Raw genomic sequence first — 72089 nt, forward strand, 5'->3', positions numbered from 1 at the left:
GTGTGAGGAGTTCCGAATTTAAGGGGTTCCAAGTTAATGAAACTCCAACCCTCTAGCTTATTTCCTATTACTCTGGAGAGATGTCATTTGATGTCGATTAGATTTCGAAACGGTGTAAAGGAAACATTATTGACCCGACTGTACCACGATAGCATTGAGAGTGTTTGTTTTCATTATTCCATAAACTGTTCCAGCAAATTTTATATCAATATACAAATAAGATAAGGTTCTCTATGTAGGATGTGTAAATTTTATAGGTATATATTTCTTTACTACTCGAGAATAATCTGATTACAGGTATGTGTCCTGTAGGGAGCTTTCAGGCCCCCAAAAAGTGCTGTGCCCCCCACCGCAGTCCTCTACTCCTCTCCCCTCATCCCTCCCCCACTGCCCTCTCTCCCCCCACCTTATATTCCTCCTCCTCTCCCCTCTTACCCCCTGGTCCTCTCCTCCCACCCCCTGCTCCTTCCCCTCCCTTGGTTTTTGCCTCTGTGTCCCCTTTCATTCATTGGTCCCTTTTTCCCTTATCCTTAACCCATCCTCTCCCTCCCATTGTCCTATCTCATCCCCACCCCTGCTTATCTGTCCCCTGTTCAGTCCTCTCTCCCATACCCTCATCCATTCTCCCCTCCCCACCCCACTCACCCTCACCCACTCTCCCTGTCCTCCTCTCCCTTTCACACTCCGTATCCCGTTTTGAAAGTGTAACCAGGTGTCACTCTTATTCCGACAATATTTATTGATTTTTCGGCATTCTATTTCACTGCATTGTTTTGGATCCAGCCCACCCCTTTTATAACAGTGGGAATTGGGTAAGGATGATTAGCCTATACTAATGGTGAAGTTGATGATGATGTACAAGGCATGCTTGACTATGCTGACCCACTGTATCACTAGCAATAGTTCATGCCACAAAGCTCACTAACTCATGCAAATTCAAAGCACATTCTCGACCAAGCTTTACTTAAAGCCACACAGTATCCGTGTGCGGATTGCTAGTTTCTCAAGAGCTTATTTCACTAATAATACGAAAGGTTTGCTCACTCTTGTTTACAGTCTGAGTTGGTGTCTACACTCCGTACACAACACGCTATCCTCCCCCACCCCTCATTCCACAGTCAATCCCCTCCTCCCCCCCTCTTCCCCCCCCCGGCACCTCTTTCCCTACACTCAACACGCACACGCCTACTCTGCCTAGCAATATATTGTACCTCCTACCTCAGAAAAAACTCAGACCTCCACACCTACTTGACTCATATAACCCCCCCTCATCAACTCTGCAACAGCACACTCCACACAGCTCTCTTAATTTCAGCCGACACCCTAATTACTCCACATCCCTTTCACTCCACACACAGCATCCCTTCCCCTTCCTAGTCCCTGTTTAGCCCACTCCCACTCCATTCACCACTCCTTTACACACCACACCTCTCTCATTCACCAACCTTCCCACTATGCAACCCTCCCACACACCACCATCCCTACAACTCCATATTGCCTCACTTCCCCAGTTTCACACAGATCCCTCCCATTCATATCTCCACTCTTTCACATCCCGCCCACCCGCCTCCAACTCCACACCGTCCCCACACTCTACTCACTTTCACACTAATCTCTTCCATTCACCCTTCCACTCCCCTCAGCACCCCACTCACCCTCACCCCTGCCCCACAGCACCCCTTACGCATCAGGCCGCCTTAAATCATGACCCTTACTCAGCCACAAACCACGCAAGCCTTCAGCACTCCCTCCTCCATGTTAAATAAAGCTTATATACCGTACGATTAATGGCTCCATGCCGGGCCTTCCCTACTCTTCCAGTTCTAAGGCAAGAGTTAGACAGAATATAGACAGCATACCGTGTCGATTGCCTAGTTATAAAACTGATAAGTGCCCCTGCTCTTCTAAACATATGCCCTTATCTTCTAAATGTATGCCCCTGTTCTTTTAACTTTATGTCTTCGTTCTTCTTACGCTTTCCTCCTCTTGTTCTTCGAAGTTTTTCTATATCCCATTCTCTCTCTTGCGCTTCTGTTTTTCTTTGGCCCTTCTTCCCTAGTGCTTCTAATGCTCTTTTATGGGTCTCTCTAACTACTGTTCTTAGAAAGACTTATTTCCACCTTCATATTTTTTTTCTCTCTCTCTCTCTCTCTCTCTCTCTCTCTCTCTCTCTCTCTCTCTCTCTCTCTCTCTCTCTCTCTCTCTCTCTCTTTATATATATAAAAATAGATAGATGGATAAATAGATAGACAGATCTTTCTTCTCTCCTCTTTCTTCTTCATCGACAGTCTACCCCATTAGTCTTCTGGATCCTTATTCCCCTCTCGCTCTGTGATAATTCTTTTTTTTTTTTTTTCCTTGAAAGAATATTCCTCTCAATTTTTTTTTTTAACTCTTAAATCCATGCCTCCTACCCTTTTGAGACTTCTGCGTCCCCATTCCCCTCAAGCTCTCACCACCCACCCACCCAACTCTCACCTCTCACCTCTCCCACATCCCCCTATTAGCTCTCCTTGTCTCCCACTCCTTCCCTCCCTACCCTCTCTCCCTCTTCCGTCCCCCTCGCTTCCTCCCTCCTAGACTCCTCGCCTTACTTCTAGTCCCAGGCTGACCCTTCTTTCTCCTCTTCCTCACCACCCCACTATCTCCCCATGTTCCCCCCTACTTTCAAATCTCCGTATTTTAGAACGAGTACATTAATTTTACGCAACACCTGAAGCTGCTCACTTACGTCATGGTAGTTCAGTCAACCCATAATTTTCGGCAACACTTTAGATGTTATTTTTAGGTTATGGTACTGCAGCAAACCATTATATAATTTTCAGCAATCTTTAAGAGGTCCATTTGCTTAACGGTAGTTCAACAACCCAATTAGCTTTCGCGGTAGTGTAACTTGTCATTAGTAATTTCCCATAACTTGTTCTGTCTTTTTGAGCAATAGTATTTCAAGAGCACATTTGTTTCCCGCACCACTAGGGTGTTCTCTCGCGTCATGGTAGTTCACTAACCCACGAATTTCCCCCAGTCTTAATAGTTTGTCCCTTTACAGGTTTATCATGCGGTCGACGTCATGGGATTTTTTTTTCTCTCTCTCTACGATTTATGGGCCCCGGTGGTCTGTATTGCTTCGAACAGTAGCCATTCTTTTAGCTTTTTAAATATGTATAGCTGGTTCGCTGATTAGTATCTAGGTTTAGCAATGCAGTCCCGTCACAGATAAATTGTCTTTATACTCGTAGGTTCGAGCAGCGGCCATCGTTTTAGCTTTATATATATATATATATATATATATATATATATATATATATATATATATATATATATATATATATATCTGGCTTATTGAACAGATTAGCTTTTCGGTGCCGTAATGTCTCAGTTAGTTTCATTTATTTTAGTACGCCATGCAGTTTACTCGTTTCATCACATTTTCTATCTCCTCATCGTGATGCTTTTGACTAGTGTTATGTTGTTGGTGGTTCGTTCAGATTCAGAGAGTTGTTGTGTCTGGTGTTTGAGGTCGGCCATTTACCTCATGCCTCTCCCCTTCATTTGTTTCTCTCCTCCCTCTTCCCCCCTCCCCTCCCTCCACTATCTTCCCCTGTCTTTCTCTCTTCTATAGCCATACTGGCTGCACCCTTTCCCGTCCTTTTCTCCTCTCTTCCCCTTTCTAACGCCCATATATAAGGCGCCTCTCCGTATGCCTTCCCCTTTTACCCCCTCCCATTCTCCCTACTAACACCCCCAGACCTCCTTCCCCTCCCCTCTCCTCCCACCCCTCCCTGTTTTTATAGCCTTAAGGCGTCCCTATTTCCTCCCCCTAACCCATCTCAGTGCACATACTAAAACCCTCTTCCTCCTTACCCTACCAGTCTCCTCTCCACCTCTCCAGCCTCACTCATCAACCGTAAATATATATAAGAATAAGAAAAACAAATAAAAATCCTCCACCTTGCCTCACCCCAGTTTTTACCACCTCTTGTTAAATGATAAGATGAAACTGTTCAGTGTCTCCTAAGATGCTCGGTATCATGTTATGGCTAGATATGTAAGCACATTTATCTACAACAAGGTAATTATTTGTAGTACGATATTTCTTGTTTGACTAGTATGATATGTTGCAGTGTATCGGATTCTGCACAAATTACACACCCTCCCTCTCATAGTGTTTGTATTATCCTATTTTGGGGTGACGAAGGGACCTCTTTGTGATGAAGGGATTATGATTACAGTGTGGTAGGACAGACGATATCAACACTTTGTAGGAGACATGCTGGCTCAATCAGGTTAAGGGTAGCAACACTTAAACAATGTAATTAAAGATAAAGATAAATCACAGGAGATGTATAGCTCGATGTATCATATGCAAGACGCCTTACTTCTGTGGTAAGAAGATATACATCTCATGGGATGCCAATTAAAGATGATCTAATCAAAACTCTTGGTAAGGCAAGACTGTTGAACTACGTAAGTTCAAGCAGACAACAAGGGTTCTTTATGCTTCCCGCAACGCTGAAGATCTTTATTTCTATCTCCGATTTGTTTGTTAGATATTCATCAGAATTTCCAAATTCCAGTGTATCAGACTCTGGGCATAGACCAAACAAGCTGTTCCCTCAAAGGTTCATCAATCCTCTCATGCATCAACAGAGCCTTTTTTTTTTTTTTTTTTTTTGCCATCCTTGTTTTTGATATTCTTGTCTTGGTGGTAAGTTGGGGCACTCACCATTCACTCAATAAATATAATACAAACTTCAGTTGACTTTGTACTGAGTAACAAGCAAACTGCTTCCTGCAATCCAGGAAACTGTTTACTCCGTTGAGTGGCAACCATATAACCAAATGGACACCACGTAGCCTAGTGAATTAAAGCTCTCCAGTCGGATGGGACCAGTAAGTGTTTCCATCTGAGAGAGTGTTGGGGTTTATTGCTCACATTGCTACCCAGGGGCAAGCGACGCTGGTCACCCTCGCCTTAAATATCAGGATTAAGCAGCGTGGCTCTGGGTCCCTACGCTCCTGATGGGGCAGAAACGAGTGGATGATAAACAGATAGCCGTTCTCGTAGTCTACATGTCATATACCATTTGACTGAAGCTACCTAGTAAGAACCAACTGGCCTACTGCCGTTATCATCTTTTCTTGTATTCTTAAGGGACATACAGTACATCCTCGCATATCACCGTATGGCCATTAATACGGAACCGTCTGTACTAAATATTGCTGTCTAATTCACACAAAAGGAAATCATCTCAATACTACTGAAAACATAATCGTTTCAAAGGAATTACGAAAATATACTGGAAACAGTATCTATGACCGAGCAGACAGTCGAACAAGGTCATGAATGGAATAAGTAGACGGGTAGGAGCGACGCTTACCGATGTCAACAAGAGGTGGGCTAAGCATATGCAATGCTTGTAAGTGTAACTGACGACAGAGTTCGTTGTGGAGTATTTAGTTAAAGTGAATATATGTGTGATGACTGGGACATGTGATATGAGAGTTTGGTAAGAGAAGATTTACAGGGAGCCCTTCAAATTAAGTGTGTTAAGGCAGGGAAAATATGTGTCACCGCAAAATAGTCTCAATGCAAGGCGACAATAACATTTTATAACAGTTTGTGTACATGGACAGAAGTTAAGTATTTGAACAGTGGCAGAATGTATGTACAAATATTATGTCTCTGTATATAATTAAGGGGACAGTAAGGAATGATGAAATTTTTGAGAGGCTACAGGCGCAGAACTTATCAAATTTTTCAGCATTGTTACTTCATCGCCATCGAATTATCTAACTCATTTTTCCTTTACCATGGAATTATACATTTATGCTGGGTTATGTGAGACTGGAAATTACACAAAAAGTTAAATATCATGAAATGAAATTAGGAAGAGCATTTGCATTATTTCCCCTGCACATACATCAGACAGTTAGCTACAAGGGGAACTTAACATCTTTGCCACGTAACGTAAAACTTAATATTGTAAACAAGGTAAACGGCGTATCCAGGATTGCTAGGGAAGGGGGAGGAGATCCTCCAGGTAATCATCTTCAGTCTCCGTCTACAGTGTTAGAATGTAAAGAGAGAGGAGAGGGCAAAAAGGAAAATAAAATTATTCTACGAGTGCTCTCTCGAAAATCCTGTTGATCTTTGAAGTAAACCAAAAAGAAAGACATGCACTGTTAATTATGTCCATTGAGGGGGAGGGAAGAGAAGATGAGGAGAGCATCGGGCAATCTCCATTTAAAAACAAACAAAACAATGGATACGTCCTTGTAGATAGTGATGGAGTGTGGTGGTGGCGCGAAATGTGCAATGTGTCAAACTACAGGATATATTACATGAAAAACAGGGATGGTTTTGACGTGGAATATGATGTGTGGATGAGGTTTTTACTTTGCGTGTGTGAAAAGTACGTAAGAGAAGAGGCTTGTTTGTAGCCCAAAACATTATATGGGTAGGTGACCAGACTACGCTACATGTGGTATTATGTAACGGAAAAAGGTTAGATTATTATAAAATTGTTGAGACCTTTTTGCTGTATGGATTTGTTTTTATCCATTGCTTCTTCCGGAGTCCATCCTTACTCATTCCTTGCACGCGCTCAACCCCCTCACTATCGCAAATCTCCCCCAGGCTGGGTAACATCGTTTGGTGGCAGCAAGAATAGATGATAATGGACCTGGTAGTAGTAAAGGGATTAATGGACACTTTCTAACCTCATAATTAACACAGATCTTCCATAGACTAAACAAAATACCCGTAGATTGACAATAACAAGAATTAAATAAAAATGACGTTCTGGTACTGAAGAGATTAATGAATTTTGTTTCTACTCTAATATAGTAAGTGAAGAGCGCCTACTATCCACTCATTCGATGTATTTCTCCCTTTAGATGTCTCTACATTGAGTGATATGCCAAATGGTTTTCTGCAATCAGGAGACCATTTACTATGTTGGGTGTTAGCCAGATAACCAAATGATGCTTGGTGGTCTATTATAGGTTCAGGCGTCCCAACCAAATGAAGCCCAAAAGAGTTTACATTCAAGGGACGGCTGCGGTTTATTGATCACAAAAAGCCACTCAAGAGAAAGTGAGGCTAGTCGTCCTTGTCTTAAATGCTGGGACTGAATAGCCGAGCCCCGAACTTCCACGCTCATGGCGGGGCAAGGAGAACTGAACGATGCTGATGATGGTGATGCTGATGGTGATGATGGTGATGATGATTATTCTAATCCTCTCACTACCAGAGATATCTCCCAGACCGGGTAAAATAGTGTGGCAGTACCGAGGAGGACAAGAAAAAGACATTTTGGTACTAATTGGAGTGTCAGGCACAGGTTAATTAAAAAGTCCTCTCTCTCTCTCTCTCTCTCTCTCTCTCTCTCTCTCTCTCTCTCTCTCTCTCTCTCTCTCTCATACATATATATATATATATATATATATATATATATATATATATATATATATATATACACACACACACATACATACATACATACACATACATGCATACGTACATACATACATACATACAACATATACTCATACATGCATATAACAAATAAGCATACATGCATACACACACAGACCGATAGATAGATAGATAGATAGACGGATATATTATATATATATATATATATATATATATATATATATATATATATGGATATATTATATAATATATATATATATGGATATATATATATATATATATATATATATATATATATATATATATATATATATATATATATATATATATATATATATATATATATATATATATATATATACCCTTCCAAACTTCTCATAGCCTACTCATTCCCAGCTTCCCACCCTCCTTCCCACTTCCTCGACCTTTCTCCCCACCTTCCTTCCCACTCCATCTCCTCACTTCCCTTCTCCCCATTCACTTCTCCCCAGTATTCAGCACTCTATTTGCCACCCCCCTCCCTCTCGTCCCCACTCTCCTCCATACCTCCCTGACTCCTCCCCACCTTCCTCCCCACCTCCCCCAGCGACCTAATAATTGGGTCACCCTCTATTTGTGACAAGATGATAGAGTGTTCTGCTTTGCAAGGTTCACGGAAAACAGTTTGGTGGGGAAGGTGGTGTGGGTGTGGGTGGTGTGTGGGTGTGAGTGATGTGGGTGTGGGTCGTGTGAGGGGGTGAGGGTAGCTGGTGTGGGTGTGGGTGGTGTGGATGGGTTAGGGTAAATGGTGTGGGTCGGTGAGGGTAAGTGATGACGGTGTGGCTGTGAGAATGAGTGAGGAGGGGTGTGGGTGTGGGTGGGTGTGATATGGGTCAATAAAGGTAGGTGGCGTGTGTGTGTGTGTGTGTGTGTGTGTGTGTGTGTGTGTGTGTGTGTGCGCGCGCGTGCGGGCGGGTGGGTGGGCGTGGAAGTGTATTTGGGTGTGAGGGGTGGGTGTGGATGTGGGTGAGGGTAGGTGGGTGTGGGTGTGGGAGTGGGTTTAGGTGTGGGTGTGGTTGTGAATGGGCGAAGGTAGGTGGTGTGCATGTCGGTGGTGCTGGTTGATGAGTGCAAATGGTGGGGAAGTAGGTGGCGTGACTGGGTAAGGGCAGGTGGTGTGGGTGTGAATGTAGGTGTGGACATAGTATGAGGATGTGGGTGGTTAGAGTGCGTAAGGGTAGGTGGTGTAGGTGTGGGTGTGGATGGAGTAGATGAGCTAAGGTAGATGGTTTGGATGTGGGCATAGTTTGGGCGTAAGCATAGTGTGGATGCTGTGTTGTGGATGACGATGTGAGGAGGATGGTGTGATGGTTTCGAAAATTATTCCCCAAGCTAAACATTCGATAATCTCTCCCGAACTGAGTAAAATTATATGGTAGGTAACTGGATGGATTAGCATAAGACTCCTAAACATATTCAGTCCTATTACGAGGACTGGGCAAAGTACAACACACAAGGACGTGCTTTTAAGTTAAGCTTGCTCCCGTCAGGCCATTATATTCAGCTTCCGTCAGACGTAAGGGGTTAACGCAGGCGGATGAGACAATCATAACCCATCCTTGACTTCTGGCCCGAGATTCACTAACAAACAATCAGTTCCATCTCACAACCATGGTTTATTTTTGCGGAAAAGACATGGATACGGGAGAGCAAAATCCTCCAGTGTTTGTTACTCTTTCTGAAACACAAACTTCATGATCAAGTCACTCTCGCAACTGTCATTTGCAGTAAGGACGAAGAAAAGAGAGAGCACGATATTCCCACTGTATTATTCCCGCAAGTAACTAGTCTGAGTCTACTTCTTGTCACCCAACCCATTTCACATACAGAAGTCCTAAAAGAGACCGTGTTATTGTTGATCGATAACTCATATACAGTGATGTGGTGTGTGGCAGCAGTCTGTATGTGCGTTTGACATAAGAGTTCCTATGTTTCACCGAGTTTCGCGTTCTTATTGTTTCCTTGCATCCATCTTCTGTAATTATGTTACCTGTACAGTGAGTCCTTTGTTTCACCGAGTTTCGTTTTCTCTGTCATATTTTTTCCTTGCTTATTTCCTAAATAATTAACCTTTGTTATCCTTCCAGCTCTATATTTCCATTTTACCCTCATTGTGATTGCTTTTTAGGTACACTGGCGCTTGTAACCCTCAGCAACAACGATAATAATTTGGTCCAAATAAAGTATCATTGTGATATAAACCATATTTCGTATCTAAGGCGGCATTTCTTTCATCCCCTCGTACAGCCTGAGTTAACGGATGATCAACCTGTCGTACTGTACAGACCTTTAGTCGTGATCAATGATAACCTCTTCAGCCCGAGGACGTACTTTGTATCATATTTGGCTTACTTCAGATTTTAAGAACCCCCCTTCGGCTGAAGGGGTTACGATATAGCCTACAGTAGATCATGACAGTGCTCTGTGCCCGTCTCGTAATGCTGTCACAGTTAACAGCTCGGGGATAATTGATGATTGACCTCAAACATATATCACAGCCGTGTAGTGATTCTTCACTCCCTGGAGGAAATGTTGTAAAGATTTTTTATTGTCTTTTCATCAACCCACTGTTGTCGAACAGACGAGTAAATGTTCGATATCAGTGTTGCCAACACTGGCAAGATTGTTTCAGATATATAGATGCAGTATATTCACACGCAAACTATTATCATTAGTTTGGACGGATAAATATACCTAGTTTAAATGCAAAATATAATAAAAGCTCAAAATTCTCAGTAATATGAAAGAATGTATTTTTGTACAAAAAAAAAAAAAAATCAATAAGCTATAAGAACGACTGCTTCCCCCCCCCAAACCCGCACCTCACAAATCCGGATTGCAAAACTGAGAACTCTTGATGTTTACATTCTTTTGAGCGCAGACGACAGCGCCACGGATTCTGAAGTTGTGTTCATGGAAATAATGTTCTTTGACAGTGATATCAATGAAGCAAGGACGCAAAAATGTGACTGTTCGTAAGGTGAGCCATTTTAGGTACTTGTCGTATGATACTGATCACTCATACTGAAGGAAAGTGAAATTGCAGCTAAATCAATGGCAATAAATTCTGTAAAAAACATTTTCTTCGAGATGTTTTTTATGTGTCTCCTTTCCATGCTTGATCTCAGTTAAGTTTGAGTATCATAATATGAAGTAATCGGTTAAAGCATCCCAGAATGGTTTGTTTCAAAGCAGATTAAAGGCTTCAACATGCTTGCATGTGTCGGCCTTGGTCACCTAATGGCGGCTCTCCACGCTGCATGATCCATTGCAGCCTCCCTGTTCAGTCCCTTAACCCTAAGGTCACACTCAATGACCTTGTCCCATGTCTTTCTCGGTCTACCCCTCGTAACCCCACCCCCAGTATTAACACTTCTCACCTTCCTCACCCAATTATCATCCCCCATCCTTTCCACATGTCCAAACCACCTCAATCTACCTCTCCTCATCACAACACCAATACACTCCAGTCCCATCCATGTGTGCAAGTTAAGATTAATTGTAAACTGAATGGCTATGGCAGCCTCACTCCTCAGTAATGAACAAAGGGTGATTTTTACTAATCAATTTTGAATCTTTTAGTCATGTTACCCATCAAAAATTTCAAAAAGGACAGAACAAAGAGGATGTTAGGCTGGAAACCTTGTATCATTTTAGAAACAATCAAGTATTCTTTGCTGTAAAGGATATCTTTATATTTATTCATCAGTATCTGTACAGTTTTGGCTCTGATACAAGGCTTGTTGGTGTGGCTGGAAAGGGAGGTTTTACTCTTGGGTACTGTGGGAAATTAAAGAAGTACAGTAATGTGTAAACCACTATAGATGTAAAAATTTACTCAAGAGTAATTGAAGGCCACATTAAGAAAAGCATAAAATTACACTTGAAAATTTACTTAGCAAAGTATGAAAATATACCTGGAATTTTGTCAAAATTCCTGGAAAAGTCAGGGAAATTTTTTCTGACCAGAGAGTGGGAACCCTGTATATTCTTCATAAGTTTTTTTTTTCAATTTTGACCATTCTAGAGCTCAGAAAATATTAACTGTCATTCAAAACTGTAATGTACAGACCATATTTAGGATAATTATGTCACATTTTGACTCAAGATGATACAGTCTGTTTTATTTTGTTGTGGTTGTGGACACCAAGCGATCAGTTGATAGACACTTGTTGATCTTATCATACAGAACTCTTCACTCAATTTTAATCATTTTGGAGCTCAAAAAGCATTAATTGTCATTCAGAATTGTCATCCACAAACCATATTGAGATCAACAGTATTTCTCACCTGTGATTAGGATGTTGATTCAAAATTTTCTGCCTCATTGCCACACAAGTTGTGTTGATTGCCACATAAAAGGAGGCAGGGTGTAAACTGCTGTTACCATGTAAATCATGCCTTGTTTATAAAGAGTCTACACAAATTACATTTTCACTACAGTTCAGTTAGGAGTGCAGGGGTTGTTTTGAGAGGATGCCAGTTGTTCTCCATTCATGGGGATCTCTACATCCCTTGCAAATATGGAAGGACCACTGTAGGGAAAAAATTACTGTGAATCTATATATCATTGCTTTTACAAATTCCATTGTATACCTGTGTAACATGTGCGGTAGAATTGAAACCACCGGTTACCATAAAAGAATCTTCCCAGAATTAGCTTTCCTAACTGGAGCTGGATCAGAAGGCCATTCTTGTTGTGGTCCCAGGTTCTTCTGAACATGAACCCAGTGGACTGGAGGCTAAAGTTATCCTCCTCCTGCAGTCATCCATCTGTCATTTGGGGACAGGGAATCTATTAAGTAGGCAATATAGCCATCTGGTTACAGTATGTGAGTGCCAGCCCGTGAAGGCAGTTTCCCCCCCACCCCAGAAAATCATTATTTTCACCTATATACCCTCTATTCTCCATAGTGCTAGAATATGATGAAATACTGCTGGAATCTACCAACCAAATTGTATTACCGGAACATTTTATAAGCATTAGCTTATAAAAATGGAGTACCGGTATACCAGATTTTACATTACAGACTTAACTGTAAGAACCAGACCAGGCCAGGTTTTCATCACAGGATCACTGCTCTAGTTGGCTGGATATGTGATACATAATATATGTATAACTGCCCGACTTTTTATGTTGCCAGCACTCAGTAAAATATTTTGTACCAGCACCTGACAGTATGCTTTTATGTTACCTGATTTTTTTTTTTTTTTTTTCTCCAGTAAGGATGGCACTCTCAGCACGAGTATAAGGCATGTGCCTTGGGTGTGAGAGTGAGAATGATGATGCCGCAAGAAGAGGAGGACCTTGAAGACGAGTTGAAGAGCCTGGACATTCGTGAGGATCATGGGGCGGAGGATAGTGACGTCACACCTACTAACACACCACCAGCCACACCCCCAAAGCTCTACATTAAGAAGTATCCACCAAACAAGATTGGTTTTCAGGAACTCAGAGATGCAAGGTAAACCTGATACCCCTACTTTAGTTATATACAGTATATACCATATATTGTTTGTCAGTTCAGTATACTGTACACTGCTGTATATCCTCGATATAATGCACTACAGTAATTCAGACACAACCCCGTGTGGTAAGTTGAATGTTATGCAGAATCCACAGGATCCCTGTTTAACCCCTAAAGTCCTATGTCCGACGATTGTTGGTTTCCGAACTTGGTATGTGAAGTCCTATGGCTGACAATCGTAGAGAGGTTACAAAAGACTGGAGAGCTGTAATCCCTCCTCTTTTATGATGTAAATGGTACCAAGACAATGGAAACTAAGAGGTAAGGTAGTGGGAGGCATGATCTGGCCTCCTTCCCGGGTGTAGGGAGGGACCCTCCCCCACACCATTTCTCCATCTCCTTCTGCCCAATTGGATCCTGCCCTCTGTGTCCCCTTCCACTCAAACTATTCCCCATACCCCCTTTAGACTGTATTGGCTGTGTGTGGCGGGCATATTCCCTCCCTTTCTCTCCCTGCTGAGGCCCCCCCACACTCCCTCCACCTCCCTATTCTCTGTTATGACATTCCATTCTTAATCATAGCTAGGAATGACTTTATTTTTGATGGTCAGCAGTGCAGTAACCATTAGATATATGAGAATGAAATACAGTATACATTTTCTGGTGTGTAAAATCAAGAAGACCAAAATTTACTTTGTTGTAATTTTTTTTTCTCTCTCCGTCTATACATGAGGGGTAACAATTTTTATTTTTGATGTTCTTTGACAGTCGATAATGCAGTAACCATTAAACATATGAAAGTGAAATATACTTTTTTTGGTGTGTAAAATGAAACACTTGAAATCTATAAGAGCAAAATTTACGTAGGTGGAAGTTGAAAAATTGGACCCTTTTTGCAGTTCTGGGGGTTGCCAGTGTCAGCGATTTGTGGTCTTTATGGGTTAAGGCATTCTGATACCTATTTTGCTGACTTTTGTCACAGAATCACTTACAGGATAACGTAATGGATAGCCTCCTCTAAGCGACATTATCTCATAACATGTGTATTTAGGGTTGACATGCTACTACAAATTGAGCGTCTATGTATGTCGACAGAGATTAATGGACACACTTATCGCAATTTTATTAATTTTACCCCTTTTGGTTGCTCATGTATATCAGCCAGTGATAATGGACAAGATTTTGTGCACCAAATCAGAAGTTTTTTAAATCAGGGATTCACTTTATAGATAGATATATGTTGATAGTTTTTATGAAATTTTCTAACATTCCTCAAGTGAAATGCTGTTTGGTAGTGAGACCTGGGTGGTAAAGGAAGAGGATTTTTGTAGGCTCAAACTTACAGAAAAGACAGTGGGCAAATGTGGAAAAGTAAAATTATGGTCTATGAGAGAAATGAGGTCACTGAATGTACAGTAAGTTGAATGATGAGGAAATGGGAAATGTTAGTGCATGTAAGAACTTGGATAGTATGATGAGTAAGGATGGAAGTTGGGAGAATGAAGTGCTTGAAAGGGTACAACAGGGAAGAAGGGTTGTTGGTCCTTTGAAAGCAGTGAAAGAAACAGGGAAGTAAGCATGGAAGTAAAAAAGCTGCTGCATGATAGTATTGTGACACCAACATTAACATATGGAAGCAAAGCTTGGACCTTGTTGGAAGGACACAAGTCAAGAGTGAGAGCAGTGGAAATGGGTTATTTGAGAGGAGCATATGGAGTTACATGGAGAGACAGACTTACAAATGAAGGAGAGTTGTGGTGTGGATGTGGATGTGATAGAAATCATTAGGTGAAATACATTGAGGTGGTTTGGTCATGTGGAGAGGATGGAGAGTGAGAGACTAACAAGGAGAGCATATGTGAGTGAGATGGAGAAGGGGGGGAGGCTGAGAATAAGAGGGAGGGATGGAGCCAAGAGGTATATTAGAGACAGAGATGTGGACTGGGGGAGAGGGCAGTGAAATGGCAGGAGACAGGGCAACATGGAGGCAGTTTATTTGTGGCCACCCCATATGGGACTGGGGTGTCTGGCCATAAATAGATAGACAGTAATGCATTCTTGAATGCAAGTCCGGGGGGGCTAGAATTGCAGTTGAAGAATTGAGAATGTTGGGACTGGAATGTATTGGTGTTGTGATGAGGAGGGGTAGATTTAGAGGGTTTTGGCTTGTTTGGAGGATGGAAAATGACAGATGGGTGCAGAAACTTAGAAATGTGAATGTCGAGGGTCGGTTTGCGAAAGGGAAACCAAAAAAGACATGGGACAAGGTAATAGAGTTTGACCTCGGAAATAAGAGACTGAATAAGAAGGCTGCCAGACACTGAGAAGCATGGAGAGCTGTCATGAGGTGACCAAGGTCAATACACACAAGCATGTTAGAGCCTTTATAAATGATACAGTACAAGTGATGCATACTGAGAAATAATCTAAAGGTTGGGTTTGATGAATATCATTTTAGGCAGTATTTAAAAATATTGGATGCTGAATTCATGATGTGCTGATCTGTGAGTAATTGCAGATTGCTTTTTTTATTACTTATAAACATATCTAATTTACAGCAGTTATAGTTGTGTGACTAAAACTGTAAGATGCATACCTTATAGCACGATATGGAGTTACTATAGTAGTGGGATACAGTGTTGCTGGAGAAGGATGCCTTCACATGATGACATTGATATAAATGGGTAGCAGTTATACAAATGTTCCTCAGCTCTCTCCCTGTCACCAGAAGGGAGGATGGTGGACTGCAGAAAACCAGCATCATCCTGTTGTTGACTGGGTTCACAGTCAGATGAGACTGGGACCACAGCAGTGAGATACAGTATTACCATACTGTGCAGTACTTAATTCATTTCTATTAAATGTCCTTGAACATAGTGTACTGCGTTTGTCAGCCTCATTCATCAGATGGTGGAAGCAACAATTCAGGGACTAACAATGCCCCACATCCTCTGGCATAGGCAGAACCACAGCCTCAGCCCAAATATAGAATATGTAGTAACTAAGTTCCACCCTAGTCTATCCACCATTAGGTTGCAGAGACAAAATTTTATGATTGTATATCTTTGTTGTTTGCAACCTTCCATGAGATATTGGCACTCCACCTGGTCGTAATGAATATTTTCATGGACTTGAAATCATTAAGCTTGTTTCACAGTGTATGGTAGTCACACATAGGTACAACTGCATTGAGTGAGTAACCTATATGGTGGTTTTCCCTGCCAATTAGTGAAAGGTATGCCCCAAACTAAGTTCTTTTGCTTTGACTGTCACCAAGAACACAAAAAAGGATGGAAATGTAAGATGAAAATTTCTCCATTGATAGACATTGTATGTTTATAATGATAGTTCCCATATTAGGAAAAGCCAGAGACAAATTCAAACCAATTTAACTTTGCATCAGAGTTATGTGGTTCCCAGTCATTTATTGTGACTTAGTGGGAGGATGTGCACAGGGTCCCACCATTGCCATCACTTCCACAACCATCACCTGAAATAATTTTCCCATTTATTCTAATTTGAATTGCTCCAGAATCATCAAAAATCATCTTCGTAACTTGAAGTATTACCTAACACATTTGACTGTATATATAAACAGAAGTAAGCAGTAATGGGTGCATGAGGGTGAAATTGAGGATCCAAGAGGAGAGTTTGCACACACATCCTCACCTAATGACATGTTATGAACTTAGAGGCTGTTAGGCTGTTAGATGCATAGGAACAGGTACAAAGTGTGTTTGTAGACAAGTTCTGGATCATTCAGGATTTCTATATTAGCAGGCAGAGGCGCAGAAAGTGAGAATTGTGAACATTGGGATGGGGTTATGAGAAGCAGGCCATAAAAGACCTGGGATGAGGTCACAGAGTGTGACCTTAGGGATAAGGGACTGAATAGGGAGGCTGCCAGAGATTGAGCAGCATGGAGAGCCACCATTAGGTGACCAGGGCTGATGCTTGCAAGCATGTTGGAGCCTTTATAAACAACACGAACAACACCACAGAGTTATGACGTTTGATCTGCATGGTTAACATTAAATGAAAAAATTTAGTCAGCCTTAGAACTAGCTCCACTATCTATCTATCGCCAGACGCCTCAATCCCGTTTGGGGTGGCCACAAACAAATCGCCTCCAAGTCACCCTGTCCCCCGCCATTTCACTGCCCTGCTCCCAACTCACACCCCCCCTCTCTCATATACCTCTCCACCCCATCCCTCCATCTCATCCTCGGCCTCCCCCTCCCTCTTCCCCCCTCCACCTCACTCACATACATTCTCTTCGTCAGTCTTTCACCCTCCATCCTCTCCACATGGCCAAACCACCTCTGTGTGTTCCTCATAACACTTCCTATCACATCCACATCAACACCACAACGCTCCTTTATATCCTCGTTGTGGTGTTGATGTTGATGTGATAGGAAGCGTTATGAGGAACACACTGAGGTGGTTTGGCCATGTGGAGAGGATGGAGGGTGAAAGACTGACGAAGAGAGTGTATGTGAGTGAGGTGGAGGGATGTATTTTACAGGTGTACAGTAGATAGCCAGTGGCTGGAGTCAGGATAACAGATGTAGACAGTACTACACACAAGTGGCTTAGAGTTAGGTGAGACTTAATGTAGGTGTTTCAGTGGATGAAAGGAATAAAAAAGGGTGATGTTAGCAAGGTATTAAAAGTGAGCATACAGGACAGAACTCAAACTAATGGTTTCAAACTGGATAAATTCTTTTAATAAGGAGGTAGGTAAGACCTGGTTTGGCAGAAGGGTAATGGATGTGGATGAGTGGAATAAGCTGCATACTATTTCAGGTGCTGCCTCTTCCATTGAAAGTTTCAATGCTAGGCTAGATAAGCATCTCACAGGTAAGGATTGAATATTAAAATTATCCTAATTACTGATTCATTGTTTTTTCCTTCTTACAGGTTTCACTGCAGCAGTCGCTTGTCTCCTTTCATCTTTTCCTATAAAAATTTCTTGTCAGTTTTTCTATACTGTGTGGTGCTCCTTCTCACACTCTCCCTGCTGGTTTCAGCTGGAGGGTTTGATGAGTGGAGAAGAACCTTTTTGCTATCCTTGTCTGAATCTGGTAGTTTAGTTTCACTGTTATTGAAGATGCCTGACATAGGTCAGGTGGCCTACTGCATTTGTCCTTTCTCCTCATGTTCTTATGTTCTTGATGAAATGGCTAAATTCTTCAGTCATGCAGTGCCTCAAGAAGTGTAAAACAGTCATCTGCTTTTTAATAATCTAGACTAAAGTAGCCACTTTTGACCTCTACTCTTCACAAGAGTTAATACAGGACTGCCTAATTTAGTGTAGTGGAGTTCTTGTACTCAGTACCATGCAGTATTTCTGTGTACCATATTGATGTTTTACATGATAAGGAGAATAAAACAGATTGCAAGAACTTATTTAACTGTTTCTTTGTAATTGACCTCAGTAAAATGTTTTAAATTATTTACTAAATGCAATCATTCTTCAGATCCTCAAGACCAGATGACTGTGACAGCAGAACTGAGTCGTCTATGTCGTGGGGGGATGATGAATTTGAAGGAGAAGCCACAAGACAAGTCAGTGTCCTGTTTGATCAGTTGGAGAACTTTCTCTACAAGGAAGACACACCACCATTCTCTCCCATACCTCATTTAGGTCGTGGTGATGCCTACACTCCCTTCAGCCTTAGCTCCAGATCGTCTTTGACACTAGAGAGAGATTTGGAAAACTTATCTGAAAATGAGGACCAGAACTTATCAAGATCTTCCAGTGTTGATTTCACTCCATTTAGCCCAAGTGATAAATTGTTCGACATTGAGGAACTGAATGAATCAGAGATATATGAGAGTGGAATACAGTTAGACAACAGTTCAGACATTGTGGAAACTGAGGAACCATCACAAGAACTGAAGGATGAGTGTTCTAATTGGATCCAACAGTTTCCACATTTTAGGTAAGATATTGTAATGATAGTTTTATTGAGATAAATTTTTTCATTCCATCCATCCATCATCCAATCTTACGTTGTCCCATGAGGAGCGTAATGGCCTGGGGCTAGGCAAGTTGAACCTGACATTTAAGATGAGAGTGACAAGCCTCACACATCCCTGAGTGGCATTACTTGAGCAATAAACCACAACCACTCCTTAGAAATAAACCTTCACTGGCTCAGTCTGATTGGAACGCCATAATTACCCACTAAACCCTCAGGCAACAAAATTTGGTTTTATGGTTACCACCCAGCATAGTAAATAATTTCCTGGTGTACAGGAAACCATATGGCTTGTCACTCAGTGTAGAGTTACCCACAGGCAGAAGGAAGAGGAAAGCATGATGGAAAGAAAGACAGAAGAGGGAGTGTAGAGTCACCTGTAGGCAGAAGGATGAGAAAAGAATGATGGAAAGACAAACAGAAGAAGATGGAAGGAAAGAAGGATGGAGGAGAGGAAAGAGCAGACACCTGAGAACAGCACTACATCAAGTGAGTGGATGGTGAATGCCCCCACCTACTACAAGGTAAATTTTTTCTGTGAAATATTTAAAGAATTATTATTATGTTGTAGGTGGGGGCACTCATCATCCACTCACACGATGTAGTGCTGCTCTCAGGTAACTGCCCACTGATCTCTTCCTTCTTTCTTTCTTTCCACTTCTGTCTTTCTTTCCTTCATTCTTTCCTCTTCCTTCTGTCTACGGGTGACTCTACGTGAGTGACAATGTTCTGGTGCCCGACATCGTTTCCATGATGAGTTGTAGTTTCACACTGTTTTTACATATTACATACAAAGGTGTTTAACGTGTGTGTAATATATTGTGATGATAATCAACTAAACACCATAAATGTTCTGGTGCCGGACATCGCTTCCATGATGAGTTGCAGTCTCACACTATTTTTACATATTACATACAAAGGTGTTTAAACATAATTAATGTGTGTGTAATATATTGTGATGATAATTAACCAAACACCATCTTACTATAAGTGTGGTGTTTGGTTGATTATCATGACAATATATTACACACGCGTTAATTATGTTTAAACACCTTTGTATGTAATATGAAAAATTGTGTGAGACTACAATTCATCGTGGAAACGATGTCTGGCATCAGAACAACAAGCCAATTGGTTTCCTGTACACCAGGAAACCATCTGCTACACTAGGTAGTAACCATATAACCAAATAATGGCACCTGGTGATTTAGTGGGTAATTAAGGTGTTCCAGTCGGATTGAGCCTGTACAGGTTTATATCCAAGGTGTGGTTGGGGTTTATTGGTCACGTAATGCCGCTCAGGGATGAGTGAAGCCGGTCACTTTCATCTTAAATGTCAGGACCAGGCTCCTGTGCTTCTCATGGAGCAACACAGGATTAGATGATGATCATGATCATGGTTGGCAGTACTGTTTTGAACAATAATGCCAGTTTTTGTTGCAGATTTTTCCTCCATAGAGAGGCTATGAGAGTGTTATCTAGTCATGTTGTAGTACAGTACTAAAAAATTCTTATTTCCATCTTGGCTTCATCTTATGAAATGGTGTGTTATGTGAATGATGGATTTTTCAGATCAGTGAAATTTTATATTTAGCAGTAAAACCTGATTGTAAGTCAAGGATTGTGGCATAGCCAGCAACCTGTTTTTCTTTCACAGTTAGTAACAGAATCACCTGAGGAATTTCAGGCCAAAAAGTGTCCCTCTTTGGTTTGTAATAGTGAAAGAAAAATTTTAGTTCAGACAAGTTAACAAGAGAAGAGCTTTGCTATCATTTAAAAATATTTTTAAAGTGGGAAATTGAAGGTTACCCTACAAGGATTTGTCAGTAAAAAATTTGTGTAATTTTGTAATATATATTTCAGAGTCAGAGGTCGCCATCTCAGCTTGAAAAGATTGCAGTTAATAGAGAAATATTTTGGAGAAGTAACGTAAGTACTTTTCCCATTTTTTCATGTACCTCCTACTATACAGGATGGGTGCAGAGGGATGGTCTGGTGGGGGCTTTCTTTCATTTTCTGTTTATATCTCCATTGAAATTGAAGAGCATTGTTCTGGATCTCTCCACCTTAGGTAAACATGAGATACCAGTATATACTTGGTTAAGATGATGATAGTTTTGAGAATTTCAGAGGGTAAGCACAGTAGCTTCTTCCCCCATTATTCTTGAGTACAGTACTTTCCCCTTTATGGGACAGTTCTCTGATGCACATAGGACGGGCCTTTTTGTTGTACAGTGGTGTAGTGAGTTAGCCCCGTCGCCCACAAACAAATATTTTATATGTGTGGTGATAGTGGACCATAAGGATTTACTGCTGTTTAGTGATTGGGGTTTACGACTCATGTAATGTCACTTAGGAGAGATTAACTTGTCCCTCCTGCCTTAAATGTCAGAAGTGAATAGTGTACCTAGCTCCAGAGCCCTTTGCTTCTAATAAGACAGCACTGGATTACTGTTATTGAATGGATAGCAAGAAATTTTAAAAAGTAAAATATTTCTTATGTGGTACAGGATACTCTCTGCAGTAATGATTTCATATTGTGGCTATTATTGGTTTTTCAAAGTTCAGACCATGAAGCACAATGACAAACTAAAGAAAAATTGTATTGTACAGTTTGAGGCAGAATTCCACCAGATATTTACTTCTTTTGCTTTTCTTCTTACTTAATTAGCCAGTATTCTTAAGGTGAAAACTGTGTGATGTCCTTTTGTTACCTCTGCTGACATTGAGAGGGCTTTCCCTCAGTGTTAAGGGATCTTTGTATGCGGTTTGTGTTAAAAGTGTAATGCTTTATGGTAGTGAGACCTGGACAGTAAAGGAAGAAGATATATGCATTCACAAACATAAAGAAATGACAATGATTAGGTGGATGTATTGCTTACATAGTGCCACTTTGGGATGAGTGAGGCTGGTCATTCTCATCTTAAATGCCAGGACCAACTTGCCTAGCCCTGGGCTGCTGTGCTCCTTATGGGGCAACTCTGAATTAGATGATGGATAAATGGATGGACCAGGTGTTGTAGTTTTGCATTTCCACTTTTGTGGATGGACTTCATTTTACTCAGGCTGCCACTGGACAATATTATTCAGCTGAGGTAAGTTTTAGTGGTCAAAGAATTGAAAACTGTCAGACTTAACCCTTAGAATGCTTGAATTTCTGTCTATTTGTCTATCTATAGCCCGATGCCTAATCCTGTAGGGGGTAGCCACAAACAAATCATCTCCACATCACCCTGTCCCCCTCCATTTCGCTGCCTTCCCCCCAACTCACATCCCCCACTCTCATATACCTCTCCATTCCATCCCTCCATATCATCCTTGGTCTCTCCCTCCTTCTTCACCCCTCCTCCTCACTCACATACACTCTCCTCATTAGTCTCTCTCCCCATCCTCTCCACTTGGCCAAACCACCTTAACATATTTCTCCCAATGCTTTCTATTACATCCGCATCCACACCACAATGCTCCTTCCTCATTTGTCCGTCTGTCTCACCATTTAACTCCACATGCTCCTTGCAGATAACTCATTTCCACAGCTCCCACTTTTTATTTGTGTTCCTCCAACATGGTCTAAACTTTTCTTCCATATGTTAGAGTTGATATCACAATACTGTCATACAGTGACGTTTTTTTACATCCATGCTCACTTCCCTATTTCAGAATACTGCCCTCAAAGAACCAGCAACCTTTCTTCCCTGTTGTACCCTTTCAAGCACTTCATCCTCTAAACTTTCATCCTTACTCATCATACTACTCAAGTACTTAAAAGCACTCACATTTTCCATTTCCACATCATCCAACCTAACTGTTTACTCATTGACTTCATTTCTCTTGAAGACCAAAACTTTACCCTTCTCTACATTCACCTTTAGTCTCCGTTTCTTACACACTCCCAAACTCATTCACCAAGCCATGCAGTTCCCCTTCGTCTTCATGTAACGATACAGGATCATCTGCAAACAGCAGAACAGGAAGTTTCCAAACACTTCCCTCCCTCATTAGGGCTGCGCCAGCATCCACTGCCATACCTTGTATCTCATTTATAACATCATCCATATACAGGTTGAACAACCATGGAGACATGACACATCCCTGTTTCAATCCAACATTTATATAGAAGAATTCACTCAGTTGCCCATCCACATGCTGTAGCACCCTACATACTCTTCCTGGCATTCAACAGCTTCCCATTTACTCCATATATTCGTACTGTTTTACATTCCTTGTCTATCCACTCTATCATATGCATTCTCCAAATCCATGAAGGCCACATAAAACTTCTTTCCCTTCTCTAGAGTCTTTTCCACTAAAGACCTAAGGATGAATATCTGATCTACACAACCTCTTCCCTTCCTAAACCTCCCAGTTCTTCACCAACTAATTCCTCAGTTATTTCCCTCTGTCCATAAGCATCCAACCATATACTTTCGTGTTACACTATGAAGACACTTGCCCCTATGATTACGACACACTCCTTTTTCTCCTTTTCCTTTGTATAGGGGAATGATAATACCTGACTTCCAATCCTCCAGGGGGCAGGGGGGCTCAGTGATAGAGCGTGGGACTCGGGGCCGGGGGTCATGAGTTTGAGCCATGCTCAGTAGCTGCCATGCCAGGAGGGATAGCTCCCTCCTGTCACCTAGCAGGGCTATATGATCTAATAAGGTCTGGCTCGAGGGAATATTTCCCCCTTCCTTTCCAATCCTTCGGTACTCTACCTTCCTCCCAGGCCAGTCTGCGCATCTTCCATATCCATTCTACTACTATCTCTCACCCTTGAATTTCTCTCATCAAAATAAAATAGTCTGGATTTACCCTGAATAATATACCCAGGTGTGTTCATGGCAACAAAAGGGTTAACCCCTTTGATACTGTGATGTCGTACATATCATCATTACTGGCAGAGAATTTTATCGAACTTAGGGTTAATGTGATTATTTTTAACTCCATCACTACATGAGATTGTCCCCACTTGAATAATGTTATGTAATTTTTATATTAATCAGGGGGCCACCAGGTGACTTAAAACAGCAAAAAGTGGATACGGGATCTGATAGGGAAAGGGGTAATGAAAGCTATTACAAACTTCTCATATTCAGAAAGTCTTGTAGTCTGTATATTTGTCTGGTGGTGATAGAAAAAAGACATCATTATAATGAATGGTTTGATGGAATCGTCTTTAAAAAGCGGAACTGCCTGAACCTTACTAAGCACCTTCTTCATTAAAACGTTGTCAAGATGATAAACACAAAGTATTACAGTTATTACCTCAGTATGTAAACTGGCCATTATTTTTCAGGTGTGAAGAAAATGCAGAGGAAGCTGAGGAAGTCATTGCTCAAGATGGTGACTTTTACCACTTGCTACCCTTAGTTACATTATCAAGTGCCAATTCTGAGAAGAGTTCCCGTAGTGATGATTCCAAGAAAGAACGTTCGAGTAGTAGAGTTTGTAGTGGATCCAATGACCCAGAAGTGTTGAAAGAACAGGTTTTGATAATGCTCTTTGATAGATTGTGGTCATCAGTAACAGAAGTGATTGAGCCAGTGCTTCACCAGTATGCTAGGTATGTGATTGAACAGTCAGTGCAATATTCTTCATTATCCAGAGAGCCAAGCACACGAGGCTCTCGGGTGGGTAACCAAGCACCAGGCAGGAGAGTTAGTGAAGAGTTGGTGAGAACAAATACAAAATACCAGCATCCCTCAAGTGCAGTACAGAGACCAATTAGTAGAGATGAAAGAGGTAGACCTATCAGTGGTATCAGAAGGCCATCTAGTGCAGCCAATAGGTTACAGAGTGTAAGTTCCATGCCTGATATTCATCGAGAAGAATTACAGGAATTGTTACATGTTTCCTCAAAGCCTCTCCAACACCATGAGGATGCAGTGAGAAATAGAACTTCATCAGCATCACAGATGAGGGGAATGTCAGTTCAGTCACAGTTTTCTCAGATATCACTTCCTTCCCTTCCTACACCAAGAACACCTAGCCATAGACCATTATCTTCTGCTGCAACTAATCACTTGCTGACACCAAGGAGGGTGGACTCTTCAGTTAACATTGGAGAACAAAGACCTACTTCTACATCTTCATATAATGCTCGTGCAAGGTCAGCATACTGTACTTTTATCTTGTAACCATCATGTGGATTTTTTTTTTTTTTTCCCCAGAGGTCAGTTATGTAAACCGCCAGTACCAGTTACAGTGGCCATTGTTATATCTCCCCTCTAATATTGTTGTTATTAAGAGCTGAAGAAAATATGATAGGGTTGTGCCAAGCAAAGCTCTACAGTATTTTTATATCATATTCGTATTTTATTTCAGATTCCAAGAAAGACTGCATCATGTAAGTCGACAGGGAACCATTAAGGAATTTAAAGGAGACAGTTTGGAGATGGATAATGAAGAAGAACATGAAGTAGCTAGTTCCACATGGTCGAGACATATACCCTTCCTTCCGCCCATTGTTGATGGATCAGATGTCACAGCTAAAGTAAGACCAGTGATGTATCTGTATATGATGAGGGTAAAAATATACAAAGCATAAACCTTATTACCTGTGACCTTCCCATTCCTCAACTTCTTCACAGTTTTATATACTGTATATATATATATATATATATATATATATATATATATATATATATATATATATATATGCACACACATACACTTCTGCCAGTGTCACATTCTCAGACATCACACTTCTGTGTGTTGTAGCAAAACCAGTCACATTTACCCCCATTCTGTATTCATAATTCCCAGTCATCGGCCATTCATAATAATTTTTCTTTCTGCTCCTTATTATATTTTCATATGCCTGTGCAGTATCTACCCACTCTCATCCTTCACATTGTAATTTTTTTTTTTCACACAATTTTAAATTTCTTGCATCTCTTTCCCTAATGGTTTCCTATTTTCAGAGTAGCCAGTTTACATTCCTTTTCATCAGTTTCCTTTTTCATCTTTACAAACCTTTTAAAGCATTTATGCTGTCAGTGTAAAGTTCTTTTTCTCTGCATATCCTGGAAATGTCAGAAAATCTTTAGCTCACATAGTATTGAAATGGAACTATCAGAAAATTCTAGCTTTCATGGTTTTGATACTAATACTGTTGCAGATCATCTGAACATTATCACCCTGATGAGAAAACCATCTCAGGGAGCAATAGTGTCTGCCTCCCTGCTTCACATGCATTTAATATTTTTATGGAAATTTTTTTGCACTGAGTACCCTGAGGAAGCCAGCAATGAAAAAAGATGATTGACACAATAGACATTGCAAAAGAGGTCCATATCAAGGAGCTGTATGGAGAAATCCACATGAACATTGTTGATAGATTCTCCATTGTTTTCTGTGATAGAAATATTATGTTAGTAGAGTAACTGAAATAAAAAAAAGGATAATCAAAGTGAAAGTTTGCATCAGGCTTGATAACTAGCCACACAATCGTACCTCTTAGGCAGAAGATTCAGCCATCATTTAAGTCCAAGCTTCCTCTTTTCCACTGCAGTGTTACAAGTCATAATATACAAGTGAGCTTAATTTCCCAAGAGTTTATAGTTACTGTTGGGAAATAATTTGCTGGCTGCACTGGAAGTTAAACTTCCAGCCCTTGGACAACCATTACCTGTTGTATGGTCAACCCCGTTGTGATGATCCTTACCCACATCACTCTGATGACATCATTTACATTCTAATATTGCCACGACCATACTACTTTTTTCAGCTTTGGAGTCTTTTAACTGGAGGACTTAGATACACCGTTAGTACCTCATTCACTGCTAGAAGTATTTCCTGACTACTAGAAGTCTTTCTTAAGTTGAATAAAATCATCCTTTGGTAACAAGAATAAAATACAGAAATATGTATCCATGCATCCATCATCCAATCTTACATTGCCCCATGAGGAGCGTAGGAGCCCGGGGCTAGGCAGTTGGTCCCGACCTTTAAGATGAGAGTGACCAGCCTCACTCATCCCTGAGTGGCATTATATGAGCAACCAACCCCAACCACCCCTTGGATATGAACCTTCACCAGCTCAATCCGATTTGAGCGCAATAATTACCCACCAAACCACCAGGTGCCAAAATTTGGTTATATGGTTACCACCCAGCATAGTAAATGGTTTCCTGGTGCACAGGAAACCATTTGGCTTGTCACTCAGTGTAGAGTCACCCACAGGCTGAAGGAAGTGGAAAAAAATGAAGGAAAGAAAGACAGAAGAGGGAGTGTAAAGTCACCCGTAGGCAGAAGGACAAGGAAAGAATGAAGGAAAGAAAGACAGAAGAGAATGGAAGGAAAAAAGAATGGACAGAAATATGTATCACATTGAAAATGTCACCGGGAAGTTTTTTTTTTTTGCTCTCTCTCTCTCTCTCTCTCTCTCTCTCTCTCTCTCTCTGTGAGAGAGAGAGAGAGAGAACACAGAAGAATATGAGATCACATTACAGCCAGTTCACACTTCATATTATAAAAATTATAATTTCCATTATTAGGTACATATATGTGGTAGGTGGGGGCGCTCACCATCCACTCACTCGATGCAGTGCTGCTTTGGGTGTCTGCCCTTTCTTCTCTTCCATCCATCTGTCGTTCTTTCCTTCATTTCTTTCCTGTTCCTTCTGCTTACATGTGACGTTACATTTCCTCTTCTGTCTTTCTTTCCTTCATTCTTTCCTCTTCCTTCTGCCTATGAGTGACTCTACACTGAGTGACAAGCCCAATGGTTTCCTGTACCCAGGAAACCATTTACTACACTGGGTGGTAACCATATAACCAAATTATGGCACTTGGTGGTTTAGTGGGTAATTGAGGTGCTCCAATCGGATTGAACCTGTGTACAGTAGGTTTATATCCAAGGGATGGTTGGGGATTATTGCTCACGTAATGTCACTCAGGGATGAGTGAGGATGGTCACTCTCATCTTAAAAGTCAGGACCAACTTGCCTAGCCCTGGCTTCCTACGCCCCTCGTGGGACAACGTAGGAGTGGATGATGAATGAATGGATGAGTTAAATAAATCATATTTCAGGTACAGAAATGGAAAACGTTGCAGTACTTATTATCTCTACATTAAACAGAGTGATGTGAAGTGTATACTGAAATTAAAGACAGTACAGTATAGCAAATATAAAATTTGTAATCTTTGACACTTTTAGATTTTAGAGTAAATGATTTAATTGGTTATAAACACTGATGTCAGACGAAAAGTCCAAAATATAGTAAGACCTCACTATGACAGACTAACTGAAGCCGAGGCCATACTGAAAAAAGTGAAAATCCAATAAAAGCTACATCCAGACTTCCCCCTGCGACCCGGACTTTTTCCAGTATATCAGACATTAGTTCAGATTGCACCAATGGTTTTTAAAATGTTTTTTCTACCATTGCAATACTGTACTGTATTATCCCCTCATACAATAAGCAACCTGTATAATATATATAGTAATACTGTACTGTACACTGATAAACATGTCTTTTTATTTACCCTAGTGTAGTGAACATAGCCGAAGTGGTCAGGCAGTCCGGACTGCTTCTGGCTTTATCGGATTTATTCCGATATATAGGAATTTACTGCAGTAGCTCCTCGATTCCAATAAAAGTGAATTCCGGGCTATTGAAGTCCGTTATATCGAGGTTTTACAGTACTATTTGATTATGAACAATTCAAGTGCTTGTTAAATTTGAATTCGTCTTTTTAAATATGTTCCAGGTAAATTCTGGACACCAGTCAGTGCGAAGAAATATGATGAGAAGAGATTCATCAACAGAAAGACCATTCTCCCATGTTCAAGAACCTGTAAGTAGCATTTATTCAATATACCTGTATATCAACTTCTATACAAGATGAGTGGTATTCAGATAAGTATGCCATGTGACAGTAATCTGCTTTATCTTCATTAACTGAATGAAAACTGCTTGTGGCTTGTGGCTTTGTCAGTGTAGAATGCTTTTGCAGTCATTCTTAACCCAAGTAGAATATTGGTCTCCTACTTGGAATACAGTCAGACCCCTACTTATGAAGGATCGTCTTACGAAAAATTCGCAGATACAAAAAAAAATTGTGGGGTGGTGGTGGTCAGTCGTAGCAAGGAAGGATGGAGTCACATGAAGATACTGAGAAGGAAGTGAGGTGATAATTGCAGTTCAGGGAAGGGTAGGGGATAAGTGGAGGAGTGGAGACAATGAGACAATAATGGGCTTTAATCTTGGGGTGGGTGGGGAGGGAGAGAGAGAGAGAGAGAGAGAATAGCACAGAAGTAGGTATGGTGTAGAAAGGCGATGGGGTAGAGGGAAACAACTTTGACCTCAGTAATTATGGGATTAAGGTTGGGTTGGAGAGGAGAGAGTATATGAATGAGAGATGGACTTATGAAAAAAGTGACTTACGAAAGACCTTTAAGAACCAATTATTATCATAAGTATTGGACTGCCTGTATGATACTCTTACTTTATCAGCTGTTTTGTGTGTGTGTGTGTGTGTGTGTGTGTGCACATGTAAATATGGGTGCATGTATGGTTCTTGAATAGATAGGTATTAGTTGGCAATGTGCAAGTCCTTTGCATATAATCAGGCATCAATAAGGAAGTCCTGTGCAAAAAATTCAGGCACCCATCCCTACCACCAACAGTTTCTGTTCACATGTATGCAGGGCTACTTTTCTATACTCTGTTCACCATAACTTGTTCAAGATTTTTGCCCCATTGGAGTTAATTTAACTTATAGTAGTTCCATGGCAGAAAGAGAGTATGTTACAGCTGTATATCTTTTCCCTAGCACTTTTTTGTGACCAGCATCATTGTCTCATGTTAATCTGTTGCTACTTCCCAGCATTCAAGATGGAGAGATGGCAATTTTAGGCAATGTTAAGCTGAACATAGTATAGCAATAATTGTGTAATCCACTTCAGTATACAGTAAAGTATATTGCTGGATGTAGTGCACGTTTTCAGGCACTGAAGTATTGAGAACCCTGTATCTTATAACTTTGATGTTTCATGATCTAGAGGTATTGAGCATATTTTTCATGGTTAGCCTCTAATAGAACAACCATCACATTTATTAATAAGCTGTTGACAGGTGTATGATGGTTTCTAAATTTGCCAAACATAGTTACCTTCTATTGAGTACTCTAATATCCAGGCTTGAAAATTACTAATTACAATTTTTCATCCATCCATCCATCCATCATCCAGTCCTGTGTTGCCCCATGAGGAGTATAAGAGCCCAGGGTAAGGCTGACATTTAAGATGAGAGTCACCAGCCTCACTCATCCCTGAGTGGCAGTACATATTATTTACCTCCCCAGACCAGGTGTGGTCTCAGTTTCATTTTGTTTCATTTTTGAAGGCTCCAGCATGCTTGCATGCATTGTCCTTGGTCACCTGATGGTGGCTGTCCATGCTGCTCAATCTTTGGCAGCTTTCCTGTTCAATCACTTATCCCTGAGGTCACACTCAATGTCCTCGTCCCAAGTCTTTTTCAGTCTGCCTCTTGTAACCCTACCCCGAACATTAACTCTTCTCACTTTCTACACCCAGTTATCATCCCCCATCCTCTCCATATGCCCAAACCATCTCAATCTCCCTCTCCTCATCACACCATCAATAACGTACATTCCTGTCACATCCTACTTCTCAGCTCTTCCATCGTAAACCTAGGCCCCCCAGGCCTCACACTCAGGGATGCACTACACATCCACCTAATCATTGCCATTTCTGTATGTTTGAGCCTGTTAATATCCTCTTTCAGTACTACCCAGGTCTCCCTGCTATACACCATTATGCTCCTAACACATGCAGCATACAAAAATCGCCTAGCACGGAGGGAGAGCCCTCTCAGTGTCAGGGGAGGCAACAGCTCCTTGAACTTCCTCCAACCACTCCTCACTCTAGCCACAGAGCTAGCACCAGCCCCACCTCCAGCCCATAACATGTCTCCCAAATAACAAAACTCTTCCACACTCAAGCAACTCGCCAGCAAGTTCAGTCCTTTCATGTCTGGCAATCTCCACATGCTCTCCCCGACACACTGCACACTTGAAATCAGCATTATCTCATAGTCTACCGCTAATGCCACTACATCTCTTATGCACCCACTTATCGCAAACGCTGCACAAGATGGAATTATTTCCCACACCCTTGTGGCAAATCAAACATGGCCACTCTCCCTCTTCTTTGACAGTACTGCCATGAGCCTTAGATACCATCACTTTTGTTTTATCTGCATCTACTCTTAAGCTCTTGTGCCCCATACCATCACTCAACTTCCTGAATCTTTCCTCCACCTCCCTTTCATTTTCTGCAATCAGCACCAAAACATCAGCGTACAACATCTCCCATGGTAGTCCATTTCTGAAGTCATGTGAGAGGGCTTCAGGTACCATGATAAACAACAAGGGACTCACAGCTGACCCCTGGTGTACACCAACATTCATGGAAACTCATCACTCAGATCTCCACCTCCGTCCCAAGCTTTCTCATTGCCCACTTCACCACCTCTCTAGGGACTCTGTTAAAGGCCTTCTCCAAATCAACAGAAACAAAGTACAGTTCTCTTTTCTTTCCTATTTATTTTTCCTGAAGCTGTCAAACAGTGAATATGGCATCAGTGGTCCCTTTGCTTGGCATAAACCCAAACTGCATCTCATCAAGATTCATATTGGATCTGCTGGCTCCAAACCTTTCCTATCCCAGTCAAACTCCTCATTCATTTTTTGTTGTGAACAGTCTCTTTGCTGCTCACATGATTTCAAACCCCAAGAGATGCTTGGAGATTTTTCATTCTTATAATGCCACCAAGGGGAGCAGGGTAGTCAATTATCCATAAATGTACTGGACTGCTAATACAGCCTCCAAAGTCTATGCCTTAAAGGGTGTAATATTGGATTGACTAAGGGAAATCTTTATGATGTAATAAAATTGTTAATTGATCTTCTGATGCATAAGCACTTTATTTCATTCATTCATTTTATCATCTAGTCCCAGTTCACCTAATACAAATAAGGGTATTGGGGCCCAGGTCAGTGATACTTAGTCATGAAATGTAGGCAAAGGTGACCAACCTCACTTGCCCCTGAGTGACATTATGCGAGCAAGAACCGCCAGCCACCTCTCAGATGGAAAATAATCCGTACAGGCTTAATCCAGTTGGAGTGCCATAACCCACTAGACAAGTAGGTGTCAGTTTCTTATATGGGAACCACCCAGTTTAGTAAATGGTTTCATGAGTTACAGGAAACCATTTGGTGTGTGTCACTCAATGTAGAGTCACTCAGAGGGGGGGGGGAAGCACTACATCAAGTGAGTGGATGATGGGTGCCTCTACCTGTCACTAATAAATACATTATGCAGAGAAAAAATTTCTTAGTAATAGTGGCAGTTGACTCTCATTACATTTCTAATAATTGGAATAGTGTGTGTGTTGAAACATAATTCTGTTTGGAAGATTATTTGCATATGGCATACTGGTATTAATTGCCAAAAGATGGATAAGCAACTTATTGATACAGTATATTTGTTACTGGTATAGTATGTATAGACAGTACTCTATAAGGGTTCATTTTTGTCTTGTCTTGAACATAACTATTTCTGATGCTTCTCACAGCATTTGTATGTTTTATTTTGGGAGGATAATCAGAATGTGATAACTGCTTTTTTTTTTTCTTTTTCTTAAGATGTCTCCCTTAAATTTATTAAATTTGAATGGTTATAAGAAAAAATAATGTATCAGCTAAGCAGATTCACATTCATTCGTGTAATGTGTCGCCAGCAGCAACAGCCCCCGTTCATGACAGGGGAGAGTGCTCAGCCATCCACCCTTAGTATTAGAGGCACCATGCTGGCCACACACCACTCCCAGCGTCACCACATGTCTAGAAAGCACGTGATGGGTAAGCTATTGTAATTAAGCTGGCCAGTAGTTTTTGTTGCCAATTAGCTTTTGCTGAAGTACTGTAATGTTTTAGGTACTGTATAGAAATTAACTGACTGCCTGAGTAGTGTTTTAGGTGTATAAGGTGTACTAACTGCTTAAGTAGTGTTTTTGGTACAGTATATACATACGCTAACTCTGCTTACATATATGGTACTGTAGTTACCTAGGCCATAACACAGTACTGTATCCAGTCTGTCAGAGATATTTATATCTGTAATGATGTGTCAGTTGAAATCACAGGCAGCTGTGGTTTAGGTTTCCCCTGTTCAGAATGTTGTTATGCCTACCATGAATCTTTTGCTCTTGATAGTTCATTTTCAGCAACTTTAGAAAGAAGAAACAAGCCCCTTGACCATTCATCACACATAAGTGCAGTAAAAGTGAGGGATTTATCTCAGCACAGCTAGATGTAAAAGAGAGAGGTGTGATATAATATTACTGTGCCTATTGCTAAAGGAAAATTATTTATACAAGGGAAAGAATTTACATGCTGCCTTCATGGATCTGCAGAAAACATAGGGCAGTAGACACGGTGTGGAGTAGATGGGAAATTGATGAATTATTAACACTGTTGCATACAGAGGTGCACAGGCAACAGTGCATGTAGAAGTTGAATTAGGTAAGTTCTTTCATTTGTATGATGGATTGAAGCAGGAGTTTGTCATATCTTCATAGTTGTTCAGTATGCAAATGGATGGTATTACTGAAGAAGTATGGTACGTGTTAGAGTAGTGGGTCTTAAAAAAAACTGTACTATAATATGGTGGGATGTGGAAGCTGCCTGTACTGGTGTCTACCAATAAAAGTGTTCTGTAAAGTGGAGACAAGTGAGAGTTACAAGGTTGGAAGTGTGTGTAAATATGAAATTTGAAAGTGATTACTGTATGGCAGAGAGTAAAGTTATGATCCCATAAGAAATGAGGTTACAGGGTGTAATCGTGATGGTGAATAGTCAGAAAAGGAGAACATGAGTACCTTCAAGTATCCAGGTACTGTAGTGTGATGAGCAAGAATGAGAGTTAAGTGGAGGAGCAAGAAAGGGTACAACAATATAGGAAGGTTACAGATTTCTGAAGGAAGTGACAAGAAATAGGAAGGTGAACATAAAAACTAATCATTATATAACAGTATTGTGATACCTACCCTAACATGTAAAAGTAAAGCATGGACTTTGGTGGAAGGACATAAGTAAGAAATGAGAGAAGTGAATATGTGGTATGGACAGTAATCTCTTGGCTATCACACATAATTAGTACAAACATGACACATCATAACAGCATTGTGCGATAACAAATACACAGAACCTATGTGATTTATCCTAACTGGTACCAGGCATCCCAAGTGCAAGCTCAAATTTTCCCATTTATGACAATTCAGACCCAATAAATACATACATACTGTCATGGTGAATATCAGAAACACACATAGGCATGGTTAGGTTAATAGAAAATGAAGAAAATGACATGATAAGGAAAAAATCCGTACCATAGAGAGACCTGAGATGAGCTTCAGGTAAGGGGCACTGATGCATAGGGTTGGAGTTAGTGGTCTCCATCACCAGGAATTAACTCAAGTAAGGCCATATCTTTGAATCCCTGAAAGTCATCAGTAACCACAGACACTGCATCTCTGCCACCCTCCCTGTTCAGTCCCTTATCCCTGAGGGCACATTGCATGACCTCGTCCCAGTTTTTTTTTTTTTTTTTTTTTCTCTCTCCCCAATCTGCCTCTTGCAACACACTTCTCACTTTTCACACCCAGTTGTCATCCTTCATCTTCTCCACATGCCCAAATCATCTCAATCAACCCCTCCTTATCACAACACTAATACACTCCAGTCCCATCCTTCTTATCAACTCTTCAGTCCCAAACCTAGCTACTCTCCCCCCCAAAGCCTCACATTCAGGGATGCAGTACACACCTATCTAGTCATTGTATCTTCTATACATTTGATCCTATAAGTATCCTCTTCCTTTCTAGCCGAGGTCTCACTAGCATACAGTATTACACTCATAACATGCTGCATACAGAGATCCCGTAGCACAGAGGGAGGGCCCTTTCAGTGTCAGGAGAGGCAACAACTCCCTGAACTTCCTCCAGCCACTCTTTACCCTAGCTCCAACTGCACCTCCAATACATAACATGTTCCCCAAATAACAGAACTCTTCCACACACTCAAGAGACTCACCAGCAAGATCAGTCTGTCCATGCCTGACACTTTACATGCTTTCCCTGACACACTGCACACATGAAACCAGCAATATCTCACAGTCTGACTTGAATACTACTACCTCTCTAATGCACCCATTAATCACAAATATTGCACAATATGGAGTTACTTCCACATTGCCCTTGTTTCAAACCACACATGGCCACTCTTCCTCTGTTTTGACAGTATCACCACCAGCCCTAGGCATCATCACTTTTGTTTTATCTTCATTTACTGTCAGACCTTTGTGCCCCATATTGTCCATCCATTTCGTAAATCTTTCCTCCACCTCTCTTTCATTATCTGCAGTTAGCACCAAGTCATCAGCGTACAATATCTCCGTCAGGAGTCCATTTCTGTAATCACAGAAGAGAGCTTCAAGCACCATAACAAAACAGTCAGAGGCTCAAGACAGACCGCTGATACACATCAACGTTTTCATTTTTGAAGGCTCCAACATGCTTGCATGCATTGGCCTTGGTCACCTAATGGCGGCTGTCCATGCTGCTCGATCTGTGGCAGCCTCCCTGTTCAGTCCCAGGCCTTCTTCAGTCTACCCCTCACAACCGCAACCCCAGTATTAACGCTTCTCACTTTCTACACCCAATTATCATCCCTCATCCTCTCCACATGCCCAAACCCCCTCAGTCTACCTCTCTGCATCACAGCACCAGCACACTCCAGTCCTGTCCTACCTCTCAACTCTTCCATCGTAAACCTATCCCCCCCAGGCCTTGCACTCATGGACGCACTACACATCCACCTAATCATTGTCATTTTTGTATGTTTCAGCATCCAAATATTCTCTTTCTTTACTGCCCAGGTCTTACTATCATACAGCATTCACTCTTAACACATGCTGCATACAAAGATCCCTTAGCACGTATAGAGAGCCCTCTCATTGTTAGGAGAACTTTGTTCAACCATTTCTCACCCTAGCCACAGAGCAGGCACCAGCCCCACCTCTGGCACATAACATGTCTCCCAAATAACAAAACTCTTCCACACACTCAAGAGACTCACCAGCAAGTTCAATCCTTTCACACTTGACAATCTCCACCTGCTGTCCCTGACACACTGCACACATAAAAGCAGCATTATCTCACAGTCTGCCTCTGATACCACTAATCTCTTATGCACCCACTTATCACAAATGCTGCACAAGAAGGAATTACCTCCCACTCCCTTGGGCCTGTTTGCACATGGCCACTCTCCCTCTTCTTTGACAGTACTGCCACCAACCCTAGATATCATCACTTTCGTTTTATCTGCATTTGCCCCGTACCATCTCTCCACTTCCTAAATCTTTTCTCCGCCTTCCTTTCATTCTCTGCAGTCAACACTAAATCGTCATTATAAAACATCTCCCACGGAAGTCCATTTCTGAAGTCACATGAGAGGGCTTCAGGTACCATGAAAAACAACAAGGGACTCAAAACTGACCCCTGATGCACACCAACATTCACAGAAGACTCATCACTCAGATCTCCATACACTCTTACCTGGGTGCAAGCACCCACACTCATAGCCATAACCACCCTAACCAGCCACTCCCCCATCCCAAGCATTCTCATTGCCCACTTCACCACCTCTTTAGGGCCTCTGTCAAAGTGCTTCTTCAAATCAACAAAAACAAAGTAGAGTTCATTTTCCTTCCTATATGTTTTTCCTGATTAGAAATAATAAAGTCATCTTTGTGGAAACATGGTAGCCATTTACCATAGAGTTTTTTTTTACTTCTTCAGACATTTTAGCTACAATGGGTTGGATGAGTGAGCAGATGGTGGGGTGGGCAGAGGGAGTGATGTGGGTGAGTACGGTTGGTGGGTGGGTGGGAGGGTAGTGGGAAAATAGTTCCATGATAGGAATAAGTCCACGGGGAATATACAAGGTCTGTCCAAAAAGAAACCAAACTTTTTAAATAGCGCACCAACTAGTGCCAGTGTATCATGATTGCACTGGTTCCACTGTGTAGCAGCGACTTTGAGCTTTTGTCTAACAATAGCTTCATTACGCCACGTCACTTAGTCTTCAAGGCACATGTGCTTGAGTGAACATGTGTTTAGTGCACCTGGCGATTTGTCGGAAGTTGAGCAATAAAGTATCTTGAAGAGCAGCGTCTTTACATGAGATTCTGTTTCAGATTGGGAAAAACTTTTACAGAGACTTTTCAAATGTTGCAGTAGGCTTATGGGGAGGATTGTTTGAGCCATACACAATGTCACAACTGATTCCAACGGTTCAAATTGCGAAGAACATCCACCAAAGATTATTCCAAATCAAGACGGCCTTCCATGTCAAGAGGCGACAATCATGCTGAGAAAGTGTGTGCTGTGATTTGTGAAAATTGTTGCCTGACTGTCCATGAAGTTTCTGAAGAAGTAAGCACCTCTGAAAGTTTGTGCCACACGAGTTTAACCAAAAAACTGAAGATGCATTGTTTTGCTACAAAATTTGTGACCTCCATCACAGTCAGTAAGGAGCTGTTTGATTGTATGAATACTGATGAAACTTTCTGAAAAATGTCATAACAGGTGCTAAAATGTTGGTGTACGGCTACGATGTCGAAGCAGAAGGCAGTCATTTGCAGTGGGCTGGATCATTAGCATTGCTGAAAGGTGATGTTGATTGTCTTTTTTTATTGGAAAGGCATTGTTCATCATGAGTTTGTTCCATGTGATCAGACAGTCAGTAAAGAGTTTTCTTGGATGTCCTGAAGCATTTAAGGGAAGCAGAGGGAATGAAGAAGCCTGAGGCGTGGATAAATAAATCCTAGATGCTGCACCATGGCAGTGCACTTGCTCATGTGTCATTCCTTATTCGTGACTTAATGGCGAAGCATAAGATGACTGTCGTCTCCCATCTGCCCAGCTCTCCAGATTTGGTCCCTGCAGACTCCCCCCTCCCCCTCCAGTTGAAATCCAGACAATAGAAGAGATAGAACAAAGTTCTGTTTCTCTTTGGATAGACCTCTAATCCTCTGGATATGGATCCAAGAGGGAACATAAGTTCATTGGGTAAAATGGGACCTCAGGGATCTTCTCCCACAGGGGGAGTGGGAATCCATGGTCCCAGGCAATGCTGGTATGCATAATCATTGGGTTTTACCCAGGCAGCATCAGATACCCCTGCTAGCGTGTTATATGAGAAGAGCATGTGGAGTTAAATGGAGACAGACAGACAAATGGGAAAGTTGGGAGCATTGTGGTGTTGATGTGGATGTGCTGGGATGTACTGTAGCAGAAAAAGTATCATCAGTTGCTTTGGCTGTGTTGAGCAGATGGAGAGCTAAAAATTGACTAAATTGAAATGTGAGTGAGGTAGAAGGAGAAAGGAAGACAGGAAAAGATGGATGAAAGGGAGAGGTATACTGTATGAGTGAGAATAAGGTGGAATTGAGAGAAACATGGTGGCAGAGGACAGGACAATGGGGAGGCTATGTGATCATGGTCACCCTCTCCAAGATAAAAGCATCTGCCTATAGATAGATAGATCAGAACGGGTGTAATAGATGTAAGAAATTCAGTCATTTGGAACCATAGAAAGTCATTTAATTGTAACATACAATGAAAATTGACATAAAGAGTAGGGAAAATTTCAAGTTATTTTAATACTCCATTAGTTGTGCATATGTATAGAGAGCTTAATATAATTTTTTTCCTTCTAGCATTGTTTGTTCTCATGTTATTCTGCAAAGAACTTCTCATGGTCATTGACAAAGAACAGTTTTTTGTTATTCAGGTATAACCATAAAAAATGCATAGCCAGAAGAAGGCCAAGGTTTTTTTCTGGACATAGCAGCTGTGACCTAGTGGGTTAGAGCGCTCTGACTGGAGGGTCAAAGGTTCGAGTTCACCCAAGGGTCATTTGGTAGACATCAGGGAGGGCATCCAATCATAAAGTGCAACACACTCCAAAACCTAAGTCCTCTGCGAAGGGTCAACACTTTAGCCCATATCGACAAAAGGGGACACTGCATAAAACAAAAAATATATTTATGCAGTATACAGTATATATATTATTGTGAAATTCTGCTTCTGCTTGCATAACCATGAGAGTATCATGTGTTAATCTGTACTGAACTACAGTTTATCCAGATCAACATCTCAGTGACAGGTCCAGGTACTTGCAATCTGCTCTGGGTTAGTGGTGGTGGCCAGATAGGACGGTGGGGAGGGACGTAGTGGTGGGGGATGCCAGTCCACTCCTCATTTACAATTCACCCTATTCAGTGCTGTAATGGTAACATATCTTTTGGCCATATATGACATGCAAACATATTCTCCTTCCATAGTCACTAAATGAAAGCGAGCTAACCTAACCAGGATTGTTTTATTTTGCGCAGTGTAATTCATAGTGTGTAATGTATGTAGTTATGTTTAATCTAGAGTTCTCGACTGGGTATGTGGAATGAGGAATGTGCTGCTTTTGTTCGTACATAAGCTTTGTCGCATATGGTGAGATGGCACTACTAAGTGACACCTTACAGGAGCTCACACAACATATGTGAATGCATTCAGAACCCATTTAGAAGTACAGTATATAATGTCACATAACACTGCAATTTGGAGTGGAATTTTTCCTTCCATTGCTACCAGACAGATTACAGTTTACAATATCTGAGAACATGCTATTCTCTATAATGAAGTGCATTGTGTAAAGCATGGAGTACACAGTACACATCCCAATATACAGTACTGTATAGATGTATACCTGTATATATACCTGTATACCCTGATATTGTTTCTTGATCATATGGCATGCCAAGAAAAGAAGGTTGAGCATTCAGTGTATGACTGCATATACCCTCCATGACAGCACATTCTTTTTTCTTCTTTTTCCATTTTTAATTTAATACAGTATCCCAGTCTGTATGATTGGACTTAGCAGATGCATTGATATTTATTATGCGTTGTTTATGTTTTTGTGCGAATGATGAGTGAATAAGAGTGTGGCTGGTATCTCATTCTGTCATGGGTGATGTTATGTTGAAAGGAGAGACTTGAATTTGTAAAGGAGTTTAAGTACCTGGGTGCAGTGATAGAAAAGGGAGGTAAATATACACTCACTGAAATAATTATCGGCACCCTATGCATCAATACTCTTTGCACTGTCACTGACACAGTGGCTGTGAATGCACAGTATGAGTTGGTACACCTGATCCTCCCCCTCTTCAGTCTGTCTGCCCCTCCACCTCACTCCCCCCTCTTCTTTCACTCTCCCTTTCCCTCCAGATGTACTATAACCCCCGTACCTTCATGTCATGTATAACGAATAATTCATAGCAAGGGTCATTATGCTTAAAGGAAGATCTCAGAACAGCAAAGCATTATCCACTAAATAAAATAGAAATCAAATTGCTACTTGTCTGCTTGGCACCCATGTATCCAAGGTTACCACCTTAGGATTTTGTTACAATAACAACCACCATTAGCATTTTAAAAATGGTTTGATGACAAAGTATATACCCCTAACTGTCTAGTATATACAACACCTCACGAATAATGCATGTAAGGTATATACATTATGCATTGTAGTACATCCATAATATCAACTACATCAGTGACACATGAATGTAGTAGTCCATGGATTATAAAACTGAGGATGGTATATCATCAGCTTGACGAAGATGATAACGGCATCGCAGAGGGGATGATCCTTACGCATACTAGTTTAGTTTTGGATAGGCTTTTACCTCAGACGGTTCTCAGTATGCATTTGTGAGGAGTTCCTTGCCTACGAAACTGCTTCAGCTTGAGCAATTTGAGCTTCAAATGAGCAGTAGGAGTTTTAATGTTGATTCTGAATCTGATCTTCATTACACATCAACATCCTCATTTATAATTTTTATGAAAACTATCCTGATACTCAAACTCTCTAAGTAACATAAAAGACAATGATAATTAATAAGCAAAATTAATTGCATAGTAAGTGGTGTTACGAAGATGCCACACTGAATGCGAACCTAAGGCTCAGCAGATCAGGGATACCAACCAGGCATGTTAACTCAGGAGTTTATTTTCAGATCTGTCATCCAGTGTGTCATATTTTATCATGCTAAAAGAGTGCCGATAATTTTTTTAATGGGTGTACATAGGAAGTGGAAAGTAGGGTGGCACAGAGAAGGGAAGTGTCTGGTGTAATGAAGGCTGAGGTCTGAGTGTGGCAGCTGCATGAGGCTTACATAAAGGAGATAGAGTGCTTACTCTAACAAATAGGTATTAGATTATGGTGTGGCATGCAGATGAAAAGCCAAGAGTGGAGATGTGACTTTTGAGGAATGTGTGTGAAGTGCAGGGAGTGCTTAGGATAAGAAATAATATGATTCATGAGTGATGCAGGGTAAGAAAGTTTGTGGACACCATAGTTAAAGAAACTGTGTTTTGGTATGGTCATGTGGAGAGCATGGGTATGAATAGAGTGATGTAAAAAGTACATGTGAGTGAATTTGAGGAGTCATGATAGGCCTAGAAGATGGCAAGATATGGGAGGTGAGTGTGTAAGAGTGATATAGGAGTTAGCAGGGCCAGGGAACTAACAAGTTATTGAGTTGGCTGGATGAATCTTTTGCAGAGGGGTGTATGACCAGGGTTTGTCATCCCTCTTTAACTTGATAGTCATTAGATTGACTTTGTCAGGTGGGTGAATGTGTAACTTTTTTTTTTTTTTAAATACAGTACCTATCAAGTAGAGCCAGGATTTTGGGAGCTTGAATGGTGAGTGACTTGGAATGTGGCTCATTGAGTAGGGCAAACTATGGTTAGTACAGTATCTCATTCTATCTTTTTTTTTTTTTTTTTTTTTTTTTTCTCTGGACCCTACATAGCCCCACCTTGGGGTGCAAAAGGAGTTTGGATGATGATGATGATGATGTATATTTTTATGATGGCACTATTAGACCACCACAGTTGATGGTCCTTGTAGCCTTCATGTGAATAAAGAGTAGAGTAGATTCATTCATGCTAGCAGAACTACACAGAGAAAGTAGGTTACATTTAATTGATCAAAGGTTAAAAGAGCTAGTGAAAGCATACCAAGACAAAAGTGATGTTGGGCAGACACATGCTATGTACCCTTCTGGACTCGGGAGAACTAAAAAATGTCAGGTTCTTGCTCAGTTTGTTAATACTGTACTGTACTGCGTTTGAGTAATGCGTGGCTGTCTAGTATGTAACTCCAGTTGTAAACTGAAGAAGTGTATGAGCAAAATGGATATTTGAACTCCAAAATATGCATCCTGTTTGATTTATCCACCAGCATTGTATACAGGAAATGAAAAATGTGAGTGCCTTTAAGTACTTGGGGAGTGTGATGAGTAAGGATGGAAGTTTTGGAAGATGATGTGCTTGAAAGGGTACAACAAGAAAGAAAAGTTGATGATTCTTTGAGCAGTAATAAGAAACAGGGAAGTGAGCATAGATGTAAAAAGGTCACTGCATGACAGTATAGGTATACCCCTAGATGCGATGCCCCTAGATGCGATACCTCAGCTCAGCAATGGGAGTAGAAATACCACCATCCCCGCCTAGCAATGGCCAAACCCCGGTTTAACAGTGGTGTTTTTAGTTTTTTATATCAATTTTGATGATATTTTAGACTTATATTTTGTGTTTAGGTTAATTTATAAACTGTTTTTAGACTTAGATTAATGTGTTTTAGTCATAGGTGGGGTGAACATTGTTATTTTGGGGTACAGTTTACAAAGTTTAATTTTTTCCAGACATATTTAACAATTTTCAGATTTTATTTTTGGATTTAGGTGAGTTATAAACTACTTTTAGGCTTAGTTTAGTTTGTTTTAAAGCTATTTGGGGGTTTAGGTTAGCTAGAAACTTGTTTTTGGACCCATTTGGTTGGGTTTAGGACTTGGTTGAGGGGGGAAACCCAAGGCTCAGAAATTCCACCCTATACTTTACATGTTAAATCTACCCCGAGATACAATACCCCGCCTAGAGATGGGTATTTACATAACCAATTGCATCGTTAAACTGGGGTATACCTGTATTGTGACACCAACTCTAACGTATAAGTGAGGCTTTGACCTTGTTGGAAGGACAGAAGTCAGGAGTGAGAGCAGTGGAAATGAGTTACTTGAGAGAAGCATGTGGAGTTACATGGAAAGACAGACTGACAAATGAGGAAGTGAAGCAGCATTGTGGTGTGGATGTGGATATGATAGAAAGTGTTAGGAGAAATACACTGAGGTGGTTTGGCCATGTGGAGAGGATGGAGAGTGAGATACTAATGAGGGGAGTGTATGTGAGTGAGGTGGAGGGGGAGAAAGGGAGGGAAAAGGCAAGGGTGAGATGGAGGGATGGAGTGGAGAGGTATATGAGAGAGGGGGGCATGAGCTTGGGGCAGGGCAGTAAAATGGCAGGGGACTGGGCAATATGGAGGTGATTTGTTTGTGGCCACCCCTTACTGGATTAAGGTGTCTGGCAATAGATAGATAGATAGTCTCTGCACAGGATGTATACACATGGCCACTTGGCAACACCACTGTCAGGGATGAACCATTTCACCCATTGAAGTAGTCTGTCCTCCTCTAGCAAGCAGCGCAGTGTTATTTACATATATAAGACTTGAAATGCCTCCTACCTGTCCTTTTTTTCACCATCTTCACATCGTTACTCATTCACGTCCTGCTGTTCAGAACATTCTCCTTTGATACCATATAATGCATCGTAAAATCAGTAACTTTAAGCTCTCTTCTTTCTGACACCATCTCATTGCTGTACACATAGTATTACGTGTATCACAAAACAGCAGGTATATGAGAGTGGTGTGAGCATTTCATGTTCTTGCTGTTGTTGCTGGAAAACATTTTGAAATAAACTTTCACTGCACTCAGACCGTTAAATCTACAGCACCCATTTTTGTGGGGTATAATTTCATGATAACACCCTACCCATCCATCCACCTGATGCCTCCCTTCCGCCCCAAACCACTGGATGCCTCCTTACCTCCCCCCACCCACCCACCCACCACAATTCCAGCTCATCCCACTTGTTTCTTCTTTACTCTCCTGACAGTTTTTTTTTATTGAAAAATATCTTCAGTGCATTCAAACCACCTATCCTATGGTACTTGTTTTCACAGGGTATACTTTTCTGCTGAAGCCCCATTACCCAACAGAGTTCCAGCCCACCCCACCCTTTATTTTGTTCACCGATACCTATTTCTTTTCTCACCCTTGGATGGTTCCATGGCACAGTGCATGTCACATGGTCAGTGAATGTACTTTTTTCACGTAGGCAGGAATTCCACTGTAAAAGAGCATTTACTGTATCACAAGCCTCTTGCCAGCTCCATAATGTTCATCACACCTTCACTGCAGTAACACTTATTTACATTTTATTTTTGCTATCTCCAGTCAGTTTTATTCATGATACAATTGATTTTCAAACAGTGGTTCAGCTAAGTGTAAGCTTCATGTACCCCTTCATTGCAAGAGGTCTCTGTAAACAGAATATATACATCTGGAGGAAGCAGGAATAAACCAGTAAAATACATCACTGGATTGAGGTGGTTAACATTGGCCATATGCAATCCCAGTCAGCCTTGTCATAAACTTTCACAAGATCCATGAAGGCAGCATAATTTATTATTGTTCTTCATGATGTTTTTTGCTAACTTGCTCTAGATTAATATTTGGTAAAACCATGGTGTACTTTTGTTAATTTAGTGCAAATAGCTAGCCTTACGGAAGAGAGTAAAGCCGAGTTCACCATGAGATTCAGTTACCTATTTGACTTGAAGTTTATCTTTATGTCTACAGTGTACTGTATGTGTAGAGACAGTTCGTTATTTTTTTTTTGTAAACTATGTACAGTATTTTTTTTTTTTTTAAGTCCCAGGGATGCGTCCAGTTGAACCCTTCTTGTCATGGGTAATGGAGCATGTTGACAGCAGTGCAAGTTCACATAATCAAGACAGAAAAATTGTTGCCAAGAATGCCTTTGTAAAAGAAGAAAGCAAAAATTCTTATATGATGAGGACAAAGCACTTTAGAAGGTTAGAGAAGCTTCTGTATACAGTACAGTTCTTTGGCAGTGTCATATTGCATGTTAAAATGTTGCATGCATTTTGTTGTCAAGTTAATATTGTAGTTAACTTGTACTATATGCATACAAAATTATCTCTCTAACACTGCACTGTGGTCACAGTTACATTTTGACTTATTACTGGTTAAGTACATTTACCTGTACATAAGTAAAGAGATTTATTCAAGAGCATGTTACCAAAAATGAAAGTTGGTGTACAAGAGACAGTTGAAACTGAAGAATGAATGAAGCCACTTAATTAGTTAAGTCCTGCAGATTTTATCATTTATGGTGTACAGTTTTTGTTGTAATGAGGATGAGAGACAGCAACCAAACCAGATGTGTGTGTGTTTGTGTGTGTATGTGTGTGTGTGTGTGTGCGTGCATGCTTGCGCGCGTGCGTGCGTGCATGCATGTGTGTGTGTGTGTGTGTGTACCTAATTGTATTATACAGGATCTGATCTAAGCTCGTGTTGTCCCATATCATTTCTACAAATATTTATTATCCAATCTAGATTTAAACACATGGATGCTCTCTGCTCACACTACCTATCCCTCTAAATTATTCCAATTGTCAGTAGTTCTGTTTGGAAAACTAAATTTCTGTACATCTCTGAAGCATTGACTTTTCTTCGCCTGAATTCACGTCCTCTTGTTCTTTCATCATCATTCACGAAGGGGTCCTCTCTGTTCACACATTTTATTCTTCTTACTCCTCTAATCATTGCAGTCAAAGCTCCCTTCTCACTTCTGTCTCTCTCAGGGTTGGCAATTTCAGCTTTTCCACTCTCTCCTCATAAGACAACTCCCTCAAGCATGGTGTCAGTTTTGTAGCTATCCTTTGTATTCTTTCTAGCTTATTGGTGTGCTTTTTCAAGTGTCATGACCATATCTCATCATACATCATCACTGAAGCCTGTGTTGCCCCATGAGGAGCATAGGAGACCGAGGCTAGGCAAGTTGGTCGTGGCATTTAGGATGAGATTGACCAGCCTCACTCATCCCTGTGTGGCAGTATATGTGCAGTAAACCCCCCAACCATCCCTTGGATGTAAACCTACACAGGCTCAATCCATCTGGAGCACCTTACCCACTAAACCACCAGGCTTCATAGTTTGGTTATATGTTTAGCACTCAGTGTAGTAAATGGTTTCCTGGCATACAGGAAACCATTTGGCCTGTCGCTTAGTGTAGAGTCACCTGTAGACAGAAGGAATAGGAAAGAAAGACAGAAGAGGAATGATGGAAAGAAGGAAGGAAGAGAGGAAAGGGCAAGCACCCAAGAGCAGCACTGCATCAAGTGAGTGAGTAGTGAGTGCCCCCATCAACCATTACCATGTTGATAATTACTAACACTAATAGTTCGCACGTGTGTTTAGGTGTGACAAGGGAGAGAAATAATAATGCAACTGCATGATTGTTTTTTGCACATTCTCTATCTGGCATAACATGGTATAGGTTAAAGTTATACATACACAATAACTGATAAATTATTACTGTCATCTTACCAGTGCCACATATTATAGCACAGTTTTGTATCATACTGCACAGTTATGGTAATGTGTTTTGTCTGGGAGGGAGAAGGTGGTGGTGATCATGGTGGTGGTTAGAGGTGTGGCTTCCACCTGCCTGGCCCTCAGTAGCAAACTACCATCCACGCTTGTCCACTCACATGGCCAATCAGTAACCCTGGCTTCGACTTTCCTCTGCCAGGAGTGGGGGGGGGCTCAGAAAACTTGGATCATGGGTGTACTTCAACATTGTCTGTTTTGTATCAAGAGAGTTAAACTGGTTTGAGATACAGTTGATAAAATAGTGTTTTGTGCAACATGGAAAAGGAAGGAAATCCTGTTGTTGCAGCTTATGCATGAATTGCCTGTCTGTTGTCTTTTTTACACAAATGGACACACTACTGTTCCTTTCATCCTAGTTTGTAACAGGTACCTTTACCATCAAAAGCAAATTAAGATCCTGTTGGTCAGTCTGTCTGTCTGTTTGCATGCATGCATATTTGATTACAGCGCAGAAAGTTAATGGACAGATCGTGATAAAAATGCAGGATATTTATATGAACCTAAGAATGAAATTTCAGTACTGTATAAGATTTTTTTGAAAAATGTGAGTTGACAGTGACACATTGAAGCTTGGTACAGTGGTACCTACTGGTTACTCTTCAGTGAGTGTTAAACTAGTTTTATGTATTGCAAGAAACTTTATCATGCATGGTTCATTTATTACATGTGATGGCCCTGCAGGAGCCTTTGCTTCCATGTGGTTGATGGGTCTGCTTAGCTGAAGAGACTGGGGTTGGTCAACAACAACAACTGGATAGGAGAGAAAGATTGTTGCCCATATATATCCTCATACTGTACTGAGTGGGTAAAAAAGGAGAGGATGGTGTGGACCAGGGATCCTCCAGCTCTAAATATCCCTTACATTGGATTCGACAACTTACTGTGGTCAGATAAAGAAAGAAAAGCTACAACAGTTGTAGAGAAAATAATGCAGAAGAACCACTACAGTTGTGGAGAATATATTGTACCATGTAAAGTATTACTGTACCACAGTAGAAAAATCGACCAAAAACGAAAGATCTCATAACTACATTTTGTATTTGCTGAATATTCCTCGTATTGAGAAAGGAACTTACTTTATAGCATATGTGACACACTGCTGTACTTAACTCTAAATTCAAATGGCTGAATGTTTACACACTAACTCAGTACTTTAGGAAAAGGAAATGTTAGAAGATAGGACAGAAAAATTTAGCATATATTGTAGTATAAAATTTCTGATGTAAGGCAGCTTGACATCTGGAAGTCTAGATGGGTTGTCATCTATGATATGCAATTCTTTAGGGTACATTAGTGGATACATGAATGAATTCTTGGCCCATTTCACTGGACACTCTTTTGACAGTTTGTGTTTTTTATTGCTCTTTTTTGTGTTTGTGAACCCTACCAACCCTATTAATTGGCAGGAAATAGAGTTTCAGTGATGATAATGATGACTAAAGCAAGGTCCAGTCATTGAAAGATGATTTCATGAGAATGATAGGAACCTGCTAAGGTAGAAAGCCCATTTCCTTTTGTGTGTGTGTGTGTGTGTGTGTGTGTGTGTGTGTGTGTGTGTGTGTGTGTGGATGGGTGGGTGGGTGGTGTCAAACTCTGGGCATAGGCTTCACAACCTGCTCCCAAGGTCCAGTAGTCCTACTACATACCATATACCTCTACATGTCACCACTTCAGCGCTAACACCCACCATCCATATTGAACACATGCTAGGGCTGTCTCATACAGGACTGGTGTACTGGTATTAGCTGTGGTATTTTTACGACATGTCAACCGGTCTTCTGGTAGATCAGTAAAGTCTGTTTTTTATTAAATTCAAATCCATAAACTGTTCTCTGCCCCAGCAGAGATTTGAACCTGGGTCCAGTAAGACTGCAGACCACCTCTCTACTGACTGAGATTTGCGTTACTGTTGAGGTTCTTTATAACACTGAAATTTATTTTTTTCCCAATAAAAATCAGATTTAAAGTCTATCTGTCTGTCTGTCGCCAGATGTCACAATCCCGGAGAGGGTGGCCATTTATCTTTGAGTTAGTTGTTTTACAGTGAGGGGCACTAACCCTCCATCAGCCCACTTTTTTGACATGTAGGGGACATGTATGGGTTGGTTATATGGTCACCACCCAATGTTGTAAATGGTTTCCTGACTTACAGGAAACCATTAGGCTTATCAATGAATGTAATGCCGCCTGAAAAGGAAAGAAGAGTGATAAAAATGAGCAGGAAAGATGCGAGAAATAGGAAGAGATGAGGGTTGATGCAGAGAAAAAATGATAAACGTGGAGGAAAAAGTAGGCAGCACTGCATCAAGTGAGTGTGTGATGGTTGTCACCACCTACCACCAGAATAATGATACAGGTTACCAAGTGAACATCCTGAGTACTCCATTTTATTTTAAATCATTGCTGATTTAAAGTAACATGGAGTATTTAGGAAGTGCACTTGGTAACCTGTGTCATTACTTAAGTTTCATTAACAGCTGAAACTAGGAAACAGGTATTTGTATTTGTGTGTTTATACAGTTCCTGTGCCCCAGTACTTGTACAGTATATATTGTCTGATAGGAACCTATTACTCAGACACAAGAGTTTTTTATTTTTTTTTTTATTTTTTTTTTATTTTTTTTTTTTTACATAAATCCTTTTTCCTCCTCAGAGTTTAGAAGTCAGCCTGCACCATGAAGCCCTAACTAATTATTAATTTTCTTTCTTAGAGATAATGCTCCCCATATCATAAGTTGAATGGAATAAGAAATAATTTATATTCCATTTTTTGCAGGTTCTCCCATCACTGACAGTGGGAGGGGTAAAAAACTGATAAGACCTCATCAGAAGTAACTGTGTGTTGTGCTGTATTTCTTTTACTGTTTTTGGATGGAGCTGAATGTGATATTGTATATTTAGCCACGAGTAAATTGGGTATAATATTTTGAATTTTGTGTATACTGCATTCTAGTGAAAAATTGTGTTAAACTTAGGTAAATATCATATGAAACCTAAATGATATGTTATATTGTATATACTGTACTTAGATTTTTATGATATTTTTAGAGAAGTTGTGTATATATTATATATATATATATATATACATATGATATATAGATAAGTAGATACTGTATATACAGTAGTGTGATTATATACTGCATATCATATGCCATTCCTTATCTCAGGTCAGTTATTTATTACATGGTACAGTGACTTAGAAAGAATAATTATAGTTGCCTAGTCAACCTCCATAAGGTACAGTTTAGTGAGGTACAGTGTAGTGAGGTACAGTGAACTGTCTTCAGTCCATGGATCATTAATCCAGGATTTCCCAGAAATGAACCATTTTTACTTCATCATTACTCTCAGCTCACAGCTAAGAAAAATTAATAACTTGACCTTCTACTTACTGTAATGTATAATATGCTGTCATAGAGTGCCATCCAGCTGTTGCCAACACCTCCCTTACTAAATGTTTTAAAATGTCAAAATAATATTTACCTTGTCTGGTAGTACCACCTCTTAACTCTAAGCTCAGCTTTTTTTACGTTATTAGTTTTTCATTCTCGTAAATCACTTTGTTTCATTATCGTCATCATCATCATAATCATCATCATCATCATCATCATCATCATCATCATCATCATCATCGTTATGGTCATCATTATCACCACTACCACCTCTACCCCAAACTGTAATCCTCTTAAAGGCACAAAAACACACTAATCATCATTAGATATAAGAAATAGTTAATGAACAAGAATATAATGGTAATAAGTGGAATTTTAACTCACCCCTAACCCCTCGACGGCTGTGGCTAGGCTTCAGAGCCATCACAGGTCACTCCCTGTATTCATCAGAGGCAGGTATTTTGAATGTCATTAGGGAATAATTGAAGGTCAGGGAGCTATTGTGCTTTGCAAAATATGTTGGTTACCGTGCAAAATGGCTTTGGGTAGAGGTCAATAGTGCCATGTAGAACACATATCATGCAGACAGAACCTGCATTAAAGGAGGATCTACTCTAATACTGTATACAGCTTTCAGTCAAAGCCCAAAATTCCAAAATGCATGAGATCAAATTTTTAAAAGGGTATTGTAAGATAGATACCTACAAAGAGACACTGCATGTTGTATTGAGACAACAAAAGGTGTAAGGGATGTGTGCCGACAGGTCTCTTACTTTCATAATTTCTCATTCCCTGTTTCTGGATCTCACATCACCCAATCCTTCTTTAGGAAAGTAGACCATAACAATAATGAGCATTTTTGTTCTCCCTCCACCATCGTCTTATCCCACTTTGTTTTGATCCAGAGATAAAGCAGCTGTCTTTACCACACAGAAGGCAAGCATCCTTTTTTTTTTTTTTTTTTTTTTTTTTTTTTTTTTCCACTAATTACTTCATTGTTGGGGATTTTGGGTATTTGGATTTGGGTATTTAAACCTTGTGTAATGTACCAGTATGTATGCTGTAGTACCAGTAAGACCAGTATATGACTGTGTTCATCAGTGTACACCAGGTGATGCACAAAGTTAGTGAATTCTGTATTTAATTTATGCCTTATATTATTAGCAAGAAATTTTTGTTTATGTGCAACTTAATACAAATAATCATTCATAAATCACTAAGTGTTTGTGGTCCAGGCTTGCCAGATTATGGATAGGTCTCTGAACCATAAACACGTAAAGTCAGGTCTCATTCTACAGTTGTTCGGTATGTGATAAATCTATAGAACGAGTTAAAAGTTATCCCCAGTTTTGGACTAACGATATAGAAATTTGCTTATTCAATAATTGGTGGCCATATACTGTACAGTACGTCAATCCTGTGCATACACGGTGCCTCCCATGCAAGCAGACGGTCAGATATTTGAGCGAAGATGGCCACCCGGTGTTTACATTCGCTGTGATCGTTTCCCTTTCATTCCCTTTCGTGCTTGCCAGTGCTGTTGCCAGATAAGTGGAGTTGGAGTAATAACTTCATGTGTGTGAAATACTGAAACTTGTAACTTGGGAATCATTTCAGGCAAGGATGCTACCCCTGGTGGAAAGCATAGTGTTACTGATGGCAAGCCTAAAAGCATTCGTTTTTTAGATTTTAGATTACATGGTCATGGGCCCCCTTCCTATCCCCATCAGACCTATGTACCATATATTTGTATGTGATTGGTTTTCGCTTGACACAATCTCATCGTATAGCAAGACGTGACTGTACTTGTGGTTTGTTGCCAAGCAGTGTACTGCAAGCAAGTTGCACAGAAGGTGTTTGGTATGTTATATTGTACTGGTAATTCCTGTTCTTGAGTAAAATGTCTTCATCTGGAATGTAGGTAGTGTAGCATAGTTAACTGTATTTTACCTCTTCATCCAGTCTGGAAGTCCTCCTTTGTTACCCATTATCTTAATATAATCATGTTGTAGTAACAAGAGTAGCGTATAGTAGAAGATGTCATAGCATAGAAAAGAGATTGATTCTGATCATGTCGCACTGTCACAATAAGAGGTACATCAACCAGAATGAAGGTGTCATATTTGCAGTGCAAGAATATGATGAAATAGGCATCATTGTAATGAAGGAGTTAAGATAGCAATCACAATATCAGTGAGGAGATATGTAATTGTACTGTGCAAGATGGTATTCCATCCATGACATTGTCTTGTTACGTTGTGTTTCATCTGAGATGTTATTCTATCCAAGGTTTCATTTAATCTAAGATAGTTGGTCCAAAGATACTGTTCTATCCAAAATATTATTCCGCCCAAGGTATCTTTCAGTCCAAGATACTGTATTCCGTCCCAGATATTATTCCATCCAATATATGATTTCATTCAGGATATTCCATTTGAGATATTATTTCATCCAGGATACAAGGCAAGAGAGCCAGCACTCATTTTTGGTCTACCCTGAGCATTTACTTTTAACAGCCATGACATTTCACATCATCATTTAGCAATTCAGGATTTGTAAAAGAATGCTATACACACTATTCCATCATCTTACTTGGACATTGAAAATATATGGGTATACTTTAGTACTTTCTGCTCTTTTCATTATGTTTTGCACACAGAATGTGTAGAGCCATGTAAGTTTACTATCTATCTTACCATCCACTCACTCGATGTACTGTAGTGCTGCTCTCGGGTGTCTGCCATTTCCTCTCCTCCCTCCATTACTTCCTTCCTCTGCTGTCTTTCTTTACTTCATTCTTTCCATGTCCTTCTGCCTACGGGAGACTTTACACTCCCTTTTATGTCTTTCTAACCTTCATTCTTTCCTCTTCCTTCTGCCTGTGGGTGACTCAACATTGAGTGACAAGCTGAATGGTTTCCTGTACACCAAGAAACCATTTACCATGCTGGGTGGTAACCATATAACCAAATTATGGTGCCTGGTGGTTTAGTGGGTAATTACGGCACTCCAATCGGCTTGAACTGGTGAAGGTTTATATCCAAGGAGTGGTTGGGGTTATTGTTCACATAATGCCACTCAGGGATGAGTGAGGCTGGTCACTCTCATCTTAAATGTCAAGACCAACTTGCCTAGCCCTGGGCTCCTATGCTCCTTATGGGGCAACGTAGGATTGGATGATGGATGGATGGACTCACTTGTCTATCCATAGCCAGATGCCTTAATCCTGTAAAGAGTGGCCATAAACAAATTGCCTCAGAATCACCCTGTCCCCTGCCATTTCACTGCCCTCACCCCAACTCACACCTCTGTTACTCTCATATACCTCTTCTTGAAATATATAATTGCTGTATTTATGGAATGCCAACATGTACCTTCCCCACATGTAACTAGGAAGCAAGATGAGGATCATGATGTTGATATTGAGACTGTCAAGCAAATGATTTTCATGCATCTATAGTACCTTATATGATAGGTGTCAGCTTTGATGGAGCTCATTTTTTAGACATTTACACCCAGCTGCTGCTTCCATTGGTCTCGTGTAGAAATATAAAATAAATTATACAAGTAATGTAATGTACCCGTAGCTGCTGTGGAAAATGATAAAATGTTTACATAATTATGCACACGTTTGGTGCTTGCCTGTCTCCTTTGTGTTACATAATTTGCCTAGCTAGTCACCTGTTCTTGGTTCTACTCATCTCACTCTGTCTGTCTATCTATTGCCAGACGCCTTAATCCCGTAAGGGGTGGCCACAAACAAATCGCCTCCATATCACCCTCTCCCCTGCATTTCACTGCCCTACTTCCAGCTCACACCCCACTCTCTCATATACCTCTCCACTCCATCCCTCCATCTCATCCTTGGCCTCCCCCTCCCTCTCCCCTCCTCCACCTCACTCACATACACTCTCATTGTCAGTCTGTCACTCTCCATCCTCTCCATATGGCCAAACCACCTCAGTGTGTTTCTCCTAACACTTCCTATCACATCCACATCCACACCACAATGCTCATTCACATCCTCATTTGTCAGTCTGTCTCTCCATGTGACTCCACATGCTCCTCTCAAATAACTCATTTCCACTGCTCTCACTCTTCTGTCCCTCCAACAAGGTCTCACTTTTGACAAATACCGTACAATAATCCCCCAATTGTCTGACACTGCTTTAACCAACAAACATCATTATCCAAAAATGCATAAAGTCTGGCTGAATTAGAGCTATATCCATTTTTTACAACATTAACCGACACCGTTCAGGGAAGCTAAATACAAAATTTCAAACCACCCAGGCACCACCAACGATGTCCATCAAAACAAAGCCCAGCCTGCTTGCTTTGCCGCAGTCATACTCAGTAAACCATCCGATGCAGGTGCATGCCAAGTTTGTCATGGAGTCTGTGCCCTTTGTTGCTACACCAGAGCTCTTGCAGGGGTTTATGTTGCGTGCCTTTGTGCTTGCACATGTGTACATGGCTCCCTTTCTTACAATATGCACGAGGGATGGTCTGTCCATCGAGAAGAAACCGGAGATAATCAGGCAGTTTTCATGATTACACACTGTGGCATCTCCGTTATGCCACTGACCATACAGGAATAATCAAAATCTTAAAACAGTACTACAGTATGGCAAGCACAATATAGTGTAACTGTATACCGGTCTCCCTCATTTTCAACAGATTCTGTTGGTAACATTTCTAAGATACTGTCGATACATAAAGCCCACTGATACAGATTTTTCAGTGGTTATGTTTATATAATCATTATATCATTTTTATGTAGCCACTCATATTTTAACTTGAATTTTAATTAAAATGTTTTCTCTGTACATGCCATTCCACCATAGGCCTGTTTCATTCTCCATAAATACTTGTTATGCTACAGGCACTAAGAATATACAGTAATTATTTATTTTATTATTTATTAAATGCGAGAGAGATCCATAGATAGAAATGAGTAGAGCCGAATGGAGACAACTAGCAGCGTACAAACAGTAACAAAGAAGATAGGCTGGCACCATCTGGTGTATATTTCCGTAAACATTTTATTATTTTCCACAGAAGGACCTAAAGACACTAAGAATATTTTGTTATTAAAAGAGAAACTGAGATATGCAAGTTCAATGGAAATGAGTGGAACCAAAATCAGTCACCTAGCTACATACATACAGTTACAAAGAAGACAGCCTGACACCACGTGTCACATGTTTGTGTAAGCATTTTAATATTATCCATAGAAGGAGCTACAGGCTTGAAAAATATTTTGTTACTTATTAAAAGTGAGAGTGAGATGCGTAACTTAAGTGGAAATAGTAGAACTAAATGTAGTCAACTAGCTATACATGAAAAGAAAGAAGGGCAGGCTGGCACTGCCTAGTGCATATTTACATAATCATTTTATATTTTTCCACGGAAGGAGCAAGAGACACTAAGTATACTGTATTTTGTTATTTATTAAAAGTGAACGTGAGATGCATTAGTTAGGTGGAAATGAGTAAAACCAAAAGCAGTCAACTAGCAGTGTACATACAGTGACAAAGTAGACAGGCTGGCACTGATTGGTGCATGTTTATGTAAACATTTTATTATTTTCCACAGAGGAAGCTACAGACACTTAGAATGTACGGTAATCCCTCGATTATCTGACGTAATGAGCCAAAGGCACGTCCAGGTAATGGCTTCGTTTGGATAATGGACTTCTCCCCTGACCCCCCTTTAAACATAACCTAACTTTGAAAACCTGCGTGAAAGGCCACTACACTACAGTACATCGTACAACACTTGTTCCTGTTGTTTAACATTACTCTGTCGGGTCAAGCAGACCAATAAACCACTGACAAACAATTACTATGGTCAAGCAAACCCATCAACCACAGACAAGCACTTCAGGGCCATACTTGGCAGTGACATGAAAACATGAAAAAAACAGCTACACAAGAAGAATGCAGTGGTGGCACAAAAAATGTAAAATGGAATAAAATCAGTAAAATTGAATAAAATCATGTTACAGTACTGTACAGTAAGCTAGAATAAAATCAACGTCAACACTCACGATTCAGCCATTCTGCATCAGTCTTAACTAGGATCTCCCGCTTCTCCAGAGTCAGCACTACCCTCTTCCTTTTCCCTGGTGAAGGGGCCATCATCACCCACCGTAGGAAGAGGCATGCAAGGAATAGCAAGGCCTGAAGCAGGCAGGAAACAACTGCAAAAACTACATGTGCTGCCACAACTGTTCGAGAGGAGCTGTTTACTACACAGTTGTCATACAGGAACTGAGACCAAGCGAGAGGGTCTTTAGCAGAGACTGGGTAAACTAATAAGCCAGATACGGCGGCGCCACTAGGCTATTCACGCCCATCTGGACGGAAATTTTTCACACGACCATAATTTCCCTCCGGACACGAGCATTTTGTCCAGATATGAAAAAATGTACAAATAATGATTTCAAATAGCCACATCACAGCATCCAGGTAATGGCCGTCTGGATAATCAAGAGATTACTGTACCGTGTTCTTATTTATTAAAAGTGAACAGAATGCATATATGGAAATGGGTAGAGGCAAAAACAGGTGACTGGCGGTTGACAAGAGATGCTGCCAGTGCCTGGCTTGGAAATAATAAATAGTTCCCCGTTAAAAAAATAAAAATAAAAAAAATGTCTTTAGTCAAAACTTATAAAAAAAAAATCTCATCAATAACAAGGGAGTACTGTACTGTATTTTACCATACTGTATTGAAAGTCTTTCAGTTATTGCATCACCACATGTCTATTATATCTGCATGAATTACTGTAGTAACATTACTTTATATTATACTGTAGTATAAATTTTTATCAGGAAAACTATTTGGGGTTACCTTTTTCTATGTTCAGAGAGGTATACAACACAGTACCGTACTGTATAGGGTTTTTGTAGGTTTTACACCGTCTGCAGAGGGGCTGGGGGGGATAGTACAGCATCGTAAAAAAAAAAAAAAAAAAATCCATCATGGCCCTGGCTGAATTATGATGGATGATTGGGAGGGGTGGGATTATGTATTAATATTCTTAGTGACTGTAACTGAACAAGCATTCACTGCAAATAAGAGAGGCCTATGGTAAAATATGTATAAAGGAAACACATTTGTAATAATTTAAATTACATTAACATCGCACATGAGTAGTTGCGTAAGAATTATACAGTACTCGTATAACGAATACATAAAGGTGGCCATCAGAAAATTGGCATCAACAGGTTTTGCGTATTGACAAGGAAACCTGTTTAGGGTTTTATAGGGGTTATACCCCCTGTAGGGGGTTTGGGGGGGTAGTACAGTACAGTCACTACTTGTTATACGATGGGGTTATATCAGGTCATACCTTAACATATAACGAGTTTATCGTTAATTGGGAGATTGAAATACATTCTAAAAGGGGGGTTACGTTAACTCGACTTCCCAAAGTCACCTACCCAAGACAAACAATAATGATAACCCACCTTAATCACTTCCTGTGTCAGTCCAAGTCGTCTCCAAGACCAAAACAAACATTATCACACCAGTACAGGCAACATCACTCACGTACAGTAAATCGTTGCAACAACACAACGACCACACTTGCATAACACTGGCCTGGTGCTACATGATGTGTAGGCCTACTGTAGCACGATGCTTGGCTGAGAGGTGACGAAAGCTGGGGGGCACACTTGAACGAGTGGAAACAACAGGGCTTTGAAGGGGTGGCAGGACCACAACTGAACCAAAACAATGCTCTGCACGCTGAGACTGCCATTTTGCCTGAGACAAGCGACGGTCGCCTTGCGTTTGCCTGGCGCTTTGTACAAAATTTTCCGAGGGCAATATCGTTATAGTGGGAAATTCATCATAAATCGGATTTTGGGGTAGAACTTTTCTGTTATCGTTGTAGTGAATTATCATATACCGGAGCAATTTATAATGAGTAGTGACTGTACGTCATTATCCGAAAATACTGTATACATTATCCAGCAGAGCCTTGGCTGCATTATGATGAATAACCAGGGGATTAGCAGATATTCACACCAATTTTCTTACATTTTGCCACATTGATGCCATGTCATAGTTCAGAGGTATATGGTTATTGTCTGAAATTTGTAAACCAAACAGAGTTTCGATAAGAAATGAATATCAGGATTTCTTTGTTGTATCCTGTTTTTGCATGGTATGTACCCAACCGGACTCCATGGTAACTAGCATGAGTATGTATAGACTTTATGTTCGGTATGGATATGACAGGACATGTTGGTATGCATCAGGGGTCAGTTTTAAGTCCTTTATTGTGTATCATGATGCTTGAAGCTCTCTTGCTTGACTTCAAAACTGGACTCCCAAGTGAGGGGTTGTATGCTGATGATTTGTGTTGATTGCAGAGAATGAGGTGGCAGCAGAGGAAGGATTTAGGAAGTGGAGAGAGAGGAAGGGGTACAGTACTGTACAAGGGTTTGAGAGTAAACTTAGATGAAACAGAAGTGATGATACCTAGGGCAGGAAGCAGTATTGTCAGAGGAAAAGGATTGTGGTCATGCAAAGTCTTCCACAAGGGTGTGAGAAGTAACTCCACTTTTTGCACAGTTTGTGGTGAGTGCGTGAGATGTAGTGGTGTTAGAGGTAGACAGCAAATTATTCCTGATGTGTGTGTGTGTGTGTGTGTGTGTGTGTGTGTGTATGCACACATAGGAGAGCACACAGAAGCAGAGAGATGGGAAAGGATTAATCTTGCTGGTAAGTCTGGAGTGTGTGGAAGAGCTTTCTTATTTGGGAAATGTGTGGGCTGGAGCTAACTCAGGAGCAGGGATAAGGAGTGGTTGGAAGAAGTTCAGGGAAGGTTCTCCTCCATGCTTAGTGGTCCTTGTATGCAGCATGAATGAGGAGGCTTGGACAATGAAGGAGGGGGATATTCATAGACTCTAGCATATAGAGATAGTGAGATGGTGTGGTGCATCCATGAATGTCAGGCCTGGAGGATAGAATTACAAATGATGAGTTAGGAAAAAGGGTGGGACCTGAATGTATTAGTGCTTGGATGACATGGGGTAGATTGAGATGATTTGGGGATGTCAAGAGGATGGAAAATGGTAGCTGGGTGCAAAGGATGAGAGGTATGAATGTTGAGACAGGAGTTGCAAGAGGCAGACCCAGAAAGACCTGGGATGAGGTCATAGAGTGTGACCTCAGGAATAAGAGACTGAATAGTGAGGATCAGGGATTACACAGCATGGAGAACCACCATAAGGTGGTCAAGGTTGATGCATTCAAACATGTAGGAGTCTTATAAACAAACTAATGAAAAAAAAAATGTTATAAAATAGCTGCATAAACCAGAAGTTGTTCATTAGCAAGAGATTTTGTAAAACATCTGGCTTTATGATATTCCTTCTTCAATAAGCTACATGTGCACCAAGTAACCAAAGAACATAACTGCACTCTACCTCTGTTTGTCATTGATTAAAATAAATTGGGCTGTTCGTTAGTGTGTGTGCATGTGGTGTTTTATTGTATGTGCAGTGCTGTATGTAGGATTCAGTGTGGGCTGGAAAAAATGTTGTATGCTGATAATGTATGTGACTGTGTATGGAAAATATTGTAGACATGCAAGGATATAGAATGTATTTCTTCATTGTTGAGTATAGCACTTATAGTGTGCTAATTTGTGAAGTGGTAATACTGTATCTGCAAAAATTGACCCATAAGTGGCTGTCAGACTAAGAGATAGTCAATACTGTGTATCATCACTATCATCCTCAGTCCACAGTACATCCACTTTAGGACTAGATATCAGAACTAGGAGGGGTGTGCCATATTATACTGCACTGCACTGGCTTTCACAAGTTGGCAGTGGGACAGTTCTGAAAAGGAGAGCATCTTTCTCGCAGTCAGTGGTTGGACTCCGTGATTCCAAGGCACTGTGCCACCTGTCATAATGATTTATAAGACTTCATGTTTGTATGTTATTTTTAAGCAGCATGCAACTGTGTGTAGAGTATACAGATTGTTTTTTTAATCAGATAATGAAAAATAAATGTTTGCCTATCAGTTTAAGAATAAATCTTTGCTGAAGCAAGAACTGAATGCATTTTTACCTTGAATATATAGCTGCCATGAACTTCCATTAATTTTCCTTTATTTTAGGTGTAATTTCATAGAACGTTAGTGATAATAAATGTAATTGTAATAATTATGTGTGGGTTTTAGTGGTAGGTGGGGGCGCTTACCATCCACTCACTCAGTGTAGTGCTGCTCTCAGGTGTCTGCCTTTTCCTCTCCTCCATCCTTCTTTCCATCCATCCTCTTCTGTCTTTCTTCCCATCATTCTTTCCTCATCCTTCTGCCTGTGGGCAACTTTACACTTTCTGTCTTTCTTTCCTTCATTCCTTCCTCTTCCTTCTGCCTGTGGGTGACTGTACAGTACACTGAGTGACAAGCCAAATGGTTTCCTGTACACCTGGAAACCATTTACTATGGTGGGTGGTAACCATATAGCCAAATTTTGGCGCCTGGTGGTTTAGTGGGTAATTACGGCACTCCAATCAGATTGAGCCAGTGAAGGTTTATATCCAAGGGATGGTTGGGGTTTATTGCTCACGTAATGCCACTCAGGGATGAGTGAGGCTGGTCACTCTTATCTTGAATGTCAGGACCAACTTGCCTAGCCCCAGGCTCCTATGCTTCTCATGTGGCAACATAGGTTTGGATGATGGATGGATGGATGTGTGGGTTTCTTGTTTGAAGTGAGTAGGGCAAACTGGCATAAATGGAGGGTTTGTCAAGAATAGTGTGAATGGTTGTGATACGTATGATACAGGTACAAACAAACTGAACTCTTATGAAGACATGCAGCAGTCCTCGGAAGGTTACGCAGGGCCGTATTTTATCATTCATTCATTCATCACCTAATCCTGTGTTGCCCCATGAGGAGCAAAGGGGCCTGTGGCTAGGCAAGTTGGTCCTGACATTTAAGATGAGAATGACCAGCCTCACTCATCCTGGAGTGGCATTACATGAGCAAAAAACCCCAACCACCCCTTGGATATAAACCTCCACTGGCTTAATCTGATTGGAGCGCTTTAATTACCCACTAAACCACCAGGCGCCATAATTTGATTATATGGTTACCACACAGTGTAGCAAATGGTTTACTTGTGTACAGGAAACCATTTGGCTTGTCATCCAGTGCAAACACATCATAAATGCAAGTGCCCACATTCACTACCCTTACTGTTTCCTATATACTGTGTAATACAATGATATAATGATGCATTTCTTCCAGTCTTTTTTATGTTCATGCTGACCTTTATAACTTATAACTCAGCTCTGTTACTCCCTTGCCTTGCCTAACAGCATCTTTCTTCACATACCATCTATCTTTGGTATCAGTACCAGCGAGCATATACAGTATGTGCATTCAGAAATGTGTTTCAGAGTTCTCAGCTTTTTCCCTACAGTTAGGATTGTAAACTAGAGACCTCTCAAATCATTTTTCTTGGTAGCTAATGCATTTGTAATTAATGTGGAATTTTATGGCATAACAGAATTTTTGAGGTTGCCAGTAATGAAGACTTGGTGTATCCATTTTGCTGCAAGTAGATTCTTAGTACACCAGGAAACCATTTACTATGCTGAGTGGTAACCATATAACCAAATTTTGGCACCTGGTGGTTTAATGAGTAATTACGGCACTCCAATCGGATTGAGCTGGTGAAGGTTTATATCCAAGGGATGGTTGGGGTTTATTGCTCACATAATGCCACTCAGGGATGAGTGAGGATGGTCACTCTCATCTTAAATGTCAGGACCTACTTGCCTAGCCCCGGGCTCCTATGCTCCTCATGGGGCAACGTAGGATTGGATGATGGTGGATGGATGGCCAGTAATGAAGACTTGGTGTATCCATTTTGCTGCAATTAGATTCTGAGATTCTGCCATGTACACATCTGTCGTTATGCTGTTCCCCTCCTTCACCATAATAAGTAGCTGGCTGATGTGTTCTCTCCATCACTCAAGGACCTCATCCTTTCCTACAGGAGCTACTATCTGGTGTGCTGGTATAATGGTGATTGGTGCAGTGATTAGTGGAGATTAGTTTGATGGTGTAGTGGGGATTAGTTTTGTGACACAGGGGGCACTTGTGGTGTTATATTGAGGGCTGGTGTGGATATATAATGTAACTCATGTGGTGGGACAGTGATGACTGGTGTGGCTTTAAAGTGATGGCTGATGTGATGGTAAAGTGATGACTGGTGTGGTTAAAAAGTAGTGACTGGTGTGGTTGTATAGTGATTGGTTTTGTGATGTGTTGGTCTAATAGTGAATAGTATGTGGCGATATGGTGAGGAGTGGTGTGGCAGTGTAGTCCAAAATCTCTCCTTTCTCATTCCTACTTGTTATTCATCTATTACCCAACACCTCGTCCTGTGAGGGGTGACTTCGATTATAGGACATTCAGGCATATCCATCCTTACTCATCAGCGACCCTTTTACCACAACACATCTCTATCAATTTATTTTGTATATTACACCATAACAATCATTTGTAGGTTCCTAGCACAGATTAGGACGACAGTAAGCAAATAACATGTAAGAGACTATTAGACGATGGTATACAAAATAACTCACAAAGAAACATGTTACGAAGATCCCTTTATCAATAAGAATATGATTCTGAGTGTGAGGATACCCGATATAAAGTGTGAAGCGGTTTAAAGGAGAGGTGGACCAAGGTAAGAAAGGAGAATGTGACGAGCTATCGCGGGAAGAGAGTTTGTTACTGAGTAGGAACTGGAATCCCTAAAACTCCTGTTGCCAAGACCACCCGTAAGGATGTGACAGCAGGCAGCAAATACACAGGTTTACTTATATTTGATGTGATAGGTATTTTATTAATATTTGGTGACAATGTAGGCCTTTCATCACCACCACCGTATCCGGCTTCCCACTGTCAGTGAAGTGAATCGGGTCGAAGAATACGAGTATGAAGAGGAGAACCTGAAAGTAGACGCTATCAGCTGTGTGTCCAGTGAAACGGATTGTACATCTTTTCGCTTATCATTCAAGCCTTCACTTCATAGGCATTACCATCCACACATAACTCTCCTCATTATGTCGCCTTCCTAAAAGCTGTGAGGTAAAGTTGTTCCATCTGTGGCAAAATTATGAAAAAATATATATGGGTTCAACCCTTACCACGTGTTCTGTACCTCCTTATACATACTGTATTATCCATCCAACTCTTTCCTGTGTCGGTTCGTATGCGACCTAACCGTCCATATCTCGCTTTTTCGCACATCTTATACATTTTATCCATTCGACTCTTTCGTGTGTCGGTCCGTATGCTTCCTGTTGCGTCCATATCTCGCTTTTTCAAACATTCACTAACATATCAAATCATTTTCTCGGCCTCAACGCATCCTCCTACGTTCAGCATCACTTGCTTTTGCTCTTGTAACCCTCCTAGTCATCCGTTCTTTCTGTGACTCTCTGTGACCAGTGACATGAACACACACTTCAATCAAACCTTTGATCACTGAAGTCTCTTACACCACTTCCTACACGTTCTTCCCCTCCCTTTAATAGAAGGATTTCCTTGCTTTATAATTATGTTTCACGTAATTCCCTATCTCTTGTCGAATCACACACACACACACACACACACACACACACACACACACACAACGAATGATGCCCCATTACACCATATCCAGAGTGATCATCCCTGCCCTTTAAGCAGTGGACTTTATTACTCCGCATCAGTCGCATATTTCCCAGCTCCTTGCTCTTACGTACATTTACTATAAGGGAGAGTTTATCCTGGTATTACTCAACGCCCCTGGCACTTGAGAGGATGTGAGTAGCCGGTGTCTCCTAGAGGTGGCGGGGTGAACCTGTCGACACACTCTCACCGCCACCCTATCAACACCCTCATTGTTCCATTCACTTCACAGCTTGGAACACATGAGCGTCTGTCAGTCTGTCCGCCACCCAATTCACCCCTCGTGACCCCATTACTTTTCTAAACTATATTCCCAGCCTTCACTTCCTCTAAAGGAGCATATTAAGATTCCTAGTACGCCTAACATCACGCTTTATTTGCAGTGTTACGTTGCACGGAAAAATTCGATAGTTCCAGATGTGTACAGATACTAAATAATTTCATTGGCCATTGCTTCATTTAACAAAGTGGTATAGTATTTGTGTCTTCACTCATACAGCTCTGACTAGTTCATAGATCCAGTTTCATTTTCCTGATCGCATTGTATTGTTCACAGTTCTCGTAAAGTGTTCGTGTTACACTCCTGTAAAGGTACGATCATATATTTTCACTTGTTATGGAGAAGTTTCCATTTCCATGAATATGCCTTAGAATTTCTACCTAAAATGTTGCAGTTACCAACTTATCATTCATTTTCATATTAAAAGTCATCCTGATAATTTTGTTACTTGACTCAAAAGCCATTAAAATCAATATTACAGTACGTCTATTTGCAAGCCATAATTTAATAACCGTACTGCCAGCATGGAGAGGCAGCGTAATGTGATGCGTCGTTCATTGCATGCAACACATCTCGCCTTCAATCCGACAGTGTCTTTAATTTTCTTCTTACTCTCTCCAGGCGATTTCATTCAAATAAGGAAGGATCCATAGTAGTGAAGGGGTTTATTAAGACTATATCCTGTTACGATGGAAAAGTCTTTCTTAGCCTGAATAAAATAGTCTCGCGGTAGTAAGAAAGACAAAAGCATTACCAGACTGGAAGATATATATCCACCCTCTAGTTCGTCCACCTTAACTTGGTCTAGATTTTCCCCCCTTTTGCAGTTTAATTCACTTAGCTCAAGAGCCCCCCTAGGGAGGGGGGGGGAACAATACTTCCCTAGTATCCCTGCTTGTCGTAAGAGGTGACTGAGAGGGACCTTTTTGCCTCCAGTCTTTGTCGACCTATTGTCCTCTTCTGCTCTTCGGTCCTATCTCTTCTTGATATATCCGCGTTTCTTCCGGCCTTTACTTCTACAGCGCCATATAGCCATATTATGGCTTGGTGCTACTGCTTCATTATTCCTTCCTTCTTTCACGTAGCTCAAGGGCAAAAAGTGACAAAACTGCAGCTCTACATCTTTGCTACAGCACTTCTTCGTGATTGGCACCGTATTCTAGTGATAATTTCTCGTTGTGGCTCATCATTCACGATGGGGAGATGACAGTTTTAGACCAAACTGAAGTGGACAGAGTATAACCTTGAAATCGGAAAGTCGTGGGTACGATGCGTGGCTTTTGAGTAAAGGGCGTGTTAATCTAGTGCTAAAGCTTAGCAATCAAAACGAAGAAAAGGAAATTTTAGGCTGAGTAAAAGCGGACAGAGCATAGGAGTGTTTAAATGGGCTAGTTGAATGTAGAACGGGTAAGCCAAGTTAAAGTAGAGAGCGTATAGGAATAGTGAAACAGACAGATTGAATGTAGGGTGGATGAGTTATGAGGAGAGGGACAGGAGAAGCCCAATTAGAATGGAGAGAGTACAAAGTGTTGAAAGTGGAGCAGTTGAATGAATGGTGTATAGGTTTTGAAAAGAGGGCAAGTAGAGTGTTGGATAAATGGTTGTGTGGATAGGGACGGGAGAGCTGCACACAAGGGTCTGTCCACTGAGGTCAGAGGGGAGACAGACAAGATCTTGACAGTGAGTGGACGGATGAGAGGAGGCCCTGTTTTCTAACCCCTACCCCCGCCTTCAGCTTCCATCCCCTTGTTTCTCTCTCTCTCTCTTCATCTCTCGCCTCTCTCTCATCTTCCTTTTCTCCCCTTTACCTTCCTTCTTTCATTCTCTTGCTTCATTTTCTTCATCCTTCAATCTTTTTTCACTCCTCCATCTTTCTTCTTCTTCCATCCATCTTCCCTTCCTCTCATACTTCTTCATCTTTCATTCGTTTCTTTATCTCTCTAACCTTTCTCCTCTTCTCTTTCCCTTCTTTCTTGCCGTTTCTCCCTCTTTCCCTCCCTCTCACCACTCACTCTCTTTCTGTCCCCTTCCTTTTTCCATCCTTACCCAATTCTTTATTTTGCTTCTCCTCGCCGTTCCCGTCTTTCCCCCACCCTCTTCTTTTCTCCCCCAGCTTCCAACCTCCCTTCACCTTCCCTCACCCTCCTTCCTACTCCCTCCCCTTCTCTCTTTCTCCCTCTTCATCTCTCACCTTTTTCTCCTCTCCCTCTCTCTCTGTCCTTTCACTTCTTTCATACTTTCTCTTTTTTTTATTCTTTATTTACCATTCAGTACAAGCCCCATCACTCTAGGGAACGTTGTCACTGAAAGCCAAGTAGGAAGGGTACCTGAGAACAAATGGATACGGAGATGCATGCGGAGGACAGAAATGACCATACTGAGGACAATTACAAACACAGTAAGGAAACACGATACTGCATGAAAAAGGAAACAAATACAACAGAAAAAATACATAGCACATAAATTCCTTTTCTCTCTCACTGTTTCCCTCCGTTTACCTTTCCTTTTTTCTCCTCATTTTCTCCCCCCCCCTCTTCCTTCCCTTACCCCCTCTCCCCAGTCCTCTCTCTTCACTTTACTCCCTTCCTTTCCCTGCCCTCTTTCCTCCGCTTCCTTTTCCTCCTTCCTTTCCTCTTCTTCCCCACCATTCATTGACTCAATCTTGTCTAGGAGTGAAAGAAAAATCGTCATTTATGTACAGACACATCCTCCCATTTCCCTTTCCTTCTTTCGCCCCCTCTCCCATCATCCCTCCCTCTTTCTTTCCTCACCCCTCTTCCGCCTCCTCTTCCTTCTCTTCTCTTTCCTCCTTACCCCTCTTCCCCCTCCTTTTCTTTCTCTTCTCCTTCCCTCCTCAAATCCTCCCCTCCCCTCCTCCCATTCACTGACCCAGCCTTGTCTAGTAGGGAGAGAAAAAGCATAATTTAATTACATACAGATCCTCCGATTTCTCTTTCCTCCCCCTCCCTTCCCTTCTCCTCCCATATCCCATCCCATCACTCCCTTTCCTCTCCTTCCTCCCCCTCCTTCACTCCACCACTGACTGACGAAACCTTGTCTAGTAGTGAAAGAAAAACACCATTAACTGTATTTATTTTCAGACAGATCCTTCCATTTCCCCCTCTCTTTTCTCCCCTCTGCCCATCTCTCTTCTCCTCTGTATCCTCGTCCTCTTCTTCATTCACTAATCCTTTTATTTTGTTTATATATTTCTTTGCCACTCCCTAACCCTCTTTCTCACCACTCTGTCTTTCCCTCTTTTGCCATCTTCCCCTTCCCCTTCTGTCTTTTCTCCTGCCCTCCTTCTAGTTGGGAGAAAAAGTTTCAATTAATTATAAAGAGATGGATCCATATCCCCTTCTTTCTCCCTTTTTCTTCCTTTCCTTCCTCCCTCTCCTTCCCTCCTATGTAGGCTACATTTCCCGACTCCCCCTTTCCTTCCCCCCCTTTCTCCCTCTCATTCCCTCCTACATTAACTGACGAAGTCTATTCTAGGAGTGAAAGAAGAGCATCATTTATTTATTTACAGACAGATCCTGCCATTTTCCTTTCCTTTTCTCTCCCTCGCTCCCGTCATCCCTTTTTCTTTCCCTCTTCTCCCCTGTTTTCCAACCCATTCTTTCTCTCCCTTCCCCCTTCATTTACAGAGGAAACCTTGTCTAGAAATGAGATAAAAAGCATCATTTAATTACAGTCAGAGCCTCTCATATCTCTCCATCTCTCCCTTCCTCCCTTCCTCCCCCCCCCTCCCCACTCCTAATTCCCTACCTCCACCCCAACATTCCCTCCTCCCTTTCCCATCCTTATCCTTCCTCTTCTTTCATTGATGGAGGAAGCCCTATCTATGCGTGAGAAATTAAGCTTCATATAATTGCAGTCATATCCTTTCTATTTTCTTTACTTCTCTTTCGCACTCCCTCTCTCGCCCTCATATTTCCCTCCTTTCTTCTTTACTTCCCATCTCTCTCTCTCCCTTTCTCTCCTCTCCCCTCCCTCCTTCCCTCACCGACACAGCCTTATCTAAAAGGGGAGATAAAAAAACACCATTTATTCGACGACAGATCCTTCCATATCCAGCCTTTCACTCTTCCCATACTTACCTCTTCTCTCTCCTCCCCCCTTCTCCTCTTCCTTTTCCTTTCCCTTCTCGCTCCTCTCCTCCCCGCTTCTCCTCTTCCTCTTCCTTTCTCTTCTCGCTCCTCTCCTCCCCCATTCACTGACGCGTCGTTGTCTAAAATGCGAGAAAAAGCATTTATTCACAGCTAGATCCTTCTTTAGAGTTGCCACAGCAAATTAAATGCCCCCTGTCTAGCCTTATCAATGGTCCTTATTCTCGTGGACTTGGTAGGCTCCCTGGCGCCTTTTCCTTATTAGTGCATTACTCTAGTTATCTTGTATTCTTGTGAACTTACTCAGCTCCCTGGCACCTTAATTACAACTATTTTTCCAGTATTTTCCTGGGTTTGAAAGGCTTTTTGTCGCCTCCTCCTTTGCAGTATGTTTCCTTTATTCTTGTGCCCTTAGGAGACTCCATAACACTATTTTCAGTTATTTTTTTACATATGACACGTTAGTATTCTTGTGTATCTTATTATCTTCCTTGCATGCTTATTTTGTGATCACGGCACTTTAATAATGTATTGTTTAGTTATTGATGTAAATTATGTCATCATCAACGAAATATGTAAAAACTTGTCAGAGAATGTGAAAACGTATTGATGCAAAATAAATCGCTAAGGAAGAGATGCTAGAGAGATAATAACACAAGACTACGATTCCATGTCACTGTTCTCTTTGTTGATGAGATTTAATACATTATTTTTTTTTTCTAGCTTAGAATCTTCTGGAGAGAGCCATAGTTATTAGAAAAACAGTTACATGTAAATGAAAGGGTTGCGTGAGTCTGTCTTTGATCCTTCTAGAGTAAGGGCTTTTTCCCGGATTAAATATAAACGTTTGGTGGCTGCTTAAATGATAAAGGAAAATCGCTGTCTTAGTGAAGTGGTTAATGCGTCTATTTTATTTTTATTTTTTTTTTTAATGTGTCCGACTCTGGCCATAGGCTTTCACAGCCTGCTCCCAAGGCCCAGTAGTCCTCCTACATACCATACACCTCTACATGTCACCATTCCGGCGCTAACACCCACCGTCCATATTGAATACATGCTAGGGCTGTCTCATGCAGGACTGGTGTATTGGTATTAGCGGGGTATTTTTACATGTCGGCGGGTCTTCTGGTAGATCGGTAAAGTCTGTTTTTACGAAATTCAAATCCTTAAACTGTTCCCTGCCCCAGCGGGGATTTGAACCTGGGTCCGGCAGGACTGCAGGCCACCTCTCTACCGATTGGGCCACCGCCATGTAGGTTATTATGGAGGTTAGGTGATTTGAAAGAGAGGTAAGGCGTCTCTCTCTCTCTCTCTCTCTCTCTCTCTCTCTCTCTCTCTCTCTCTCTCTCTCTCTCTCTCTCTCTCTCTCTCTCTCTCTCTCTCTCTCTGTCTTTATATATATAGCATACAGCACCCTCGCAGACTCTTTCCACCGCAACCAATCTGTCTACCCCCATCCAAATCTCTATCTCCACCACCTCCCTCACTACCACCACCAGTCAGCAGCGCCTCCCCCAACATCCGTGAGAGGTGACACTTGGCCCGGCTCACATAACCGCCCACTGTACTATGCTCTACATCGTGCGGAAATCTCAAACTGTAGGGTGTGAGTTGTAGCCATTTTAATCCAGTTCTGTCTCTGTCGCCACCAGCCACTCCATTACATTCAGCTTCTTTCTTCACTTCATCCAGTTGCTCTCTCCATCACCACTAGCCTCTCCATTGCATTCAGTCTCTATCCAGCACACCTGATTTCTAGGTAAGGGCCTGCTCTCATATTGTATGAATGGAAGTGTTTGGCAGTAGCCAGCCTATCGAACACCATCCCAGTTTTCATTTCGCGGTTCACCCTTGACCCTTTATTGTCGGAAGAATTATAATATTACCTCAATGTCTATTATCGTGAACGGAAAGACTGGGCAGGAAAAATCATGCACAAATCTGTGACTGGCACTTGAACACTGATTAGGAATATCATTTGTGTGCATAACTAACGGGAGGGAACCGCTCTGCGCCTGAGTACGCCAGACCAAGTAACGAGTCACTCTTTACTCTAAGCATTGTCAAAGAAATCAAGATTATTAATGAGAACCAGGGACATGAATGAAGACCCTATCATTGGATGTCAGGCGATGATAACGACTAACAAATCTGATAGAACAATACTCGTGGAAATAGTAAACTAGTACTAACACCACGATGCTCCATGTCACTTGATGTTAATTCGGTGGCACCCTGCAGCCAGGGACAAAAGTTCACCTGCTCTTCCACTTTATATACTTGACACTATTTTGCTTTTGTTGATTTGGAAAAGGCCTTTGACAGAGTCCCTAGAGAGGTGGTGAAGTGGGCAATGAGAAAGCTTGGCTTGGAGGAGTGGCTGGCTAGGGTGCTTATGGCTATGTATGTGGGTGTTCGCACCCAGGTAAGAGTGAATGAAGATTTGAGTGATGAGTTTTCCGTGAACGTTGGTGTGCATCAGGGGTTAGTTTTGAGTCCCATGTTGTTCATCATGGTACTTGAAGCCCTGTCACGTGACTTCAGAAACAGACTCCGGTGGGAGATGTTGTATGCTGATGATTTGGTGTTGATTGCAGAGAACGAAAGGGAGGCAGAGGAAAGGTTTAGGAAGTGGAGAGATGGTATGGGAAACAAGGGCTTAAGGGTAAATACAGATAAAACAAAAGTGATGATATCTAGGGTTGGTGGCGGTACTGTCAAAGACGAGGGAGAGTGGCCGTGTGCAGTTTGCCACAAGGGCGTGGGAAGTAATTCCATCTTGTGCGGTGTTTGTGATAAATGGGTGCACAAGAGATGTAGTGGTATCAGAGGTAGACTGCGAGATAATGCTGATTTTATGTGTACGGCGTGTCGGGGAGAGCAGGTGGAGATTGTCAGGCGTGAAAGGATTGAACTTGCTGGTGAATCTCTTGAGTGTGTGGAAGAGTTTTGTTATTTGGGAGACATGTTGTGTGCTGGAGGTGGGGCTGGAGCTAGCTCTGTGGCTAGGGTGAGAAGTGGTTGGAAGAAGTTCAGGGAGCTCATGCCTCTCCTGACATTGAGAGGATTCTCCCTACGTGCTAAAGGGTCTTTGTATGCAGCATGTGTTAGGCGTGTAATGCTGTATGGTAGTGAGACCTGGGCAGTAAAGGAGGAGCATATTCGCAGGCTCAGACGTACAGAAATGACAATGATTAGGTGGATGTGTAGTGCGTCCGTGCGTGCAAGGTCTGGGGGGGCTGGGTTTACGATGGAAGAGTTGAGAGGTAGGATGGGACTGGAGTATATTGGTGTTGTGATGAGGAGAGGTAGATTGAGATGGTTTGGGCATGTGGAGAGGATGGGGGATGATAACTGGGTGAGGAAGGTGAGAAGTGTTAATATTGGTGGTGGGGTTATGAGGGGTAGACCGAGAAAGACATGGGACGAGGTCATTAAGTGTGACCTCAGCGTTAAGGGACTGAACAAGCAGGCTGCAATAGATCGTGCAGCATGGAGAGCCGCCATTAGGTGACCAAGGCCGACGCATGCAAGCATGTTGGAGCCTTTAAAAACGAAACGAAACGAAACACTGGAGGAATGTCCGCCACTTTCCTTCCTGACGCATCATATAAAAGAATTTTGTGTTGGCAGAGAACCATAACTACGTCTTGCTCAACTTAAGACGTTTACCAGCAGAGGGCTTTGAGAAGCAAAAGCGAGCGATGAAATATCTGACGAACTTATGTCGCTGAAAATCCATGTGTGATGTGTAGATTGTGTGAATATGACAGAGTGTGTGTGGATGAGGGACCTGGGATGTATGAGGGAGTGTGGAGCAATGAACGAATATGAAACTGAGGGAGCGTGCGACTATGAGGGAGTGTGGAGCAATGAAAGACTATGA

General features: G+C 41.2%; 1 protein-coding gene across 1 annotated transcript; it reads left to right on the top strand.

The window, feature by feature from the left end:
- The first annotated feature begins 10385 nt into the window (after nucleotides 1–10385).
- LOC145401328 (uncharacterized) lies at nucleotides 10386–49610 on the top strand. Its single transcript, XM_080273653.1, has 11 exons — nucleotides 10386–10460; nucleotides 12704–12945; nucleotides 18429–18893; nucleotides 20796–20856; nucleotides 21237–21247; nucleotides 24232–25044; nucleotides 25260–25428; nucleotides 28651–28737; nucleotides 32709–32829; nucleotides 44940–45096; nucleotides 49476–49610. Exons 2-11 carry the CDS (start codon nucleotides 12761–12763, stop codon nucleotides 49489–49491), a joined length of 2085 nt encoding a protein of 694 aa, XP_080129779.1. The 5' UTR covers nucleotides 10386–10460; nucleotides 12704–12760; the 3' UTR covers nucleotides 49492–49610.
- The last annotated feature ends 22479 nt before the right edge of the window (nucleotides 49611–72089 follow it).

This window comes from Coenobita brevimanus, chromosome 55 (assembly GCF_032717465.1).
Source record: "Coenobita brevimanus isolate Jiangsu-jjx chromosome 55, ASM3271746v2, whole genome shotgun sequence".
In the NCBI taxonomy this organism is placed as follows: Eukaryota; Metazoa; Arthropoda; class Malacostraca; order Decapoda; family Coenobitidae; genus Coenobita; species Coenobita brevimanus.

What these genes read in the sequence shown, in the direction of transcription:
- LOC145401328 (XM_080273653.1), top strand. Translation starts at nt 12,761, where the DNA reads ATGATGATGCCGCAAGAAGAGGAGGACCTTGAAGACGAGTTGAAGAGC. An exon ending in CAGGAACTCAGAGATGCAAG is followed by an intron (nt 12,946 to 18,428) that starts GTAAACCTGATA and finishes ATCATTCTTCAG; the next exon opens with ATCCTCAAGACCAGATGACT. An exon ending in TCTCCCATGTTCAAGAACCT is followed by an intron (nt 28,738 to 32,708) that starts GTAAGTAGCATT and finishes ATGTGTCGCCAG; the next exon opens with CAGCAACAGCCCCCGTTCAT.